General features: G+C 40.5%; 3 protein-coding genes across 6 annotated transcripts in view; 1 reads left to right on the top strand and 2 right to left on the bottom strand.

Moving 5' to 3' along the window:
* Positions 1-18,363: 18,363 nt before the first annotated feature.
* Positions 18,364-26,766, bottom strand: LOC143297617 (uncharacterized). Its single transcript, XM_076610033.1, has 3 exons — positions 26,609-26,766; positions 18,816-19,106; positions 18,364-18,625 (listed from the first exon to the last, which is right to left on the bottom strand). Exons 1-3 carry the CDS (start codon positions 26,764-26,766, stop codon positions 18,565-18,567), a joined length of 510 nt encoding a protein of 169 aa, XP_076466148.1. The 3' UTR covers positions 18,364-18,564.
* Positions 20,518-65,115, top strand: LOC143297745 (mitochondrial glutamate carrier 1-like). The gene is made up of 12 exons (XM_076610199.1): positions 20,518-21,164; positions 22,857-22,931; positions 30,562-30,639; positions 35,876-35,930; positions 38,540-38,674; positions 41,585-41,640; positions 46,929-47,019; positions 49,838-49,956; positions 51,778-51,989; positions 53,978-54,080; positions 57,447-57,522; positions 58,349-65,115. Exons 4-12 carry the CDS (start codon positions 35,914-35,916, stop codon positions 58,491-58,493), a joined length of 954 nt encoding a protein of 317 aa, XP_076466314.1. The 5' UTR covers positions 20,518-21,164; positions 22,857-22,931; positions 30,562-30,639; positions 35,876-35,913; the 3' UTR covers positions 58,494-65,115.
* Positions 65,116-70,891: 5,776 nt separating this feature from the next.
* Positions 70,892-72,089, bottom strand: part of LOC143297731 (mediator of RNA polymerase II transcription subunit 14-like) — a 54,524-nt gene continuing 53,326 nt past the window's right edge. For all 4 annotated transcript variants that reach the window (XM_076610167.1, XM_076610170.1, XM_076610168.1 and 1 more), the window contains one exon: positions 70,892-72,089. This exon is cut by the window's right edge and continues 816 nt beyond it. The gene's annotated coding sequence lies outside the window, so the exon portion shown is untranslated.

Below are 72,089 nucleotides of genomic sequence, written 5' to 3'. Positions count from 1 at the left end.
TGTATCAGTGAATTTAGATGTACCAACAGTCAGTGTGTGTCCTTTGACAAGGTATGTGATCGAGTGTTCCATTGTCATGATGAGTCAGATGAACAGAACTGTGAAGTATCTAGGCGAACAGACTACCTGAGACAATCCGGTCAACCTCCAGCTCTCGTTAAATTTGACGGCATCAGATACTTTATTTCCACTCCAATGAACTCCAATGAGTCCTGTCCCGATAGCCACTATCGTTGTCCTGGTAACGTCAATAACTGCCTGCCTGTCTACACGCGGTGTAATGGGATGTACGACTGTATTAACCACGAGGATGAAGAGGGTTGTGATCAAATGAAATGCCCAGGACTTTTTCGGTGTAGACTTTCAACAATATGTGTGCACAGTGACCACATGTGTGATGGTTGGCCCCATTGCTCCATGAACGATGATGAATTATTATGTGACATATCTTGCCCTGTGAACTGCCAGTGTCAAAGTCACTCATTTTTGTGTCCTCAACCTTTCTCTGCAGCTCTCTTCCCTCAACTCCGCCACCTAAATGCTACAGGTTCGGGTATGACACTGACTGATGTCAATAGCAATACCCTTCTTATTGCTGTGGTTTTCGCACACTGTTCTATAAGCTCAATTCCCCCGATACACTTGGTAAATATGAGGTTCCTTGATCTCAGCAGTAACAAACTGCAGTATGTCAACCTGACTTCTCTTCTTGGGCTGCACAGTCTTCAAACACTCTCTCTGTCCAACAATCCCCTTACCTCACTCCACGCTGGTGTCTCACCTGTCAAACAGCAAAGTGCGCTCACAGTGCTGGATCTGTCTCACACCATGCTGACAGTGTTTGACTCTAAAGCCCTGTCACTCTTTCACCGCATGCGGAAACTGAATTTAACATTCACTGCCATTCACACAATCAGCTCATCTGGGTTCCAGTTCACGCCACAGTTAACTGAACTCTACATGGATGGGAGTCCTGTTAAAATGTTTTCACCTGACATATTTAAAGCTGTTTCTAATCTGCGCTTTATATCCACACAGAACTATAAACTTTGTTGCAATGAAATGCTTCCTTACTCTTTTGGTGAAGATGGTTCAGCTTGCATTGCCCCAAAAGATGAAATATCTTCATGTACAGATCTTCTGCAGTCACGGACGTATCGTGGGTTTCTTTGGCTGTTCGCCTGTCTGTCCTTAACTGGCAATGTTTTCTGTTGCTGTGCTCGTATGTTTGTGAAGAGCATGACATCGTCAAGTGGATTCAGCGTGTTTGTTATCAGCCTAACCATTGCTGATTTCCTGATGGGTGTATACATTGCCATCATTGGAGTGGCTGATGAACGGTTCCGTGGACGATATTTGCACTACGACGACACATGGAAAGGCAGCGTGACCTGTAAGGCAGCTGGTTTTTTGTCTCTTTTATCCAGTGAGGTGTCAGCCTTTAGCATCTGGTTTATCACTCTGGATCGTTTTATTGTCCTTCGCTTTCCTTTTAGCACCAAACGGTTTGACAGAACATCAGCAGCAGTGTCTTGTTTGTGTACTTGGATGGTTTGCTGGTTTGTTGCCCTGGTACCATTACTCCCTTTGACATCACATTGGGAATTCTATAGTCAGACAGGAATATGTATCCCTTTACCCGTAACCAGACGGAATTTCAAAGGAAAAATATATTCGCTCAGTATTTTAGTCTTCCTCAATTTTATCATCTTTTTATTCATCTGCGCTGGCCAGGCATTTATTTATTTGTCAATACAGGACAATGCTCTGAAAACTAATTCTACCAAAGTGTCGCAGGACATGACAATAGCAAGGCGGCTCATCACGATTGCAGTGACTGATTTCATGTGCTGGTTTCCCATTGGTTTGTGTGGGACGCTAGCATCGGCAGGAACTGCCATTCCAGAAGAAGTGAACGTGGCCCTGGCTGTATTTGTTTTACCTTTAAACTCAGCTGTGAATCCTTTCATGTACACGCTCAACACTTTAGCTGAAAAGAGAAGGAAATCTAAAGAAAATGAACTTCGTAAATGGCTGGAATCCCATTCTCAACTAATACATAATCAAAGCATCAGCTGAAGTGACTCTCCGCGCCCTGATGACGCCTATCTCCACATTTCCCACAGTCTTTCTATATGTCTCTCTGTGTGTCTGTCTGCTCCTGCCCTCCTCCTCTCTCTCCCTCTTTCCCTCCCACGAGGTGGAAAAGGAGTGAGATGTATCCACATTTATTTCGCCTTTTATATCAAACTATTTTTCTGCGTTGTTCACACGCATTGATCAGTGACAACAGAACATTTCACACAAACAGTAGTCTGTGTTTCAACTTTTGATTTTGATGCTCGCCTTTTTCACTCTTTTCCCCAATAGTTTCGTCTACGTTGGTGCATGAAATTTGGTACAGGCTTGCAAATCAATTAGGACGAATGACTTGTTGAGGGTTATGTGCAGAACACGACATGCATTGAAATCTTTGGATGATCAAGACCAAATGAAGCCTGTGCCTTCAATGCAATGTGGTTCGCTCTTCCTCAGCTGACATTGATCCACTCATGTACAGCAAGTATCAAGTGAGCACAGTCTCCAGCCATGTGTCCCCCACTCGACTATATGGATAACAGCAGGCCTCTTCTTCATAGCATAGCAAACTCCGTTAACTCGTGACGCTGTCTTATGTACATATACTATGTCACTGGCAGAAGATCAAAACTGACATCTATATTTCACCAACAGGAAAGCAAAATGTGTATATACATGTGACCAAGCACTCAGCTGGCTTCGATGCCCGTAGTTCAACTCAGAGCATATGCCGTTAAGCGGATGACAGTTTTACTACAGTGACGATGTCCAACCATTGACATGTTTAGATAACTCGTGTGGCGGAATGCTATTCAAATTTGAATTTGAAATAAAGCTTTTGTGCGTTCAGCGTCCGGCCGTCAGTCTTTACGTAGCATTGCTTTCAGACATACGCTCCATGTCGCACACACAGTCAGCTGCCTAACATTCTGCTAAATAAAACAATAGAAAACCCATTTTGTGACTGGCCTCTATATGTTCCTGGCCTGTTCAAAGAAGCTTTATATCCTTTCACCCTTTTTATCCTGTAAATTCAGTAATTCTTTTGAAACCCCTTTATGATATACCACTCGGTTCACGTACGGTTACAAACAAAACAGCATTATAACATAAAGAAGACTCTTAAACAAGGTGTGTCACAGGGAGGGGTTCTCTCTCTAACCATCTTCATCATCTTCATTTATGAAATCTTTGGGGACACCCCAGGTTGGATTCATGGAGTCATTCATGTTGCTGACTTTGTCATTTGGTGCTCCAAGAAACATATCTCTCTGGTGCTACTCGCCAGGACGCAGAAGGCACTGCACAAGATAGAGACACAGACTAAGAAGTAACTGGTCAACCCCAATGTAATTTTAAAAAAGCATAATCTTCAGAATCTCAAACAAGATGCTGAATATCATCCTGTGAATAAACGAGCAAAAAAACTCACTTGAGACACCAGTCTACCTGGTTGTGACGGATTATCTGACACCACATCGAACAGTGCACTAGAAAACACAAACTACACGTGACACTGATGAAAAAACTTTCACGATCACATGGAAAGCTGACCTACAAATCCAGAGGAAGTTTCACGGAGTTCGAATCAGACCTGTAATGGAGTACGGACACAAGCCTTAGAAAAAGTACTGCAAAAAACCTTCGTTAATAAGTTGGCTAAATTTTTTAAGTCAAGCATCCAGAATAACCACTGAAGCCAGCCGAAACCATAACTGGCCAGCAGGCAGTGGAAGAAAAGTGAGATATCAAAAAAAGATGCTCCTTCAGTCAGCTAATATCTCAGAAACTGCGTCATACAGGAAAAGATGTTCATTCCCACAATGGCAAGACTAGGGCGATCCACACCCACACACTTTTCTCCATCACTCCGTCTCTCCTTCCCTCTCTCATTGACTCTACTCAGGCCTACATCTCCGATCTGAAGACATAGATGACTGAAAACAAGCTAAGATTAAATGAGGATAAAACTGAAATGGTTATCACCCCACAAAGACTTTGCCACTCAGTCTCTCTGCCTTCCTCAGTCTCCCTCAGTGGCACCGACATTCCTCTTCTTCTTCCGTCCGCAATCATGGTGTCATACTCGACCAGTCTCTTTCCTATCAGCAGCATGTTGCAAATATATGCAAACTGTGTTATTTTGAAACTCGCTGAATTGTATCCATTCGTCATCTCCTGACTGAAGATACAACCAAAACTCTCCTCTGTGTCTTTGTGCTGTCCCGCCTGATAATGGTAATTCCCTACTTGTCAGAAGTCCAGAACTATGCTGCTCGTCTTGTCTTTCGTTCCTCTAAATTTGATCACGTCTCTCCTCTCCTTCATGCTTTACACTGGCTCCCAGTACAGGAAACAATACTTACAAAGTTGTCTCTCGTTGTTTCAAGTCCATTGAGGCTTCTGGTCCACAGTATCTTTCTGATCTCACTCATTCTTACAGACCCTCTCGCCAACTCCGCTTTCTTCTGACACCCGTATGCTTAGGATCCCCCCTGCTCGAACTAAAATGTATGGCAAAAGCAGTTTTTCATACCAAGCCCCCTTTGTTTGGAATCAACTTCCTCAGCCTCTTCGTCACTCATCTTCGCTGCAATCTTTTAAATCCCGTCTGAGGACCCACCTGAATAATTCTCAACAGTTCATCCCTTTCCAGTATGAACGAAATGACTATTAGTGAGTGAGTGAGTTTTGGTAGTTTCAGAAATTGTTGGTTGTATTTTTTATTGTGTACTGTTTACGAGTGTGTGCTATGACTTGTGTATGTGTGTGCGCGTGTGCTTGTGTGTATTGTGTGTGTGTGTGTGTGTGTGTGTGTGTAGGGGCGGGGGGATATTTTTTGATAATGTTTGGTATTTTGTGGTCAATTTCTTCCTTTCTGATATTTACAAATGTGTTCTGTTTGTTAGGCGTAAATGCTAATAATAATAATAATAACAACAACAACAACAACAACAACAACAATAATAATAATAATGCTAGAGAGAAGAGATTGAGAGCTGATGTCACACATGACCATGTCGATTTCGGTTATGTTCGTCATGTTGCCATGCAGGGAGATGTTGAGCAAGCATGGATGGTAGACATCCATTTTAGAGTTTTCCACGAGGTTGTTTTTGCCTTACTCTCTTGCTCATTTTTCCCATGATGGTGACAGCCTTTCCCAGTCCTATATTTATCTCAGTATTACAGGAGATTGCTTGAAATAAGAGAAAACAAGTATTTGGAACCATCAACATTAAGAGCGGAACTGTCACCGGATATTGAGAGAGACGTATGATAATCTAACCCATGTTTTCTCTCTTCTTTATAGTAATGGTCAGGTTGAAATCACTGCAGACACTAGCTAATCTATCATGCCATCATGTGATGAGTGTTTTCCTGCTTATGGGAGGCAGGTGTTGCATTTCTCAAAGAAGGAATCAGTTAACGTTGGTTTCAGTCTGCAGATGAATCAGATTAAAGACCTTGCCATAGCGACATAAACAACAACAATGATAACAATAACAATAACAACAACGACGGCAACAAGAGTAAAACAATGAAGAAGAAGAAGAAGGAGGAGAAGAAGGAGGAGAAGGAGGAGGAGAAGGAGAAGAAGGAGAAGAGGGAGAAGAAGAATATAATGGTGATCATAATGACCATGATGATCTTGATGATACCGCATATCTCTGTCATTATTGATACACAACAGTGACGCAGATGTGCGCTGTCATTATTACTGACACACAATACAGACACGTGCACACCCTAATCGTTGTTGCTCCTGTTTGAGACACATGTTCGTGATACGCAAGGTCTGCATAACTTTTTGTATCAATTTATACACATGTGTGTGTGTGTGTGCGTGCGCGTGTGTTTGTGTGTGTGTGTGTGTGTGTGTGTGTGTGTGTGTGTGTCTTCAGTTTAACGTCTTTCCACTTGAAGTGATATTAGGTGTGTGTGTGTGTGTGTGTGTGTGTGTGTGTGTGTGTGTGTGTGTGTGTGTGTGTGTGTGTGTGTGTGTGTGTGCTGCTACTTTCATTATTATGTATTTATGTTGGTGAAGTTACGAATGTGTTTTGTTTGCTGTTGTTTTTTGTTTTGTTTTTTGGTTTGTTTGTTGTTGTTGTTTTTTTTGGGGGGGCCCTAGCATAAATCCCGCACCACCCACGCTGACTCCCTATAGACTGCTATACATAGAGTCCTTCAGTTACATTTCCTGTTCTGGCAGTCCACAGGGAGCCATACGTGGTGGTCAGGAGGCTGCATACAAGAGGAGACCATGCACTGCTCTGAGTCGCTTCGGTGGTGTTCAGTCGTGCATGTTATATATCATCATACGCAGAACACAGCTTACTGGGTAACTTGCTGCTGCTGCTGCTGCTGCTGCTAATGTTTGTGTAAGCGTGAGTGTGAGTGTGAGTCAGTTTGCTTAGTCTTCGACAAGCACGCTTGTGCATTTGAATATGCATTTGAAACAATATTTCATGTTCACAAGGAGAATAGCCCGTTTATTGCTTCACGGCGCTATACCATTCCACAACCATGTCTTACGCTGGTGATGTCTAAATGGTCACCGCACATAATCGCCCTTCAAAACCTATTTAGCAGCAAGGTTTGTTATGGCAATGTTCGTCAGATAGTCTCTTTCGTTGATAATGGGTTTGTAGGGAACGAAATCAGTGGTGCTTCCATAGTTCACCTTTCATTCATGCTAGTATGCACGCACGCACGCGCACACACAGATAGCTATCTAGCTAGCTATCTAGATAGATATTTTAAATAGATAGATAGATAGTGGTGTGGCATGGTCATATCTTTCCAGTCGAGTCCTGACAGGAGGTGTGGTATTGTCATGTCATGTCATGTCATGTCTGTCCTGACAGGAGGTGTGGTATTGTCATGTCATGTCATTTCTGTCCTGACAGGAGGTGTGGCATGGTCATGTCATGTCTGTCCAGTCCTGACAGGAGATGTGGCATGGTCATGTCATGTCATGTCTGTCAGTCCTGACAGGAGGTGTGGCATTGTCATGTCATGTCTGTCCAGTCCTGACAGGAGGTGTGGCATTGTCATGTCATGTCTCTCCTGACAGGAGGTGTGGCATGGTCATGCCATGTATGTCCAGTCCTGACAGGGGGTTTGGCATTGTCATGTCATGTCTGTCCTGACAGGAGGTGTGGCATTGTCATGCCATGTCTGTCCAGTCCTGACAGGAGGTGTGGCATTGTCATGTCACGTCTGTCTTGACAGGAGGTGTGGCATTGTCATGTCATGTCTGTCCTGACAGGAGGTGTGGCATTGTCATGCCATGTCTGTTCAGTTCTGACAGGAGGCGTGGCATTGTCATGTCATGTCTGTCTAGTCCTGACAGGAGGTACGGCATTGTCATGTCATGTCTGTCCTGACAGGAGGTGTGTCATTGTCATGTCATGTCTGTTTAGTCTTGACAGGGAGTGTGGCATTGTCATATCATGTCATGTCTGTCCAGTATTGACAGGAGGTGTGGCATTGTCCTATCATGTCTGTCCAGTCCTGACAGGAGGTGTGGCATGGTCATGTCATGTCATGTCATGTCTGTCCAATCCTGAGAGGAGGTGTGGCATGGTCATGCCATGTATGTCCAGTCCTGACAGGAGGTTTGGCATTGTCATGTCATGTCTGTCCTGACAGGAGGTGTGGCATTGTCATGTCATGTCTGTTCAGTTCTGACAGGAGGTGTGGCATTGTCACGTCATGTCTGTCCAGTCCTGACAGGAGGTGTGGCATTGTCATGTCATGTCTGTCCAGTCCTGATAGGAGGTGTGGCATTGTCATGTCATGTCTGTCCGGTCCTGACAGGATGTGTGGCATGGTCATGTCATGTCATGTCATGTCTGTCCAGTCCTGACAGGAGGTGTGGCATTGTCATGTCATGTCATGTCTGTCCAGTCCTGACAGGAGGTGTGGCATTGTCATGTCATGTCTGTTCAGTTCTGACAGGAGGTGTGGCATGGTCATGTCATGTCATGTCTGTTCAGTTCTGACAAGAGGTGTGGCATTGTCATGTCATGTCATGTCTGTCCAGTCCTGACAGGAAGTGTGGCATGTCATGTCCGTTCAGTTCTGACAGGAGGTGTGGCATTGTCCTGTTATGTCTGTCCAGTCCTGACAGGAGGTGTGGCATTGTCATGTCATGTCTGTCCAGTCCTGACAGGAGGTGTGGTATGGTCATGTCATGTCATGTCATGTCTGTCCAGTCCTGACAGGAGGTGTGGCATTGTCATGTCATGTCTGTCCTGACAGGAGGTGCGGCATTGTCATGTCATGTCTGTGCATGTCTGTATTGGCGTACGAGCGTCTAAACCATTCGGCCATCATTCTTCTAATTCCGAAAACGAGGGGAATAGTTAAACAAAGGCAAGCAGGAAAAGAACGAAAATGAACCTTTATCATACTGAAGGACACAACAGATAAATGTACAATGAAAAGCCATGCTGAGCCAAAGTAGATTTTTTATGGAGGACAAGAAGACAGGGAACAGAAACAGACGGGGTAACGGAAAAGACAGTGTCAGGAAGAGAATTTAGGGCAAGGAAAGAAACGCAGAACTTCCACACGTACCATTTGGATGTCTCCAGAGTCAAACCAGTACTGCTGAAAAGACTGGTCATCCATTTATGTCCTCAGGTTGGTTGGTTTCTCAGATGGCTTTCTATCACATCCAGCTTTTGGGATTTTCGAAATGCTCCCCTCTGGCCGACGGTACAGAAGTATAAGGACGAGAACCAATCGCCTTGCCAACAGCTTTTCCCCAAAAGCCGTCAATGCCCTGTCTCTCGAACAAATCCAGTATGATTAAATAGAATTGTGCAATCAACAACCATCTACCTGAAGATCTAGTCATCAACCCCATCCACATGTGTTTTGCGGCTTCTGTTCAAACGTGTGTGTGTGTGTGTGTGTGTGTGTGTGTGTGTGTGTGTTGTGTGTGTGTACGTGCATGTGTGAGTGTACACAAGTTTTTGTATTGATATGGCACATGTATGTGTCCTAATTTCTACTGTATCATTTTGTGTATGATTTTCGATTTATGTTTCTACCTTTTTATGTACTGTCCCCCCCCCTCCCCCCTCCCCTCCCCCTCCCCCTGGGGGGGAGGTTGGGGGGGGGCGAGGGGAGGGGGGGCGCGAGGGGAGGTAGGGGGTATGTGGTACACGTTTCTGGTTTGATTGATACATTCAATGTTTTCTTCTTTATTCGCCTTCAATTTGGTGTGTGTGGGGATGGGGGGGGAGCTGAGGGGTTGCTTGTGTGTAAATGTGTGTGTGTGTGTGTGTGTGTGTTGAGTGAAGAACGTTTCCATCGCTTTGCATTTGGATGTTTTAAAAATTGTGCAATAATCTTTCATTTTGTCACATTTTGAAGAATCAAGCCTAGCAATTGTGCAGACTACTTTTGCTACTGGTTTATTCTGCCTTGTGACTCTGCCAGACGAAAAGCGTATGGCCCTCTGCTGCGGTTCCGGTCTTGTCATTTTCTGTGAAGTTTAGGTTATGAAAGATCAAATAACCGATAATCGAAATTTAGACCCAAAAATTTCAGGGTGTTTGAAGGCTTCGTATTGTTCACGTTTTTCGCTCTTTGTCCAAAAAAAAACAAAAAAAAAAACAAAAAAACATGAACTTATTTAAAAACAAAACAAAACAAAAAAAAACCAGCATAGAGAAGAGAGAGAGGCGTGCACACACGCACACACACACACAGCAGACACTCGCGCACGCCCACACACACCCGCCCGCATACACAGACAACAAACTGAAAGAGGGCTCACTGACAATCACTGGATAATTTTACTGTTTTTCCCTCTCTCCAGCAGTTCGTGAGACATGAAGGCAACCTGGTCCTTCGTGCAGAGATCAGAGGATTCAAAAAGGTGGAAGGCGGGGAAAGAGTGGGAGGAGGTGGTTGGTTTTTTTGTGTTTTTTGTTTTTTTTGTTTGTTTGTTTTTATGTGGGTGTTTTTGTTTTGGCTTTTTTGTTTGTTTGTTTTTTGTTGTTGTTGTTTTGTTTTTTTTGTCGTATTTCTTCGGTTTGAGTTGATCCTCCTCCACCATCACCCATCACACCCTTCCTCGCCAAGCTTTGGATTTTAATGGATTTTGTCACTGATAATGTGTGTGTGTGTGTGTGTGTGTATGTTTGTGCGTGCGTGCGTGCGCGCGTACGCTTCAGACGTTGACTCTCTATGATCAGAATTGGTTCTCCAAATGGTACTGTCGGTTGCGTTGATTCAAAAATTCTCCATTTACAGACGATTTTTTTCTCCATCTTCAGATGTTTCCTTGTTTCAGACAGATTTCCTCCACGTTCAGACTGCTTCTCAAGCTTCAGTCGTTTGATCCTCAGATTCAGTTGCATGCTGTCTTCAGACGATTCGCCGGCTTCGTGAGTCAGTTCTCAGTTTCAGACCTTCAGTTTTCAAACGACGTTTCTTCATTAAGCCTCAGACGTTAGTTCTACGGTTAGTTATCAAGTTCAAGACTGAAAGATTTCAAATTCAGCCTTTTCCAGTTCAGGACGTTCCAGTCTTGATTTTCAGACCTACCTTTCATACAATGGTTCTGTGAAAACTGATGCTTGTTCCTCGGTTTAAATTGCGGGTTTCACATACTTCAGTAAAAAAAACTCCAGGTTCACACGTTGATTCTCTAGTTCCAGACGTCTGTTTTCGAGTCTCAAGCGGTGGTTCTCCAGCTCCAGTCGCTGCTCCGCGGATTTCTGCCGCTGAGAGTCGGCCTTCAGTGTCTGGATCTCCAACACCAGTCTCTGGATAGCCTTCTGCAGGTGCTCGGCGTCCAGAGCCAGGCGAATTTCCTTCATCTCCTGCGTCATCTTCATCAGCTCCTGACGTTCCCTCTCCGGTTCCGGGTTGGGGTCATTGTCCAGAGATCGCCGTACGTTCCGCAGCTTCCGTTCCAGGTTGCCCAGGTCCAGACTGTGCTTCTCCAGCTTGATACGTATGCTCTCCAGCTTCAGATCGATGTTCTCCTGTCGGTCCATGGTTTGGTTTCAGCTCGTGCCAACTGGCTGAAATATGTTTGACAGATGTTAGAGGCAGGAAAGCATGGCATAGCAAAACGAGCAGGCATTCAGTCAGATAGGCGGGGATACGCAAACAAGTGTACAGACAGGCAAGCAGAACATGCAGTCAGACAGGCGGGGATACAAACACAAGCATACAGACAGACAAGCAGACATGCAGTCAGACAGGCGGGAATAATTATAAGCAAGCGTACAGATAGCCAAGCAGGCATATTATCATCATCATTATTATTATGAGCATTTACGCCTTACCTTGAAAATAAGCCCTAGGCGTTTACAAATAAAACACACATTTAGATATCAAAAAGGAAAACTGAACACAAGATACCAAACATTATTAAAAATGATTCATCTCCCTCCCCCCTCCACACACACACACCCTCAATACACACAAGCACACGCACACGCACACACACGTCACAGCACAAAATCATAAATAGTACACAGTCAAAAATGTAACCAACAAATTCTGAAACTATCAAAACTTACTAATAGTCATTTTAGTTCATACTTGAAAGGGATTAGCTGTTGAAAATTACAGTCAATACAGTCAAACACGCGGGGGTATAAACAAGTATACAGACAGGCAAGCAGACATAGTCAGATACGCGGGGACACAAAAACAAGCATACAGACAGGCAATCAGGAATGCAGGCAGACACATAAAGGGACAGGTGAGGCGGAAAGGTCTAAAAACACACGAAAAAAAAAAAACATTACCAGAAAGAAATAGTGAAAGGCAGTTTCTTTTCGTATCCAGGTAAGCAAATACACCGGTATTAAAGCAGACAGGCATAGACTGGTAAAGTAGGTGGGTGAGCGGTTATTTATGTATATTTTTTTGGTGTACATTTGTATTCAAATTTTTCATTTTTACATCACATGCACACACACACACACACACACACACACACACACACACACACACACACATACATATATATATATATATATATATATATATATATATATATATATATCATATATACATATATGAAAGAGAAAAGAAATACTAGGGTATAGCAAAATTATCATTCAAAGAAAATAATAGAATACGCTAAATTAATTTTACAAAGGATAGAAAGAATATTACATGGGGCCTATATATATCAACGTTTTCACATACATAATTATACTATGATTAGACCATGCACAAACATGAGAGCCGAATTTGGAAAACTTGATGAATGGGGTTTTGCCATTTCTGCTATCGTTAGACTATGTGAGTCTGGTCTTGCATTGAGATGAAAAATATAGAATGGATCTCGATCAAGATTTTAATTATACAATCTGTAAACATACAAAGGATGTTGAAGATTTCTACAAAAATCGGTGCAAAAAGTTCTGCCGAGGTCAAACCCCCAAGAAACACGTTGTTATTGTGCAAGGGGACTCGTTATTGTGCAAGGGGACTCGTTATTGTGCTAGGGGACTCGTCGTTTTTGCGCTAGGGGACTGGAACGCCAAGGTTGGAGAGGATGCTTACAATTGGAAAGGCATTTGCGGACTGTCCTTGTAACCCCACGATTTCTCAGCTCGCAATCCCACGATTTCTCTCACATTGACAGAAAGCGTGGTCGCTCCCCTCCTACGTTTCCTTTCAATTGTGAGAAAGCGTAAAAAGTCCCACTTATTTTTCATCATTGTAAGTGAATACGCCGAATAGTTATTTCTCTTGGTGTTTCTTGTGCATCATCATCATCATCATCCGAAGAGTGTCCACAATCATCAAGTTGATTATTCTGACACTTGTAAAGTGCATGGTGGATACAACTGACTGTCGAGGAAAGTACAATAAGTGACCATGACACTGACAGGAGTGACTGTGTAAGGTCAGTACTAAACCTTGAGGGACGGTCATGGACCGTTACAATAATTTATTCTCAGGAGGTGTTTGTTTTCACCTTCAGAAATAACTAGACCTACACAGGGAGTGGAGGGGGGGCAGACTGACAGTCAAAACTGACGAGACTAAACTGGGGAAACCATTCAATCGCATTTGTATTGTTGAATAGTTAGTGGATGGAATCTGACTTGAAATTGGAGAATTCTTTTATTTTCCCGAAATTGTTGCTGACTGCTCAACAGACAATCTTATCAGCCATGGACACAGGTCAGAGTACCTCCATGTGGAAGTTCTTGATTTACAAAGCCCAGATTATCGACAATACTGGATGATATCCTTTTTTTCCGATCTTCGATACAATATGGCTGCTGTGATGTAAATGCTATGAATAATACGTTCTCGTTAAATAATTGACCTACGTCTAGTAACGGATACATCAGTTAGATAGAAAAAGCGCTTTGTATATATATATATATATACATATATATAACACCACTTTACTGATCATTCCTTCTGTTGCAGAGTAATAAATCTTTGGAACAGTCTTCACTCTTACAAGTTTATTGCAGGAATATCTAACTATATCAAAAATATTACTCGAAAAAAAATTCACACTAAATTTTCGAATGTGGGAGCTAACCAGGTCATTAGCACTGCACACTGTTTTGTTTTATTTGTGATTCATTTTTTGAAAAGTTTTTTTAAAGACACTTCAAGCTGAAGGCAAAAAGCTTGTCACAACCTACAAGCCGATGCCTATCGATTTATGGTATGATCGTTCCACGAATTCAGTATACCATTAAGACATAATGCCCATTCACAAGGCAGTGTAAAGAAACCTATTCACACGTGTTCCATTCGAGGGATGAGGGGTGGTGGGGCAAAATTCTACCACGTATCAAATTGGAATAGTCAAATGCAGACTTGACTCAAAAGAAAACGAGACTTGAACTTACGGTGCTTGAGGCCTCGTTCAAGACCTGTTCACCGTCAGTATTTGAATAATTCCTGCTTTTGTGGCGGTTCAGATCTGTCTTACCTACCTGTTCATGGCAAGCAGGATTGTATATTGTCGGTTAGTTTGCCCAGTGGGCATCCAGTCTGGATTTAAAGCTGTTGACAGTTAATTGACATTAAAGACAAACGTGCAACAATAACCTACGCAGTGCTACAGAGAAAGAGAAGCGATAAGACAGGAAAGAAAAAGAAAATGGACGATGAAATAACAATACCACGAAAACAGTTCAGGGGAAAGGACAGGAAACAGAAGACTCACGCATAGATATGTCAGTATTCCACCAGCTTCAAACTTGAACTGCAAAAAAAAACAACTGTTCACCCGTGCACATCCTCATCCACTCTCCCTCCCTCCCCTTCCACTCACCCTCCAAACCCCCCACCCCCACCCCCCAAACTCTCACAATGGCACTTTGCACGTGCAACCCAGAAACCATACAGAACAGGCTCGGGACAAAGGCCGTTGCAGTCAACTCTTGTAGCAGGTTGATGGGTTCATTTTCTCAGTCAGCTGACTGAACGGATGAGAGAGCAATGAGTAATTCGTGGGTTGGTCGGCGGATTGCTGGGTTGGCTTGCTTTCTGTCTTTTAATGTGTGTGTGTGTGTGTGTGTGTGTGTTGGGGCTCATGTCCGTTTATGTGTATTTGACTGTGCTTTCATATCTGTGAAACAGCATGTTTGGTGCATATCTGTTATGCATGTGTGGGTGTATGTGTGAATGTGTGTCTCCATGTTTTACTTTTATTTGCTTATTTATCATCATTGTTGTCATTTTTATTTATTTATTTATTATTACTACTACTACTACAACTACTACTTTTTTATTTTATAATTATTATTTATCTATTTATTTATTTATGTACGCTTATAGTTGACTTCATCAAGTTTTTGCGCCTTATACATATTATTAGTAGTGGTAGTAGTGTTGTTGTTGTTTTTTTATGTATTTATCTATTATTTATTCACCCTTTTTTTTTCTTTCTTTTTTGGGTTTTTTTTTTCTTTTTTCTTTTTTCTTTTTTTTTCTCAAGGCCTGACTAAGCGCGTTGGGTTAGGCTGCTGGTCAGGCATCTGCTTGGCAGATGTGGTGTAGCGTATATGGATTTGTCCGAACGCAGTGACGCCTCCTTGAGCTACTGAAACTGAAACTGAAACTGTCTTTTGCCACTTTGTTCTCGGTCATTATCTCTTCTTCGTTTGGTCGTTTTGTCACAGGTTACGGTTTTCGTTTTTAGGTTTGTCACCATGAATCTTCACTTCTTTGTTCGCCTACGTTAAGGTGTGTATGTTCGTGTGTGTGTGTGTGTGTGTAGCTGGGTATGTGCTGTGTGTGTTTAGCTGGGTATGTGTTTCTATGTGGAGGGAGGGAGGGGGAGAAGGGCTAGGTTTTGTTTGCATCGTGCATGGTTAGATTTAAACTGACCACTTTCCCCTCAACACAACGAGAGAGAGAGAGAGAGACTTCAAGGGAAATTATTTCGTTTGGTTGTCATATTATTTCCCTAGGCAATGCAGATTTATTTCCCATTGACTAATTGGTGAATGAACATCACATTCGGGGATAAAGCTCACTCTGCCTCTTTTTTTTTTTTTTTTTTTTGGTGGTGGTTTTGGGGGGTTTATTTGTTTTGTTTTGTTTTGTTTTGCTTTGCTTTGGGGGTGTTTTTGTTTTTTAACAAACAAGTATGCGTACACGTGGTGCTTGCTCAATCAATGTAAAGAACATATACATTTATACTTCAAACAGTTTTTTTTTAAATCACTATTTATTAACACGACTGAAATCCGGCGGATGCATATGGAAAAGAGAATTAGATTTAAAACTGACACAACTTCAAGCCCGTATTACTGCTTCTTTATCGCTACCCATCAACTTGCACGCTGGTTGGTAAAAGATACCCATAACAAACCCATTCATGCAAGACGCGTCCTTTCAAAGGAAATTCCCAGACTGACCAGTCGGTTCATGAACTTTTTATATCACAGAGAGAGAGAGAGAGAGAGAGAGAGATGTGAAATGTAAAGAAAGAACAAGTAGCATTTTAAACAAGATTGACATGGGTCAGTCTTCAATAATGTCTAACCTATGTGCTCCTGAAAATCCACAGTGAACACAGGAAAAACAAAACATATACTCTACATGTTTATCTACATATTTGGATATGAGCCAATCTGCAAACGAAACCAGAGGCAACAAAATATACTAGCAGACCTATGATAGCTCAGTTTTGCTCATTATGATAGACGAAATTTTTGTGCAGACGACTTCAAGTAACTGTCGGCTTTGTGTTGTCCTTCACTTTGTACACGTGTGCATAAAGAATCAACACGCTATAACAAAAGGAGAGACTGCTCCCCACCCCCACCCCCCTGACCACCCAAACTCCTTATAAAGAAGGGGGGTGGGGGGGGTCTTCATTGTGTGTAAGACTGCTGTATATGTGGGGCCAGGAAGCAAGCAGGCTAAGACTTGACAGCACAAGACAGGCGGCAATAGAAATTCGAGCTCTGCTGGCGACCTCATGTGCCACAACGCACGAAGCGGATTGATACACAAACCTTATGTTTGACATGTACATACAGCAAAACCTTCAGAAGAAAGCGTCCAAAATCAAATTACCCTTTCCGTCAAGGCTGACATTGATGTTGGATCATGAACATGCCATACAGAACACAAAGTCGAAGCTAAACAAATAGGTATATGTACCTACTATATTTTGGTGTCCTGGAGAGGAGCCGGCCTGCCCAGCATCGAAAGCCTGCTGATCCAGTGCCAGCTACGCTGGACAGGACACGTTGTCCGCATGACAGACAGCAGGATTCTGAAGATGCTTTTGTATGGCCAGCTGAAGGAAAGCCACAGCGAAATTGGAAGACCCTGCAAGCGCTTCAAGGACACGTTGAAGACAAACGTCAAAGCCTGTGACATAGACATCGCTTCCTGGGAAACTGATGCCCTTGACCGCTCTCGCTGGAGGATGCTGTGCTCTAGCGGCATAAAGACGTTTGAAAACAAGAGAACGCTGGCCATTAAGGAGAAGCGTGAGCGAAGGAAGCAGGGCTCAACTTCTGGAGACGTTTTCCTTTGCAACACCTGTGGGAAGTGCTGCGCATCCAGAATCGGCCTCTTCTCCCATATGAGGACACACACCGACAGATAAACCTGCCTGCCTACTCATCCGTCGGACCGACGGGAGACTCCATCATTTTGGTGTTTCAGCGTTGTCAGTAATAATGTGGAATGTATATGGTTTCGCTACTGTGGTGTGTGATGTGTGCGATGAGAGTGGTGTTGTTTGTGTGTATGGGGATTTTTGTGTGTGTCTGAACGTGCTTTGGTGATTTAGGCTGGATATCTGTGTAGACGTTTTATGGGTGTTGCTTTTTCATTTTGTGCTTAAAAGAACTCTTTCACTGCCATCGCATTTATGCAGCAGCTAGGTAGAGGACCATGTCCCATGCAGGTGACCAGATCATTGTTCTGTTGTCCCTGAACCTACTGCTCTTTATGTTCGGTGTCAGGATAGGCCATATTTTGTACACTTAACAGGAGGAATCCCCAGCTGTTCTCAAACACCATATTTTCTGTGTTTATAATACAAGGGAAATTTGCACTCTAAATTGACTGGCAGTGAAAGGGAAAACGTATGTTTAACTCGCGGGTTTAACGCAGCTGAGCATGTTTGCATGAGCTGTGTGAACTGGGTTATTATTGTTGTTATTACTTGTTGATGCAGTGTCTTGTTATGATTTGTCATGTTGGCTCCTTCGTTGGATCAACCTGCATATTTCAATGATTTATGTCAGTATATATTTGTTGTTGTTCTTGTAAAGCACTTACTGAGAGAAAAAATCATTTAATTAGGCGCTATGTGAATAAACGTAGTAGTAGCAGTAGTGGTAGCAGTATATTTTTGCACCCTGAATTATTACATAACTTAAGTCCCAGGTGTCATCAACTTTGCCCTTTATTTGTATGCTTGCATTTCTTATAGATTATTTTACTGAAGTAATCCACCCACATCAAAAGTAATATAGTTAATATAGATATGTTGAGACTTCTAGTAAACCCTTCCTTTGAAAGGTATATCCCATCTTTGACAAAGTGTTTCATGAAATATCTTAAATGGGTTGTTGGGTTTTTTTTATTGTTTGTTGTTGCTTGTTGTTGTTTTGTTTGTTTGTTGTTGTGTTCAGTTTATCCACTGTCTACAACTCTCTCTTACACATGCATTCCTGATCTCATTAACTCATCCACATTCAGAGTAAGTTCCTCTTTTGGGAAGAGATTATTATTTTACTGATATACAATAAACTGGACACACAGGAGAACAGAACTAAAGGGTTCCACATTCAGAGTAAGTTCTTCTTTAGGCGTTGGCTCTTCCTTCGGAGTCAGTGTTGGCCTCAAGGGCAGCTTGGACGTCAGACTGTTCAGTTCAGGCAGCAGATTCGGCTACAGCGCCACGCGGTTTTCTCATTTTGTAGTCTCCCAGCTTGGGCTCCACCCGCGGGGATAAGGACAACGACAGGTAAATGGAAGATCCGTTGTCTGTCATGAATTGGGGCCAGCCTTCCACACCCAGGTCGCCTTTTTTAGGGGAGGGTTTGCATTTCTGAAAAGAATAGCATACATTGTGCTGTGTTGTACTGTGTTGCATTGTATTGTATTGTATTATTCCTTTGTCATAAGTGTTTTTATTTGTAGTTTTTGGTTTTGTTGTGGGGAGGGGTTGTTTGTTTGTTTTTTAAGTGGACAACTAAACTATTTTCTTTCTCATTTAACATTCTCACCTGCATACATACCGGCCTGACCTGGTCCGCCACAAACACCTCCACCTCCCCAGGGCCGGGGTGGAGCTGTGGCTTCTCGAACCTCTGGTCCCCAGCAGGTGTAGTGGGAGGGCGTTGGGGATCCCCAGGTAAGCATTCGTCATCCTCCCTCCATCCTCCTTCACTTTAATTGACCCCCTTGCAGGGCCCCCCATGGGGCCTGGATGAGGGGCACTGTCCTCATTGACACCACCGTCAGCACGAGGAGAAGGCTTGCTACTGCTGTGCGCCGCGTCATCTTCACTGTCTTCTGCATCACTAGCACTGTTCATACATATACACAGAAAACACATCACAATCTATGCATTGCATAGAAAACACATCACAATCCATACATGTACGTAGAAAACACATCACAATCCATACACATCACAATACATACCGGCATTGCATAGAAAACACATCACAATCCATACATGTACATAGAAAATACATCACAATCCATACATGTACATAGAAAATACATCACAATCCATACATCACAATTTATACATGAACATAGAAAACACATCACAATCCAAACATCACAATCCATACATGTACATAGAAAACACATCACAATGCATATATCATCATCAATACATGTGCATAAAAAACACATCACAATCCATACATGTACATAGAAAACACATCACAATCCATATAATGTACATAGAAAACACATCACAATCCATACATGTACATCGAAAACACATAACAATGCATACATCACAATGTGCTTTCTTTCTTTCTTTTTTTTTCTTTTCTTTATATTTTGTGTCCTTAGAAGTGCTTCCGAGTCTTGCAAGTTCCGCTTTAGCGCTGAACCAGTCGACTCAGTAAAAGAGCCGCTCGGTATTCGCGCAACCAATTTCGATCAGTGAAATATGATGATGTCACAGATGAGGCTGACTCGGGAGATAGGGTTTTCCACTTGAGGATTAATCCGGCTTTTTTTTTTTTTTTTTTTTTTGTCAGCCATGAACTTAAGTGTGTTCTCAATTAGTGGAAATGACTCGGTGGGATGCATATCAGTGAATGCAACCAGTGTTTGGAACGTATACGTGTCAGTTACTGCGAGCAGTTCGAATAACCATTGTCACATACCTAACAGACAGTAAAAACTGAATGGAATAAAACAAGTAAAGGTATACAACTCAAAATATTTGACATGACAGAACCGCCGGGTGTGTCACGTAGTGTGTCACACGGCGTGTGCATATAGAGCTACATCAGTGGTCTAGTCTATGACAGGGAAAACTTATGCCAAATTTCTGCCTGACAAAAGTAAAGCTTTCGGTCCGGCTTGTCCATTTTCTATCTAGGCCTACATGAAATGTTATGCCGGTGTCAACGCGAGTCAATACACTGAGAAATCAATGTCCTCACCAGTGGCCGGCGGCGCGCGCGCACACACACAGCCGGTGACACACACACACACACACACACACACACACACACACACACACACACACACACACACACACACACACACACACACACACTGACACACACACACACCGTGCACGCACACGCACGCACACACACACACACTCACACACACACACACACACACACACACACACACACACACACACACACACACACCGTGACACTCAGTGGCACACACGACACTGAGTGTGGTACTGATATACTGAGGCCTGACTGATATTCTGATATGCCGCGGCAGTAGTCTGCAGGGAGGTAGTCTGTCAGGTGAGACTTGAAGTCCCGTGTACAGTGTGCACTTGGCGCACATAAAAAAAATAAATTAAATTAAATTTTTAAAAAAACACCTGACGAGAAAATATGTTCGTAAGTGACAAAAATTCTGCAGACTCGGAAAAAAATCACTCTGGTAGTCACGGTAAAACACATAGCCTGCATTTCAGTTGGAGAACGAAAAAAATAAGAAGAAGAACCAATGGGGTGGCACTTAACCGTTGTGACACGCTCTCCCTCGGGAGAGCAGCCCGATCGTCACACAGCTGAAGAAATCTGTCCATTGTTTCAAACACACTTTCTGAGAGGACAGTATTCTTATAACTTGTGAGTATATTTCTCATGAGGAGCCGGTACATTTCTTGGCATATTTTCTCCTAAAGGGAGTACATTCCTCATTCGAAAAATATTCCGCGAGGATTTTACACCGGAGTAAATTTCCCGTCGGGAGTAAAATTTTCATGGTACACCGAAAATCGATGTCGACTGAGGCAGAGACACAAAAGGCACATCCATGGCTTAGAAAGGAAAGACAACTGAACTCTAATTTATTCCGCTTGGATTACTTTCCTTGAACACACTCCTGAAGGACGTCAGCACGAAACAGTGTACAGGCTGAGAGTAAGTGTGATCAATACACGCATTGTCTGTCCAGTTTCTAGCTTGTTATAGCCTAACTGACCGAGTTGTGCTATTCGAAAAACAGAGCATCATCTCACAAGTATGCGCCAACGTTATTGCAGGGCAATTGCCCAGGACTGCGGTTCTGTTTACGGTTTATCTCTGAGAATATGACAATAGAAAGAAACGGCGTGGTGGCTGTGTTTCGGTCAAGTACCTCGTGTCAGTGTTACAAGTTCAGTTCAAGTTGGTATTCTGTTATCTGTAACCTGGTCTGCATCATGATGATGAGATCGACGTTGATCTCTCATATTTCATGAACCGTGATCGCACGGGTCTTCTGGCTTTGTACGTTTTTGTGTAATTTTCGGTATCATCATACATTGGTAGTGGTACAATGGTAGTTTGTTTTCGCAAGCTGTTTACGTTTTATGCTGAGAAGTAAGACAAAACTGATGATACGATGTGGGCAGAAAATGTGGCATGGGATAGATCTATTAACCCTTTCACTGCCAGGGAAATATAAGTCCAGCCGCAAGGCCTCTTCCAAGGATAAGCGAAAGTGGGTTATAAATTAGCAAAAATTCTCCATGTTACATTTTTTGTTACAAGTACACAAGCCATGTTTTTTGTTGTTGTTTTTTTTGTTTTGTTTTTTTTCTAAAAGGAAATCGACTGAACTTTCTATTCAATGTTTTTTGTTGTTGTTTTAATTATGGAATGTACACTTGGATAGATTGTGATTTTGTGCTGCTTTTTTGAAAAATAAATTGTATTTTACTTTTTAGCTATGTAATTCTGCTTTTCTAATTTTCTTGGTATACAAAACATAGCTGAATCGTTGTGAATTTTTCAGCAACAAAATCAACAGCACAAGAAGCATGCAAACAATGAAAACACACCAAATGAAGCCCTACTTTTCAAGGTTTTGTGACTGAAGATAGCAACAAATCTGTCAAAACTACACACAGTTTTGAACAATTCCAAACTGCGTGCTTTAATCAAAGTCACACCCACTTACCTAACCACTCACAGGACATGAACTGTTTCAACATTTTCAGTTTCATGAAATGCAGAGCTCTATACATGTCAAACTCTGACCAGCCATGTCTGTGATATAATCTGGGGGAAAAAATTATTCTAACTTTGCTTGCCTGAAGTTGACCAGTGAGGCTGCACAGGTGTTTTCAGCCATGTGTGTGCTTATCCACTAATTTGGGTGTCAGTTGGTAATTTTTTTTTAGCCACATATCACACATTAAACCATATTAGGACTGTGTTCATAAAGAATTATTCATGACTGAAATAGTCTTCTCCTGGGTTGGACATCTGTTCGGACACTATTTTTCTTTCTGGCTGAAGGAAGATTTGAGAAAGTCCAGTGATGGATTGACCTTTGAAAGTGTAATGTAGGCAGGCAGTCAAGCTACAACTACAGTGTGATGGGTTAACCCTTCATGTAGGTAGTTAATAGGTTAATATATATATATATATATATATAGAGAGAGAGAGAGAGAGAGAGAGAGAGAGAGATGTACTCAAGAACACAATATGTTTACAACAGATGTTCACATGGCTTTTTTTCTTCTTCTTTTAATGTTCATGTACACTACAGTGTATCCCAGACACTTAAGACAGCTACATCCCAACCTCAGCCTCTGTCCCTCATTTTTTATTAAAATCATTTTGCAGACAGCCATTGGCAGAAGAAAGTGAAATTACCAACAACATTTTTGGCCAGTGAAAACGAAGAAGACGACATTGAATGTAATAAACTTGTGCATGACAGCATGTGAAAATCAGCTTCAGATATCTTTATTTTTCCTTTCAGTTTTTCTTTCATAGTTTCAGTTATACTTAAATTTCTGATAAACCACTGCACCCTACAAATTGGGATTGATCTTGATGATAATACATACATGTAACAATAAACATAAACATACTTACTCCTTGTCACTTTCAGTGTTACTTAGATTGCTCAGTAAGTATGAAGCTTTTCACTTTCAGAATAATGAATAATAACAGTTTCTGGTTCAGACAATAATCAGTTGACAAAGAAACTCAGAGAGTCTTTGATACACTGACTGAGGTCGTAAAAGGCAAAACTCATGTGCGCTTGCGTACACACACACACACGCATGCACGCACGTAGGCACGCACGCATGCACGCACGCACACATAACATAAGGCATGATTTGAATTTGACTTAGAGAACTTTGCAAAATTGCAAGCAAACTTTCTATTGACAAAATAGATTTACCATTCTGAAGACAAGTATTTGATGCATATTCTGTTTGAATCTAACTTCACAGTAGACTAGAGTAAAGCCATGTGTAAAGCCATTCATTGATGAATTTGCTTTTCTTTTTTTTCCTACTTTTCTGTAACTCCACCTGTTGCCTGTCCATAAATCTATGACAACTAAATTCTATCATGCTAATCTTCAGATTTAACTGCAGAAAACAAGAAACATGATCATGAAAGATGGTACTCCTAATTATTGATGATATGCCTCGTAGAATTAAATATTTTCTGGAAAATGATGTGCTGGTGTCATCAATATCACTAAATATTATTTTGTGATCTTGCTGAATTTTTTTTTCCTAGTCCTGTTCCATTTTTTTGTTGTTGTTGTTTTTGTTGGTTTTTTTAATCCTTTGTTAAACTTTAAGAATTACTCCATTCTTTTAAACAAAAGAACAAAATAAGAGAGGTTTTTTTGTTTGTTTTTTGTGGTTTTGTTTATGTTTTTCTAGCCTTCAGTGATACATTGTCTTTTATCAGTTTATGTTTTGAAATTATATGAAATTTTCAACTTTGTAAATGGTACAACTGCAAGCAGGAATCAGGACTCTGCTTCATTGGTGGTATGGGCTGATCAACACAATAAAAATCCAGCTTGAAGTTGAACTTGAATTTTTGTAAATAACTCCTGTCACCTGTGACAAATTTATGGCTGAGAGAGAACAAGCAGAGAATGTTCAGTTTTCATGATTAATCAATGTATGTAGCTGTTGACAAGACTGATGAGGTCAGAATTTATACTGGAAGGAAGGAATTCAAATTAGAAATAAACCTTAAAAGTTTGTGTGTATATAATGTAAAACGTGTATACATGTTGGCTTTATTGTCAGTATATTGGTACCCATGTATGATGTATGTCAGTATTGGGTATATCGCTGTCAGTATGTTGTTTCTCCTCTTTTTAGATGCTTGGAATGCAAAGATAGAAACACAAAACTCTTTAGATGTGCAGAATTGTTTATTTAACTTTTTATTTATGAAATGTGATCACTTTTGTGTTTTACTGCATGCTCTGTATTGTTTAATACCAGTGCTGTTGATTTACTTCCAGACTGCTTATTTAATTATTTATACATGTGCGCTTTAATATATGTTTTTATTATTCTGTTCAGTCATTTGTTTCACTTTCAATAGTGTTTGTTGTCAGCATGAATTTATCAGTTTTACTTCTTCTCACTGGTCTTTTGTCTAAGTAATAATGATAATTTAACAATAGCTAGATGCTCTTCTGTAGCACTGTGCCCTCACATCGCAATTTACAAATATGACAAGAAAGAAACAACAGTAATAAAAAAAAAATTAAAAAAAGAAATTCAAGGGGCAATGGGGAGGGTACTAAGAAAGGAAGAGAGACAGACAGACACAGAGAGAAAGAACAGAATGTGGAAAAGATAGAGTACAGAATCTAAAATGGAGAGGGTGAGTGTCAGTGATTGGAGAAAGAAAAAACATAATATTGGAAGGGTGTGTCACTGTGTGTGAGAGGCTGGATGGGGGAAGCGGGATTAGGACCAAAAAAAAAAATCCATAATCAAATATTGTATGCACCACTTCTGTAGATCATTATTTCAAAAGAGGTTCATGTGGGGACCTACAATAAACAACCAACTGGACTATTTAACACATAACTAGCTAACTTTAATAAAGAACAGTTTGAAATATATAACTTTTTCCAAAAAATGTTAACATTTGAAACGGGCAACACATGTTCCATAATTTCTGGAGGCAAAAAAGGTTTCATTACTAAACAGTGGGTTAAAATGTGCTCTACCATTAAACGTCCCTTGCAAATGCATTCAATATTTTCACAATATTTTGTGTATGGGGCATTTAGTAATAACCTAAATGCATTGCTCTTAACAGCCCTGCCAGTTCTTTTAGCATTTAATAAGGCAGAAGTGTTAACTTCTGAAGACAGAAAGGAATTTTGCATATTTCTTTCAACAATATTACACATTTCAGATGATGATAAACAATGAAGTTCAGCTCCAAGCTTTGCAAGATGATCTGTATGTTCATTAGAGAAAAGTCCACAGTGTGAGGGAATCCAGCACATTTCAGTATTAGTTCCTCTCATTTGAATACAGTGAATCAAAAATCTTTTTTCAAAAATGATGTTATATGTTATAAAAATGATGTTTATTTTGTGTCGATTCAGAATCAGTTCTGCAATCTATCAAATCAGGTTCAACCATGTACAAACATTAATTATAACTTCCAGATTCGTGTTTGGCACCCAAACTAACCTTTCAGTTGAAGATCGAAGTGACCAGGAAGACTGATATTAAGTTGAGAGTGAAGAAGAGAGGTACTGCAGTAGTGTGCCATCAAAAAATGCGTTATGCATGCATGGCAATTTAGAACTGAATGCAGAATTGTTAATTTGAAGCCAGTGCAGCTTCTTTGACTGAGCAAAGGTGTGACATGCTTTAATTTCTGTGTTACAAGTTTAGTTGCACTTGCAAAGTGATTTGATATGTTTCAGCTGGTATGTATACATGCATACTATACTGTGGAGAGGGGGGGGGGGAGAATGTTAAGAGGGAAAGCGAGAGAGAGAGAGAGAAAAAAAAAAGCTAATACTAGTAATACTAATAGTGAAATCATGTGAGGAAGTTAACTTCCTTCACCTGATTGTGAAGACTTTATTTGAAGCTGTCCTTAAGTAGGTTTTCAACACTTGTATGCTGTACATTTTTGGGGGGTTTGATATTACATGTATAATATACAATAAAACATATTGTGCAGAATTTTCACTTTCGGTTTCTCAGGGAGGCATCACTGCAAAAGTGCATATTATAAGTTTGTCACTATGTGTCACTGGAATGAAAACACTTGTTGAACATTGTATTTATAGTTTAACAGCTGTGTAGAACAACAGTGAATGATGAGAATAATTTAGGAAATTCACTGTTCAGAAGAGAAACATTTACGCTTATAATATGATAGGAAAGCCATTATATAACCTCAAAGGCAGAACCAGGAAATGGAAAGTCAATGTATATATATATATATATATATATATATATATATATATATATATATATATATATATATATATATATATATATTGCAGGGATTTCTTTGAATAATTTCAGAAAAAAGCTTAATTCACACACTCATCATGCCTGTGTGCACACTCAGGAGGGGTATATCGCACATAGATACAGAGAGGAGGGGGTTTGACTTTGAGGGGACACTCAGTGGCAAAACTGATTGTACGTTTGTAGAAATGAGGGTCACAGCACATGTACATGAAGCTGTTTTCAGCTCCTGTGTTGCCAAGCTTGAAAGTCATCCTTGATCATTCACAAGGACGTTGTATCAGAAGGATAATGTTTCTTCTGATAGCGATTCTTTTTTTCTTTTCTTTTTTCTTTTTTTTTTCTTTTTTTTTTTAAATTAAAGAAACATTACTGCTGGTATAGTGTCTATTATACTTACAGGCTCTGTCCACAGTTTGCCTTAGGTTTTGTTTACCAAACAAAAGGAATGATAATGGCTGGTGTAGTCTTTTGTGATCACCTGCGCTTGAAACAGCATTGTTTGCTAGGACACACACATACACACACACATACACAAGCATGCACGCACACACACACGCACGCACGCACACGCACGCACACTCACTCACACTCCCTTTCTCTCTCTCTCTCTCTCTCTCTCTCTCTCTCTCTCTCTCTCTCTGTCTGTCTCTCTCTCAAGTCAGTCTGATGTCAGAAGTTTTATAATGAACTTTGCTAAGTGAGTGCTTTTGGACATGGACAAAATATGTTTGCTTAAATGTTGCATTTTCACTTCTGTCCCCAACCCTCACTGTCACACCCAACCAATTTTTGACCTGTACAGCCATAGCAAGATCTCTTCTGCTCTCTCTTTTTTCTTCTTTTTATCATTTATGTGTTTTAGTTTTTACACAGACTTCAGTGACAAATAGCCAAATGGGGAAGTATTAACATGATTTAGGTTCTGAGTATGAGCAACACTGTTCCACATATTTTTGACAGCATTATTTCATTTGTTTTGTTCTTCGCCATTTCTCCTGTAGTAAATTATCCTAACAGCCCCCCTACACTGGTCAGGAGAAGACTGTCAGACAACACCTGTTGCTCGTTTGAACACAGCATCCTTGCTGGCTGTGGCCACTAGTGTTGTGTATACTATTGTAAATTGTTTAATTTTTATTCACTCACATACACTGCGGAGTGATGGCCTAGAGGTAACGCGTCCGCATAGGAAGCGAGAGAATCTGAACGCGCTGGTTCGAATCACGGCTCAGCCGCCGATATTTTCTCTCCCTCCACTAGACCTTGAGTGGTGGTCTGGACACTAGTCATTCGGATGAGACGATAAACCGAGGTCCCGTGTGCAGCACGCACTTAGCGCACGTAAAAGAACCCACGGCAACAAAAGGGTTGTTCCTGGCAAAATTCTGTAGAAAAATCCACGTCAATAGGAAAAACAAATAAAACTGCACGCAGGAAAAATACAAAAAACACAAAAAAAATGGGTGGCGCTGTAGTATAGCGACACGCTCTCCCTGGGGAGAGCAGCCCGAATTTCACACAGAGAAATCTGTTGTGATAAAAAGAAATGCAAAATACAAAATACACAGCTGTGTACAAGCGTAAATGTCACTCTCTCACGCTGGGAGTGGGAGTAAAAAAAAAATGGTGATGGCAGGCAAAAATGAAAGTCAAAGGTTTTATTATCAGTTCTCCCTGAAAATGGAGTATGGCTGCCTACATGGAAGGTAAAAATGGTCATACACGGAAAAACCCACTCGTGTACTTATATATAATATATACAAGTGAATGTGGGAGTTGCAGCCCACGAACGAAGAAGAAGAATTATCAATTGTGAACACCAGTTTTGAAATTAACAGAAAATGAATAGATACTCATGATCATAATTTTCTCATCATCATCATGGGATTATAACTTAATTACAGAAAAGTTAATGAGACAACGTGGTTGCAGAAAGACACATATTGTGCTAATCCACCATGTGACGAATCCGCCATGTCTTATGTACTTGGCTAGTTTCCTCTTTATGTTTTTAAGTAGGCATATAGTTCAAGAGATAACCAAGTAGCAAAAACTAAAGTATATGTCAGCGGCATCTGTGCTATGATACTACTTATAGAAGACATCAGTTGGTCTGTCAGTGCAAGATAAAGTTAGACAAGGAGATGCTGTAATAGCTCATGCTTGAAATTTGCAGTGTTTGCAGTTAAATCATTGGTGATGGCTTGTCATATTTGCTCAGCATCTGGAAATGGGGAAAGAATATCTGAAAAAATGTAGAACAAATGGGGAAAATGCACACGACCCACCAGCAGAGACATTAATATATCACTTTATCAGTATCAGTATCACATCAGTAACTGAAGGAGGAGTCACTGCATTTGGACAAATCCATATACGCTTCACCACTTCTGCTAAGCAGATGCCTGACCAGCAGCGTAACCCAACGCGCTTAGTCAGGCCTTGAGGAAGAAAAAAAATCATGAATATGGTGCATTCATAATGTATTAGAATGTAAGCAGCGCACAGTTGTGGGCTTGCTTTGTTATGTCAGTTTCAGTTAATTTCATTTTCATTTTCATGGAGGTGTCAGAGAGTATGGACAGATTCATACATAACACATCTGTTGTAAAAAAAAAAAATATAATAAAAAAATTTTAAAAAAAGAAGAAAAGATAGATAAATGAATATATATAATTAAACTGAAAAAGATAGATAAATAAATACTAATAATTAAACTGAAAGCAGCAGATGCCTAACCTTTGTATAATGATAAACCCAACTTGCTGATAAGGTCTTGAGAGCCTGTCCTAGATTTGTGTAAAAAAAAAAAAAAAAAAAAAAAAAAGGAGGAAGGTAGCAGAATGGTTAAGATGTTTACCTGTCAATACACTGCCCATGAGGGTCTGGGTTCAAATCCCAGCTTCGCCTTTTCTCCCAAGTTTGACTGGAAAATGGAACAGAGCATCTAGTCATTTGGACGAGACAATAAACAAAGGTCCTGTGTGCAGTGCTCACTTGACGCACTGAAAAAGATCTCACGGGAACATAAGTGTTGTCCTCTGGTGAAATTCTATGGAGGAAATCTACTCTTGGTATGTACACAAATATATGCATGCACTCTAGGCTTGATCTAAGCAGGTTGGGTTATGCTGCTGGTCAGAGCATCTTCCTAGCAGATGTCGTTTGGCATAAATGGATTTTGTCTGAATGCAGTGATGCCTCCTTGAAAAACTGAAAGTGAAAACTGTAAAACATTAATGCAAAGATGAAATTAAAGAAGACAAAATAAACAAGTATTTAAATAGTGAAAGGAAAGATACATAGAACGCAAATGATCAAAAGTCATAAAAACAAGAGCGAAAATGGGTTTGCTTTGTGAACCTGTGTGCAAGCACACATGCGCACACACCAACACAAGCCTGCAAATGCACATGTATACACATTTAGGCATACACATAGATAGATTTACACAATGCACATGCAACAATTTTCAGTCTCACAGACACAAAAGCCCGAAGTGTGATTTCAATTATCAATAGCTCACAGAGAACCCATTTTTTTATGTTTGCAAAACCAAGCTTCTGCTTACGCCAGATAAAGCTGAATGTGAAGCTGCAAGCAGGGAGCATATTTTGTCTCTGAAATTGTCAGGTATGCATGAACCAGTTTTGAAATAGGGGAGACACTGTGGTTTGATGAATATTCTGTTACATAAACTTGAATTAACAAACTTTTGGGGGAAGACTTTTGATCAAAGTAACAACTTTTCGCACCTCACTTGGATTCTGCCTGCTCATATCAACCTGAGGTAAAACCTTTGAGGTGGTTGATCTGAAACTTTATGAGTGCAGAAGGATGAGTCCTACGAGTCAGTGGAATCAGGATCTCGATGTGTTCAGTTAAGTCTTGTATTAAGGTGTGTTTTGAATAACAGTATGTCTGCCAACTACAAGTCAAATTTATAATTCTTTTCTCTTTTTTTTTTTTTTTTTTTTGTTGTTGTTGTCATGTTGATAATATGATGTTGAGAGAAAATAATTGTTAACTATTTTCTGTCATATCAGGTTTCCCTTGAGAACTCCAGAGCTTTCGTCCTACAAATAGTGGAACACACCTGTACCAAAGAGCCTCGAACATTTAAAGTAGGTTGACTGCTGAACCTTGAGTCTAGATCAGATAAGCAGTGTTTGAGGGTACTCTAAGGTCATAGATCTTGTTACCAGTTGAAGCTTTTATCTTGTGGTCATCATGTTTCAGTACAAATAAATGCATGTATATACATTTACATACACTCACATGATACAGACAAGCGCACAAGGGTGGCCACATGCATACACACACACTGACAGTGACACAGACACACCATGGACACACAGTGACACACACACACACACAACATGCAGTCACACACACTCACACACCCCCACACATACCCATACACACACTCACACACCCATATGCACAAAGTACACACACACACACACACACCTTCTTTAAAGCTTACCATATTGTTCACTTCACTTTAACATGACTTGCTTCTGTCACTTTCACGTCACTTGAAAATTTCACCTTCAGGCTTCAGTTCTTCTCGCTAGAAGTTGTGTTTTTTTGTGTGTGTTTTTTTTTGGGGGGTGGGGGGGTTGTTTGTTTGTTTGTTTTGCTTTTGTTTTTGTTGTTTTTGTTTTTTTTTGTCTGGGGACCTTAATTGGACTCTCAAATTTTGTTGACTGTAATATTTTAGTTTGGTGCCTCTTTATCAGTTCAGGTCTTGCCATATTAATGAGAAAGGTGTTCATTTCAGTGGCTTGCTGGATTTAATCACAATGTCTCTTAATCATTGATGATAATAGATGGTAACATGTATTGTTGTTGATAATTTTTCTGTCAGAGTTAGTTTGGACCAGTCCATTTGTTGTTTGCATGTTTTTTCGTGGTTTGTGTTTTGTTATTATTGTTTTTTTTCCTATTGACATTATGTGTGTGTGTGTGTGTGTTAATCATAGTATGTTTGTTTGTTTTTTGACATTTATATGTGTTTGCATTTCTGTTGTTTTTCTTATGTTGATGAATTAAAAAAAACTGGCACCGACACATCACTTACAATGCAGGTGCCCAGACCATGAGACATCTCTCCACTATTGTTATTCTGTGTTCTTGGGCTGCAACTCCCGCATTCACTCACATATGAGTGGTCTTTTACGTGTTTGACTATTTTTACTCCACCTTGTAAGCTATCAATGAACCATGCCCCATTTTCTGAGTTGTGCATAACGGGCATGTTCTTGTTTCCGTAAACTGTTTCTGAACACTGACATGGATTACAAGACATTTATCGTGGGCATTTGATCATTTGCATGTAGATATGATATCCATGAACAGAAACCAGGCACTAGCAAGTCTGTACATATTTTGAACTGTCAGATCAGAAAATTGTCTACCTTCAACCCACCAGGTGACCATGATGGGGACTCAAACCCAGGACCCTAAGATAGAAGGTCCAACACTATGACCACTCAGATGATGGGCCAGTCATGACGGGCCATGTGGAGTGATGGCCTAGAGGTAATGCATCCACCTCGGAAGCCAGAGAATCTGAGCACGCTGGTTCAAATCACAGCTCAGCCGCCGATATTTTCTCCCCCTCCATTAGACCTTGAGTGGTGGTCTGGACGTTAGTCATTCGGATGAAATGATAAACTGAGGTCCCATGTGCAGCGTGCACTTAGCACACGTAAAAGAACCCACGGCAACAAAAGGGTTGTTCCTGGCAAAATTCTGTAGAAAAATCCACTTCGATAGGAAAAACAAATAAAAAAAACTACACGCAGGAAAGAATTAAAAAAACAAAAGGGTGGCGCTGTAGTATAGCGATATGCTCTCCCTGGGGAGAGCAGCCCGAATTTCACACAGAGAAATCTGTTGTGATAAAAAGAAACACAAATACAATACAAATACAAATAATGTCACTCTGACTCTGAGTCATAATAATCGACACATTATATGGTATGTTGCCCATGCTCTGTGTCTGAGTCATGATAATTGACACATTTTTGTATCCTTCTTCGCACGTCATCCATGGGAAATTTATTCACAGCTGGTGCTCCACTTGAGCTTTGGGCTTCTTGTGCAGCCCCTTTTTGTCGAGGTCCTTGAAGCAAACTGATGACAAACATTGCCTGTGGCTGTATTGTAACTGTTGCCGTTCATGTCTCATGTGTTCACCTGGAGAGGGCTTGAAGCTGTGCTTTAAAAAAAAAAAAAAAAAAAAAAAAAAAAGAGGAAAAATTGATGAATTTTGATTTTGTGAGCGGTGTGTGTGGAGGGGTTGTGTGTGTGTGCGCGCGCACGTGTGTGTCTGTGTGTGTGTCTGTGTGTGATGTGTGTGAATATGTGTGTGTGTGAATTTCTATTAAAAAAAAAAAAAAATGCTGCCTGTAGATTTTGCTAGATTTTAGAAAACATAGTTCAGATTTTCGATATGATGGAAAAAATTAATAGATTTAACATACATACATACATATATCTGTTATATCTATCTATCTATAGCATGAATGCATCTTCCACAATGATCCATCCAGTTTTCTGGAAGTCAGAATCCTAGTATCATTCAAATTGAAACATTGATATTGGTGATTTGATTTTTTTTTCTTCTTCTTCTTTTTTAAATTATAAGATATATCCTTGATGAAAACCTTACATTGCAAACAAAATGTGTGAGTGAAGGTGAATATTGGTTGAAACTTTTCTATTTTGAGAAAGAAAAAGATTACCATTTTCAGTCATTTGGGTGAAACTTCTTTTATATTTATATATGTGTGTGTGTGTGTGTGTGTGCACGCGCGCGCCAAATGGCTAAGTGATATCTATGCCAAATGGCTAGGTGATTTCTACACAGGGCAAGTTTTGTTCGCTTCATCAAAAGTGTTGCATGGATCAGCCTCAGGTTGAGCTTACATGCTCATAGACACTCAAGCTAGGTTTTATTTGAAATTTCATGACACAAGACTCTCAAAATTGATCGATTGGTGATATTTTACGGAAGTGGCCAGTGATCCATCTACTCAGTGTCTGTCTGTTTTACACATGCTTCCCGGTAAAGCTGGTCACAGCTGCTGATGTGTATATATATATATATATATATATATATATATATATATATATATATATGAGTTGCAGCTCTGAGGGCTGTTCTGTGAAACCTCCTGTCTGTGACAAGTGTATCAATTTTAATGTAAATGCCCCAGACAAAAAAATGACTTGCAACATCTGTTTTGTTCTCTTGTTGGAAGCTGATATATTTACTGTACATCACACAGACTGTGACCTATTATTTTAGATTTTTTTCTTTTTTTTTCTTTTTTTCATGTGTGTTCTGTTTTGTTTGGTGTGTGTGTATGTGTTTGTGTGTATGTGTGTGTGTGTGTGCTGTTGTTTGTGTATACATGCGTCTGAAAGTTTTGTTATACATATGTGTGTGTGTGTGTGTGTGTGTGTGTAGAAAAAAACATGGTTGGAGAAACTAGTGTATTGTATATGTGGCCTGTGTGTACATGCTCCGTGTGTGTGTGTGTGTGTGTGTGTGTGTGTGTGTGCGCGCGCGCGCGCTTGCACGTACCTACATTTCTTAATTAATGTTTTCATGTTTAACTATTGTTATGGGTGTTTTTTTAATGTGTAAATGTTTTTTGCTTTATTGTTGTTGTTTTTGTGTGTGTGTGTTCTTTTTACTTTGCAAATTGTAAGATTCTTGTATTTTAAATTGTATTTCATATGGGAACTCTGAAACTGTTTCCAAGCATGCAATACTAGTACTACTAAACTGCCATCCATATGAACCGATTCTGGACAACACTTTGCTCTTTGTTTCACTGCTCTGTCCATTTTATCATTATAAAAAACTTGAAGAATGAGATGGCATCCAGCAGAAAGTGATTGCGGTATCTAGCAAACATAAATGATAAAGCATTGAATATGTGGCTGATTTCAGTTATTGTTTCAGATCTTGTCTGTGTTGTTGAATTCCATTGATTGTATTGCCTGAAGCACTGACTTAGATTCAACACAGAACATATTGATAAAGATGTGCAATTTTTGAATCAACACAGAAAAGGATATTTAAAATGTTTTGTGTAAAATGAAGGAGTAAATTTAAGGCCATCAGGTTGGCAGCAAGTTCAGCTGTGAAAATTGATTTCTTGTTTCCAGTATGAAACGATTTCTCAATCTTCAGATCAGGTGTTTAGATATGCAGAACCCATTTTTTTTCACAAATACTTAACTGTCCATGCAGAGTTTTTTGTTGTTGTTGTTGTTTTGTTGTTGTTGTTGTTGTTTTTGTGTGTGTGTGGTGATTTGATATTTATTTTGAATATGATATTTAACATAACTTGCTGGTATGTTTATATTGTCATCCTTTTTTTAAATCAGCATGGTCAATATTAAGCTGAGATCTTCATAGTTCCCAAACAAAAGTTAGGAAGAAAGATAGTGTGACGAATACTGAATCCTTTTCAAGAGTAATCCCAGAGCCCTTCATAATATCCACAGTATATGTTGCCAGTGTCATCTGAGAGGATATTGATTTTGCTCACTCCTTTTCAAACAGTTGCTACACAATTAAGGTACTCCATTCCATATCTCATTACCTTTATTCTATCGTCTGTTGATCTACAATTGTTTTTTTTACACACGTTTGAATGTGTGTGTTCTTTTTTTTATCATTGGTTTATTGTCCTTTTTTGTCTTTTTTCTTTTGTGTGTGTGTGTGTGTGTGTGTGTTCATATGGGGTGGGGGTTGGGTTCTCACATGCTTTGTGTCTTCTGGACAGGTTATTGCAGAGTGCTTTGAAAGGTTTCAAAGCACTACATATGTATATGCATTGTTATTTTATTGTGATTATGGTGATGATGATGATATTCATTTTTATTATTATGTTTATTACTGTTATTATTTGGATGTAGCTTGTTTGGCTTGGTCTTATTATGTTTCCAACAAAATGCTGGACTTGTTGCATTGGAGAAAGGAACAATAGACTGTAGAATGGATCTGAGTGCACACATGTGCGTCACATGTTCATGGCTGTGTGTGTGTGTGTTTGTGTGTGTGTGATGTTTTTGTGTGAGTGTTTGGTAAATGCTGTTGTAGGTTTTGTAATTTATTCTCTGTGTGTGTGTGTGTGTGTGTGTGTGTGTGTGTGTGTGTTTACATGTGCAAGCTTGTAAATCATACACAATATGGATGTTTGTGTGATTTAATGTGTACACATGTGTATGTTTGCGTAGGCTACAATGATGTGTCCACACTCGCATAATGTGCTCTCAGTACTTTGTGTTACAATGACAAATGCACAGCTGCAGTAAAATAAATTTTTCTTCCAGATCAACAACCTTTCTGACACAGCCAAACAGGACATTTAATGGATTCAAAATTTAAGTGAGTATACTAATTTAATTGTTTGTCTTCTCTCAGAAGACATGTTTGGGAGGTTTGGCAATGTCCACAATTTTTCCCCCCAGAACGGAATGAGTAGTGTTGGCAACAATGCGTCTGTCAGTCTGTCAGTCACACAGAGGATTTGAGGGGAAGAAATGTGGATATTGCTGAAGGTTTATCATACCTTGGTCTAATTCAAGGTGATTGTTGTTTTTCTTGTTGTTTGGGTTTTCTGTTGTTTTGTTGTTGTTTGGTGGTTTGTTTTTTTTGTTGTTGTTTTTTTGCAGTGTGCCTTTAAATCTGTACTCATTTCAAAGAGGATATATATATATGTATGTTATACTTTTTTCTTCTTCTTCTTCTTCTTCTGTAGAGCAATAACTTGAGTCAGTGATTGTGCAGGGGAGGGTGGGGGTACGGGGTAGTAGAACAGGAGCAGGACTAAAAAAAATATGAAAAAAGATATTATCACAAAATGAATGGTAATTTTTTTACACTACAAGTCTTATGATCAAACGTGATAACAGTTTCTTTTGAAAACAAAGGGCTTGAGGTTTGCTTCTTTTTTTTTCTCCTAAGAATGATCATTAATACTGACAAGTAAAAAAAAAAATGTTGTTGTGATTGACTTTATTGATTGGTGTTTGGAAAAAAAATATATTCGATTTATCATATTTTATGTCATAGTCACAGTGTTCCATTGAAAGCATCTGCACGTTTTTATGCAGATTCTTCATGTGTTGTGCAGATCAGAGTAGTTCACTGAAGCATTATACCTTCTCTCTGTGTGTTCATCACATCTTTCTGTGTTTCTGTCTCTGTCTCTGTCTGTCTCCATGTCTTTATCTGCCTGTCTCTGCCACACATTTATTCTGCATCCGTGTGTTTTTCACCTGTACATATATGTCTAATTCAAATTGTTTTGTACTTTTTTTTTCTTTTCTTTTTTTATCCAAACATTAGTGTGTTGAGAATGATAAGAGATCAGGTGCTTTCTTTTTCTTCCAAGAGGAAAGGATGGTCAAGACACTTATCTACCAATACAGTGTGCATGAGGGTTTCCATTCAAATCCTGCTCTGGCCCTTTCACCCAAGTAAGACTGGAAAATTAAACTGGGTGTCTAGTCATTCAGATGGGATGATAAACCAAGGTCCCATGTGCAGCACGCACTTGGCACACTGAAAAAGAACCAACGGCAATATAACTGTTGTCCTGTGGCCAGAAGAAGAAATCCACTCTGACAGGTACACAAATATATTACATGCATGCACTCAAGGCCTGACTTAGCGCATTGGATTATGCTGCTGGTAAGGCATCTGCCTAGCAGGTGTGTGAAAGCGTATATATGGATTTGTCCAAATGCAGTAACAGATCCTTGAGAAAGTGAAAGTGAAACTGTGTAACATTGTGAAAGCACAGTTGTTGTTTCTTCTCACACCCTGCTTGACAGGCCTGTCAGTGCCTGTTCACTTTCACCGCATGGTTTTCAGCAGCTGGTGGCATTGACTGGAGCACAATGTGCAGAGGATGAATGTTTTTGTTTCTCGTGTGCTGCACAGTTAGAAAGCATTGTTTTGTTGTTGTGTTGTTGTTGTTGTTTTTTACCAAGTGTTATCAGTTACCTTCAAAATGAAAGAGGACTGTGATGTTTTTTTGTGAGTGTGGTACCATGAGAATTTCAGAGAAATTTATAGGGGGGAATATTTGTCGGACGTTGTATCCAACTTTACTGTAGGTCATGTTACCATTGTTTCATCAGTAACTGTTGGGGGACAAAAGCCTGTACTGCTCATCATATATTGGTAGATGAACTGTTGGAAAATTTACTGTCAGATGACAGACATATATTAATTTAAGTGCAGTCACAACAGGAATTATCATCACCCAATATGGGATATCATCCTCTTTCATCCATTTCTTCTTCCTAATCTAAACTCAGCTCCTCCCCCGTCTCCTCTCCCCTATCAAACCATCAGGAAAGAAGCCGCCAGAAGGAATGGAAGGGGCGAAATCTCTAGTGTTGTTGCATGCACATCAAAATAGTATGGTTTTTTTCGTTGTTGTTTATTTGGTTTTTTTTTCTTTTTCTTTTTTTTTTTTTTGGTGGGGGGGGGGGGAGGGGTTCAGGGAGGTCAGGGGAGGTGGGGGGGGGGGGGGGGGGGCTTGTGCTGTTGGTGGTTTTCTTTTGCTGTTTTTTAATGCATCATCTACAAAAACAAAACAAAAAAAAAGTTACCATAGCTGTTTTCTGATTATCTTTCCCATGCACATCAGAACTATGACTTAGTGTTTAGAAACAACGAAACAAAAAAGGAAAAAAAAGATTACTGTAGCTGACTTCCAAGTTATCTTTCCCATGTACATCAAAACTATAAGTTAGTTTTTACACGCACACACACACACACACACACACACATCACACACACACACACACACACACACACACACACACACACACACACACACACATACTTATCACCATAGCTGTCTCCCAATCATCTTCCATTCCCAACCTCCCTTCGGAAAAAAAAGTGGGGAAAAAAGGTTTTTTTAAAAAAAAAGAAAAAAAAGAAAGTAATTGGTACGTCCCTTCAAACCTATGCCTTAGCTTTCTGCCACGGATAGTGAACGGGGGCATTGCAGGAATTGTGGGCGTGACCTGTGTGTTTCCCATCGACCTGGTGAAGACACGCCTCCAGAACCAGCAGCCTGGACCAGGAGGCCAGCTTTACTACAAGAGCCTGTGGGTAACTTAGGAGAGCTTTCACTCCGTGTGTGTGTGTGTGAGAGAGAGAGAGAGAGAGCGTGTGTGTGTGTTTATGTTACATATGTTTATGTGTGAGCATGTGTGTGTATGTGAGTGTGTGTATGTGTGTGTGTGAGAGCGTGTATGTGTGTTTGAGTGTGTGGGTGTGTGTGTGTTCTTTCTTTTAACATCTTTTCACATTCAGTGATATTAGACGTGTCGTGTGTGTGTGGGAGTGTGTGTCTGTGCGCACACATGCATGTGCCTGCCTGTGTGTGATATGGGGTTGGGGATGGTAGTTTAAGGCGGATATACAGAGAAAGGATAAACTAGACTGGAATCAACATTTCGTAAATATCTGCGCAACAGCAATTAACATCATAAACGACAGTAGAAAATAAAACCGAAATATTGGTAGGTCGCATCATAGAAACATTCCTATTGGACGATGTAACAGGGACTCAGCAAGTTTAATCAAAAGTAATTGGTTGGACATTATTTCTTGTGTGTGTGTGTGTGTGTTCTCTGTGTGGGTTTGGTGTCTGTGTGGGGGTGGGTGGATCAGAGGGGGGGGGGGGGATCATTTGTATATATGCATGTATGTTTCAATTCCTACTGTATTTGTTTTGTGTGTATATATATATATATATATATATACAATCTCCAGTTCATGTTTACTTTTTATGTACTGTCCACCCCACCCCTCCTTCCCAATATTCCTTGTAGCCCCAGTTCACTTGGTACCATAGTAGTACAGACATACATATATTCCATACATTTTGAAGTATAGACATGTTCTGTTCTTTTCTATTCTATTTTATTCTTTCTATTCTGTTTCTGTTCTCTTCATATTTGATTGCTTTGTTCAGGAAAGGCCTTGCCCATCCACACAGTCCTCCCTCTCCCACCCTCCCCTCTCCCTTCCCAATGGATGGTATAAATATGTGTTTTATAAAGATGACAAATCACTGATCATGGAGTGGAATAGAGATTTCAGAAACAAAACAGAGCAAGTTTATTGCTATGCGTTATATTCATTCCGATGAGGGAACATGGGGTTTGCCAGAAGGTGGTGGATCAGTTCTCTGCAAGGTTTTGTATGGCACGAGGGGAAACTGTGTCTTACTTTGAGGAGTTTGAGGAAGGGGGGGAGGGGGTTCCACCATGTTGTACTGATTCCAGGCTCAAGAAGTAAAGAGTTGCTTTGTAAGTCATTTTGAGCAGTTGCCAGATGTGTAATGTGTTGAGCCATTTGAGGATTTCGACCCTTTGGGCACAAGTGTGTCAGATAGTTATATATGCACAAGTGTCTCAGATATATGCACACAGTTTTGAAAAGCACAAAATGTCACATTTGTGCACTGTATATTTGAGCACAAATGGCATTTATTTTGTATACACAGTTTTTATTAGCACAAATGTTGCATTTATGCACAGTTTAGAGGACTACACATGACACATTTAATAAACATAGTTTGCAAAGGCACGACTGGCATATTTATGTATAATTTGGAACCCAAATGACATATTTATGCACAGTTTAGAAGAACACAAGTGTGTTTACATATTTATGCACACAGTTGAAAAGAGCATGAATGCCATAGTTATACATACTGTTTAGAGGACTACATGCGTCATTTATGCACACAGTTCAGAACAGGACATCTCACATTTATGCACACAGTTCAGAACAGGACATCTCACATTTATGCACACAGTTTAGAACAGCACATGTCACATTTATGTACACAGTTTAGAAGAGCACATGTCACATTTATGCACACTGTTTAGAAGAGCACACATGTCACATTTATGCACACTGTTTAGAAGAGCACACATGTATTTATGCACACAGTTTACAACAGCACATGTCACATTTATGTACACAGTTTAGAACAGCACATGTCACATTTTCACATTTATGCACACAGTTTAGAAGAGCACATGTCACATTTTCACATTTATGCACACTGTTTAGAAGAGCACACATGTATTTATGCACACAGTTTACAACAGCACATGTCACATTTATGTACACAGTTTAGAACAGCACATGTCACATTTTCACATTTATGCACACAGTTTAGAAGAGCACATGTCACATTTTCACATTTATGCACACTGTTTAGAAGAGCACACATATATTTATGCACACAGTTTAGAACAGCACATGTCACATTTATGCACACTGTTTAGAACAGCACATGTCACATTTTCACATTTATGCACACAGTTTAGAAGAGCACATGTCACAATTTCACATTTATGCACACTGTTTAGAAGAGCACATGTCACATTTTCACATTTATGCACACTGTTTAGAAGAGCACATGTCACATTTTCATATTTATGCACTCTGTTTAGAAGAGCACATGTCACATTTATGCACACCATTTAGAAGAGCACATGTCACATTTTCACATTTATGCACACAGTTTAAAAGAGCACATGTCACATTTATGCACACACTTTAGAAGAGCACATATGTCACATTTATGCACACTGTTTAAAAGAGCACATGTCACATTTATGCACACACTTTAGAAGAGCACATGTCACATTTATACACACACTTTAGAAGAGCACATGCCATATTTAAGTGTACAGCCTAACAGAGCACCAGAGCCATCACATAACTACCCGCTTTCAAAATCAGGGCAAAATCAGTTCTCTTTTTAAACAAATAAAACAGATTTGGACCCACAACAAAATATTTTGTGTGTGTGTGTGTTTGAGTATGTGTGTGTGTGTGTATGACATCATCTCTGTGTGTGGATGTGGGCGTGGGTGTGTGCATGCATATGATTATGAATGAGAGCGAGTGTGCTTGTGCTTGCACATGTGTGTGGGAAACAGTGTATACTTTCGTTTGTGCTTGTTCATGGTTTATGGTGCTTATGTTTACAGACCTGACTGTGCTCTGAAGACTTTCCGCAATGAAGGCTTCTTTGGCATGTACAAAGGTGACTACTTCTTGTGTGTTGGATGTATCAGTTGTTTGTTGAGGCTTTTTCGTTTGTTTTTTTGTTGTTGTTGTTGTTTTGTTGTTGTTGTTTTTTTTGTGTGTGTGTTGTTGTTTTTGTTGGGTGTTTTGTTTTGTTTTTTGGTGGGGAGGGTGTGGGGGGGCATGGGGGGCAGGGAGGGAATGGGGTTAGGGTTTGTTTGTTTTTAATGAGGGGCTGTGGTCAAGTGAGAAAGACAAAAGCATACAGCCTCAGACAGACAGAAGCACACGTACAGACAAAAGCATACATGTCCTCAGACAGACAGAAGCATACATGTCCTCAGACAGACAGAAGCATACATGTCCTTGGACAGACGGAAGCATATATATACAGACAGAAGCATACATGTCCTCAGACAGACAGAAGCATACATGTCCTCAGACAGACAGAAGCATACGTATCCTCAGACAGACAGAAGCATACATGTCCTCAGACAGACAAAAGCATACATGTCCTCAGACAGACAAAAGCATACATGGCCTCAGACAGACAGAAGCATGTCCTCAGACAGACAGAAGCATACATGTCATGTCCTCAGACAGACAGAAGCATGGCCTCAGACAGACAGAAGCATACATGTCCTCAGACAGACAAAAGCATACATGTCCTCAGACAGACAAAAGCATACATGGCCTCAGACAGACAGAAGCATACATGTCATGTCCTCAGACAGACAGAAGCATACATGTCCTCAGACAGACAGTCACATCATGTCCTGAGGGAGACAGACACATACATGTCCTGAAGGAGACAGATGGACACGTACATGTCATGAGGGAGGGAGACACATACATGTCATGAGGGAGGGAGACACATACATGTCATGAGGGAGGGAGACACATACATGTCGTGAGGGAGGGAGACACATACATGTCATGAGGGAGGGAGACACATACATGTCTGGAGGGAGGGAGACACATACATGTCGTGAGGGAGGGAGACACATACATGTCGTGAGGGAGGGAGACACATACATGTCTGGAGGGAGGGAGACACATACATATACATGTCTGGAGGGAGGGAGACACATACATGTCGTGAGGGAGGGAGACACATACATGTCTGGAGGGAGGGAGACACATACATGTCATGAGGGAGGGAGACACATACATGTCGTGAGGGAGGGAGACACATACATGTCTGGAGGGAGGGAGACACATACATGTCGTGACGGAGGGAGACACATACATGTCTGGAGGGAGGGAGACGCATACATGTCATGAGGGAGGGAGACACATACATGTCATGAGGGAGGGAGACACATACATGTCTGGAGGGAGGGAGACACATATGTCGTGAGGGAGGGAGACACATACATGTCTGGAGGGAGGGAGACACATACATGTCGTGAGGGAGGAAGACTCATACATGTCGTGAGGGAGGGAGACACATACATGTCGTGACGGAGGGAGACACATATGTCGTGAGGGAGGGAGACACATACATGTCGTGAGGGAGGGAGACACATACATGTCTGGAGGGAGGGAGACACATACATGTCGTGAGGGAGGGAGACACATACATGTCGTGAGGGAGGGAGACACATATGTCGTGAGGGAGGGAGACACATACATGTCGTGAGGGAGGTAGACACATATGTCGTGAGGGAGGGAGACACATACATGTCGTGAGGGAGGGAGACACATACATGTCTGGAGGGAGGGAGACACATACATGTCGTGACGGAGGGAGACACATACATGTCTGGAGGGAGGGAGACACATACATGTCGTGAGGGAGGGAGACACATACATGTTGTGAGGGAGGGAGACACATACATGTCTGGAGGGAGGGAGACACATGCATGTCTGGAGGGAGGGAGACACATACATGTCCGGAGGGAGGGAGACACATACATGTCTGGAGGGAGACAGATGGACACATACATGTCTGGAGGGAGGGAGACACATACATGTCGTGAGGGAGGGAGACACATACATGTCCGGAGGGAGGGAGACACATACATGTCTGGAGGGAGACAGATGGACACATACATGTCTGGAGGGAGGGAGACACATACATGTCGTGAGGGAGGGAGACACATACATGTCCGGAGGGAGGGAGACACATACATGTCTGGAGGGAGGGAGACACATACATGTCGTGAGGGAGGGAGACACATGCATGTCCGGAGGGAGGGAGACACATACATGTCTGGAGGGAGACAGATGGACACATACATGTCTGGAGGGAGGGAGACACATACATGTCGTGAGGGAGGGAGACACATACATGTCTGGAGGGAGACAGATGGACACATACATGTCATGAGGGAGGGAGACACATACATGTCCGGAGGGAGACAGACAGACACATTCATATCCTGAGGGAAGGAGACAGACATATGCTTGTTCTGACAGAGACAGACGGATCAAGATGATGACCATACGGAATGTAAATGTTATTTTTTTGCATGTATTTATGAGAAACAGCTTTGTGTATGCCTTGTGCTGCCCATTGAAACATTGCATGCATAGTTGTACAACATATTGTTCTTTACCCCGATCAGTGTTGAGTACTTCGTTGTTTTTATCTGCCAGCTCGACTGGTTGATGTTTGATCTCTTTGCTCAGAATTTAATTCCTGTTTGGCTGAAGTTTAGTCCCTCAGTTTTCTTTTGAGTGTTTTAGAAGAAGTGTACAAATAATTTATATGTTTTTTTGTTTAACCCTTTCGCTGCCAGGAAAATAAGATTTAAGTGAAATCTATTTGCCAGGGTTTTTTCACAAAAAACGGGTATAAATTTTCAAAAAATTCTGTGCTCTTTGTTATTGGAGAAAGACCCATAAAAGTATATATTTTCTGAAAGGTAAATGAATAAAGAATACAAAACACATGCTGTTTTCCCATTTTATATATTTGTAGTGACATGCTGTTTTTTTTAAATCAGTGTTTTGTTTTTTGTCACATTTTCAACTTGTTCATTACAAACATTAGTCAGGTAATTTGCACAAAAACATCATATTTTCTGGACAAATGGATATCTGCAAACACAAAATCATACTAGAACAACCACTATATATATATATATATTTTTTTTTTTTAAAGAGATAGATACACAATACATTGTGACTTCTCCAAGTGATAAGATGGATGTGAGGCCACGCCCCCTCAGTCTCCACCCCCCTCCTCCTCACCCCTCTCACACGGTCACTTGATTCAGTTCTCATCAGACCGCGTTGGCTGCGTGCCAAGACTATCGCTCTGCTGCTAATTCGGTCATCTGTCGTCTGCTAAGATCTGTACAGCCGGCATCACTCACTGACAGTCGCATCGTGGCCACTCTCTTCATTATTCATTTATTTTCTATCAGATCGTCCTATAAATGTTCATCTCTATCTTCTCCTTCGAATTTACGCTTCAATTCTTTCTGAGCATCAGCTAAAGAAAGAAATCATGGTTGATTTAGTTCGTCACGATCGCATGTCTTGAGCACGGCGTCAGTCCGACATTTTGTTGAGCGAGCGAGGAGAGAAGTCGGGCAAACACTTGGACAGTGACCCAACCAAAACGTTCAAATAAAGGACTGCTTCATGACGTAGATGGGGTTTCTAGCTATGAATAGAATCTAGAGAGATTCCCCAGGCTAAAGCTACCACTATTTTTGCCAAGGAAGTGAATGCAAACCAGGGAAAAGTCAGAATATTTCGATGACGAGTTATCTCGTCATGCAGGCAGCGAAGCATACATGCTTGCCATGACGAGTTATCTCGTCATGCAGGCAGCCTAGGGGTTAAGATACAGTACAGAGAGATAAGATATAAATGTATGTATTCCTTTGGAAACTTTTTCCAAGTGCCAGCAGTTTGCTTACATGATGATATTGTGTTAAGTTCACCAAGCATTCAGATCACAGTATTACAGTTTTCAGTTTCAAGGAGCATGTAAGTGTGCAGATTGATCCATATAACAGTTATAAGTTACATGATATGATAATGTGTCAAATGTACAGGGTGCTGAAGATGTGACTGCTGTGTCAATCTGTGATGCTGTGTCACAGGTTTGGATTGTTAAAGATGTGACTGCTGCGTCAGTCTGTGATAATGTGTCACAGGTTTGGATTGTTCAAGATGTGACTGTTGTGTCAATCTGTGATAATGTGTCACAGGTTTGGATTGTTCAAGATGTGACTGCTGCATCAATCTGTGATAATGTGTCACAGGTTTGGATTGCTGAAATTGTGACAGCAGTTTTGTGTCAATCTGTTATAATATTGTAGATCAGCATTGCAGCACTCGGACAAATCAGCTCCATTCGCCAGTATCTAACAACAGAAACCACAAAGACTTTGGTCTCTTCTTTTGTTCTGTCTAGATCAGATTATGGAAATGCTCTTCTTGCTGGCTGCCTCAAACACTGTATTGACAAACTTCAAAAAGTTCAAAACTCTGCAGCATGACTCACTCTAAAAGCTAAGAAATATCAACACATCACTCCCATACTCGCTTCCCTTCACTGGCTCCCCATTCAAGCACGAATACAATACAAACTCTCAGTCCTTTGTCACAATTTCTTCACTGATTCTTGTCCTGTCTATCTTTCAGATCTACTTTCTGTCTATTCACCATCCAGACAACTCGGTTCTTCAAATGACAAGCGCACACAGTCCATTCCAAAGATTTGTACTAAAACTTATGGTACACGTTTCTTTTCTTTTGTTGCACTTATACAATGGAATTCTTTGCCCTCACACCTCCGTTACACCCTAACACCTGCATTCAAGAGAGCACTCAAAACATATCTTTTCAAACTGTACTTTACTCACTGAATTTTTTTTTATCTGCATATACTTGCTGTGATTTTTGTTGCAAGATGTGCTCTTTGTGTTGATCTCTACGCATCTGTGATGATTTTGTTGTGTTTTTCATGTTACTTGGTTCCCTGGTGTTTGACAATGGTGAATGTGATGTGCTTTGTTTTGCTGTGATTTGCACCTGTGTGATTTACTTTGATGGTGCCTGTGTCGATTTACACGTATATAAAAAAAAAATTTATATTTTTTTGATGTCACTTAGTCTTACATATATTTATTTTAGCCAATGTCATGCAAAACTGTATTCTACGACACTCAGTCTTAAATTTGTTTATTTTATTGTAAAGTGCGGTGAGCCCAATCTGAGATGGGGGTACTGCGCTATATAAGCCTGCATTTTTAAATTTTTTTTATTGATATTGTTATTAATATGTCTCAGGTATGGATTGCTGAAGATCTGACAACTGTGTCAATCTGTGATAATCTGTCTCAGGTTCTGGGGTGAACTTGTTGCTGATCACTCCGGAGAAAGCCATCAAACTGGTGGGCAATGACTTCTTCCGGCATTTACTTCGTACAAAGTCGTAAGCATGATGTTATGTGTTGCTTATTGGATATTTCTATTCTTCTAATATCTATCTTTCTCCAGTTATATCTGTTTCGTATCTTTTGTTTGTTTGTCCTGTGGAATCATAAATGAGATGCCTTAGTTACGTGCATATGTTGTTTTTTGATTAAGCAAAAGAACAGGTAGGATTGTGAACTTTATTCTTTATCTGAAATGATCATACACAGCACACATGAACTTGTATCGATTGTGTCTGAATTAATGATACATAACACACTTGTGTTTGTATCAAGTGTATCTGAAATAACGATACATTGCATGCTTGTGCTTTCATCAAGTATATCTGAAATAATTATAAATGGCACGCTTGTGCATATATCAAGCGCGCACTCACTTAATTTTGCATTCAAAGAATTGAACGTGTTTATGCTTTCACAAATGAGAAACAAATGAGAAACAACAGAATGTTCTGAAGCATGTGGTGTGAAGCTGTCTCCTGTGTAACCTGCTGGATATTTGATCATATTCAGCACATTTGCACGCAGTACTTCTGATACAGTGATAGCCTCTCATTGATTGAGATGATAGAGTACCTTATTATATCATTGTTGTGACATGACAACCATTCTTTTACATCATATATTTGATATCACTATCTTATTGAAAAAGACTTTACGAATCAATATGTCCACCTTAAAAAACGTTTTCTTTTTGTTCCATTGGATCTTGTTTTTTTTTTTTTTTCTTTTGATTCACCTTTTTCCATGTTTCAGCGATTGTGCAGGCAGCCATCATTATTTTCTTACATATCTGTGGTTAATCAGGTGATGGACGGGATGTGATTATTTTTTTCGATAATATACATTATATATATATTATATATAACAGTAGGGGTGTGTCACTATCACCATGTGTCAAGGGATTTGTGACTGTCACAAAGTGTAAGGGGGTGTCAGTGTCACTGTCAGCATGAGTCAGGTGTGTCACTGTTAGCATGTGTCAGGGGGGTGTCACTGTCAGCATATGTCAGGGAGGTGTCACTGTCAGGTGTGTGTGTCACTGTCAGCATGTTTCAGGGGGTGTCACTGTTAGCATGTGTCAGGGGGGTGTCACTGTCAGCATGTTTCAGGGGGTGTCACTGTCAGCATGTTTCAGGGGGTGTCACTGTCAGGTGTGTGTGTCACTGTCAGCATGTTTCAGGGGGGTGTCACTGTCAGCATGTTTCAGGGGGGTGTCACTGTCAGCATGTGTCAGGGGGGTGTCACTGTCAGGTGTGTGTGTCACTGTCAGCATGTTTCAGGGGGTGTCACTGTCAGCATTTGTCAGGGGGTATCATTGTCGGCATGTGTCACGGGGTGTCAGTGTCAGGTGTGTGTGTCACTGTCAGCATGTGTCAGGGGGTGTCAGTGTCGGCATGTGTCAGGGGGGTGTCACTGTCAGGTGTGTGTGTCACTGTCAGCATGTAACATGGAGGTGTCACAGTGGCATGTGTCAGGGTGTGACACTGTCTACTTGTACCAGAGGGTGTGACACTATTGGTATGTGTCAAGGGTATGTCACTGTCAGTAAATTCATGACAGGTGTGTGTAACTGTCAGCATGTGTCGGGGGGTGTAAGACCGAGGTGTGTCACTCACCATATGTATGGTTTTGCCATTGCCAGCACGTGTCAGGGTGTTTCATGACAGGGGTGTGTCACTATAACCATGTGTCAAGGGATGTGTCACTGTCACAAAGTGCTAGGGAGTGTTAGTGTCACTGTCAGCATGTTTCATGGGGTGTCACTGTCAGCATGTGTCAGGGAGGTGTCACTGTCAGCATATATCAGGGGTGTCACTGTTGGTATGTGTCATGGGATGTCAGTGTTGGCCTGTGTCAGGGTGTGTCACTGTCAGGTGTGTGTGTGTGTGTCACTGTCAGCATGTAACATGGGGGTGTCACAGCGGCATGAGTCAGGGGGTGTCACTGTCATCATGTGTCATAGGGTGTGACACTGTCTACTTGTACCAGAGGGTGTGACACTATTGGTATGTGTCAGGGGTATGTCACTGTCAGTAAATTCAGGGGGGTATCATGACAGGTGTGTGTAACTGTCAGCATGTGGCGGGGGGTGTAAGACCGAGGTGTGTCACTCACCATATGTATGGTTTTGTCATTGCCAGCATGTGTCGGGGTGTTTCATGACAGGGGTGTGTCACTATAACCATGTGTCAAGGGATGTGTCACTGTTACAAAGTGTCAGGGGGTGTTAGTTTCACTGTTAGCAGGTGTCAGGCGTGTCACTGTCAGCAGGTGTCAGGTGTGGCACTGTCAGCATGCGTCAGGGGGTGTCACTTTAACCATATCTCAGGAGGTGTGTCTCTGTCAGCATGTGTCAGGTATGTCACTGTCAGCATGTGTCATCAGTGTCATTTTAAGTATATTTCAGGAGATGTCACTTGAAGCATATCTCAGGAGGTGTGTCACTGTCAGCATGTGTCAGGGGTGTGTCATGACAGGGGACAGCTGACACTGCCCAGAGAGGTCCTGTCGGGGGCGGGGGCAGGCCTGTGTCAGATCATCATCACCACCCCCATGGAACTCCTCAAGTGTCACTGTCAGCATGTGTCATCAGTGTCATTTTAAGTATATGTCAGGAGGTGTCACTTGAAGCATATCTCAGGAGGTGTGTCATTGTCAGCATGTGGCAGGGGTGTCACTGTCAGCATGTGTTGGGTATGTCACTGTCAGCATGTGTCATCAGTGTCATTTTAAGTATATTTCAGGAGATGCCACTTGAAGCATATCTCAGGAGGTGTGTCACTGTCAGCATGTGTCAGGGGTGTGTCATGGCAGGGGACAGCTGACACTGCCCAGAGAGGTCCTGTCGGGGGCGGGGGCAGGCCTGTGTCAGATCATCATCACCACCCCCATGGAACTCCTCAAGATCCAGATGCAAGATGCCGGCAGAAGTGGTGAGATGCTGTGCTGCTGTTTGTTCTTCTTCTGTTGTTTTTCTCCTGTGCATGTGGGCTGCAGCTTTTATGCTTATTGGCTTGCGCAAGTTGGGTATTTTCACTTACAAAGTTACATGACCATTTTTTACCTTGCCAGGTAGGCAGCCATGCTCCAGTTTTATTGAGGGGGTGTATGCTGGATATGTTTTTGTTTCCTTAACCCACTGAATGCTGACATGGTTTATAGGCCCTTTAGCGTGTGCATGATCTTCTGCATGCATTCAGGCACCAAACAGGTCTGCACATCTGTTGACTCTGTATGCTGGGTATGTTTCTGTTTCCATAACCCACCAAACGCTGACATGGTTTATAGCATCTTTAACGTGTGCATGGTCTTCTGCATGCATTCAGGCACCAGCAGGTCTGCACATCTGTTGACTTGGGATGCTGGAAAAAAAAAATTACTCTTAAACCCACCATGGGCTGTTGCCAGAATTTGAACCTGTGAGCTTCAGATTGAAAGTCAGATGTTTGAACCATTCAGCAGCTGTTCCCATTGTGGTGGGCATATGTAGGGTAGGAAAACACTTTTATGTGTGTAGCATCATCAGGGGGTGAACAGGTGCTCAGCAAAACATTCACTCAGTACCTTTATGAAGAGAACTGTAGAGACTGGAGGAGACGTAGTCTGAAAGTCTGGAACTTACCCTCCCCACTCCCCCAATGTCTTTCAGGTTGTAGTGTGTTATCCTGAGGTTGTGGTTTTAAACCCTCCATTTACAAGGCATAAAACTGACCAGTTTATTGCACAAACAATATGTGGTGGTGTGCTCAGTGTACTGTAATTAATGGTGAAATTACATAGACCCCCCAGAATGAAGAGAAATTCATATGCAAAGAATTCATGTGAAATTTACATGTGAAGAAAAAACAATTGTCCATCCATAGACAAAAAAGTTGCCCATTAGTTTTGATTGAAATTATGGTGCCAGTACAATCAAACTAAGTAATCTGTGTCAAAAATGGGATACTTTTGAATACTCTTGTTGCCATGGAAGAAAGAATATGACGTTATGAGGAAGCATTGATTTTGGGTGTAGACATTTTGAAGCTCAGGGGTTTGGTTTTGATGGAGATCTCTTAAAGAAATCCATGCAGTTAACAAGTGTGCTCAAGTTAAGGACCTGGTAGTGGTAGAGGGGGATCTCATCAAACACTGCCACAGCAGATAACGGATCTCTCCAAAGATTAGTAAAAATTTGCAAGTGAAAGTCAAACGTTTTGCTCCTTCATGTGAACTTAGACTTGCAGCAAAGTTTGTGTGAAGTTCATGCAAATTTTACAAAGGGTTTTTTTTTGGGGGGGGGGGGGGGGGGGGTTGAGGGGCAACGTCTGGACTTTGAACGTCGAGGCTTTTGCTGCAGCAAAGTCAGTATTCGTGAGCGGGGCATGAAGGTCTGACAATGAATGTCTGGACTTCTCACAAGTGGTCCTGTACAAGGCCTTTGTTCTTATTTAAGAAACAGATTTTCCCTTTCAAAAAAAATTTTTTTTTTTTTTTTTTTTCGTGAATAAGCTTACCAGAGTGCATGCATTCTGCAATTTAATTGACTTCCAGGTAAACCGAAAGTAAAGAAAATGGCAAAGGAAAAGGGTCCATCAACCCCCACAAAGATTCAATAAGGCCAGACACATCCAGTCCAAAAAAAATAATACTTACATCAGAAATAAGTATGTCAAGAATCTCCCCCATGCCTTGCAGAACAATTTAGTATGCTAACATAGTTAAGAGGCAGGGTGCAATCCCAGTCAAACTGGTGGTGTGCTCCATGTTCACAGCTGGTGTGGACCTGGCAGCGGCCAGCAAGGCCATGGACACCGGGCACCCCAGCGCCAAACCGCCTGCCAAACTGTCCGCCACCAAGATCGCCTTGCAGCTGGTCAGGCAGCGAGGCATCGTGGGACTGTACCAGGGCTGTGGTGCCACAGCGCTAAGGGACATCACCTTCTCCGCCATTTACTTCCCCTTGTTCGCCAACCTCAACAAAATGGTAGGTCAGGGATGGGGCGTTTTAACTGGTTGGTTGGTTGGTTGTGGGTAGGTTGGGGTGTTTTGATTGGTTGGTTGGTAATTGGTTGGTTTGTTGTGGTAGGTTGGGGTGTTTTGATTAGTTGTGGTAGGTTTGGGTGTTTTGATTGGTTGGTTGGCTATGGGGGGGTAGCTTGGGGTGATTTGATTGGTTGGTTGGTTATGGTAGGTTTGGGCATTTTGATTAGTTGGTTGTGGCTGGTATGTTGGGGTGTTTTGATTGGTTGTTGTGGTAGGTTGGAATGTCTTTATTGGTTAGTTGGTTTTGGTAGTTTGGGGCATTTTGATTGGTTGGTAGGTGGGGGTGGTTAGATTGGTTGGCTGGTGGTAGGTTAGTGGTGTTTTGATTGGTTGGTTGCTTGTGGAATGTTGGGGCATTTTGATTGGTTGGTTGGTTTTGGTTGGTTGGGGGTGTTTTGATTGGTTGGTTCGTTGTGTTTTTTTCTTCTTGAATTCTGTATGTCATTTTTTGTTGTTGTTTTTTGTTGTATATCACTATATGCATTTTTTTTTCAGTGTCTGTCCTCATATGCACCACTGAATGACTTCCAACATTATTTCTGTTTACAGTTATGAATTTTAGATGGAGCTCTGTTGTTTCAATTTTACTGATGCTTTTTGCATCATTTATTTTCCATTGCAGTGGTTATTATGGTGATAGTTATAAATGGTTATGATGCATCATTCATAATGGAGATCAATTCACCTTACAATAAATAATGAGCAGAAAAGAATAAGAGAAAGAAGTGCATCACACAAGCACACAATATGCATACTCACTCACACACACGCAGACATGCATGTATATAGGCATACTTCTTCAGAGTTCAGTTTCAGTTTCTCAAGGAGAGGTAACTGCATTTGGACAAATCCATATGCGCAGAGATGCCTGAACAATAGCATAACCCAACACGCTTAGTCAGGTCTTGAGTGTATGCATGTATTTGTGTACCTATCAAGGTCTTGAATGTATGCATATTTTGATATATATATATATATATATTTGTGTGCACATCACCAGTGGATTTCTTCAACAGAATTTGCCAGAGGACAACACAATGTTGCCATGGGTTCTCTTTTGGTGCGCCAAGTGCATGCTGCACACAGATCCTCAGTTCTTTGTCTCATCCAAAAGCCTAGATGCTCAGTTTGATTTTCCAGTCAAACTGGGGAGAAAGGAGGAGACTGGATCTCAAACCCAGACCCATTCGAGAGGTACTGTTTTTTGCAGATAAGTGTTCGACCATCATGCGACAATCTTCCTTCTGTTATCTCTGTCTTATTTTTTTGCCATGTTGGGCTTTTCACCCTTAAAAAAAATAATAATAATAAAAAAAAATTTAAGAAAGTCTTTAATACTTTTTGTCTTTTTCTGGACTTGATAATTGGACATTCTTTCATTACCATGTTGTATCCTTTTTGCGCCCAGGACATGTGTTGCTCATCAGCATTTTTGGTTTTGCATGTCCGTTATTAGATAAATAGGTTGAAATGATGGAATGGTCAGCGTCAGTGGTGTGTCCTTGGTTTTTGTGCATGGATATGTCTGTACTTGTCCTTAATTTTTTTTTCCTGTTTTTTTTTGTTTTGTTTTTTGGGGGGAGGTTGTTGGTTTTGTGGGGGGGGGGGGGGGGGAGTTGTTTTTTTCTTCTTCTTTTTTATTTTATTGTTTTCATGTTCTTTGGGACTGATATTTTCCTTTTTTTTCTGCTTCGATATAGTTCTTTGTGGTTAGCTGTGCCTATAACTAGCAACAGTGATAAAAGATACATCACACTCACACACACACACACTAACACACACACACACACTACACACACACACACACACACACACACAGACGCTCACTGACTATTTCCACTCACTCACTCATGGAGAAGACCAAACAGTTCACCCCCTCCTTGCTTCCATGCATAGAGATGTAGACAATGCTTGCTGGTGGTGTTGCAGGGGAAGAGGCGAGAGGGCAGCGAGCAGGCAGTGTTCTATCATTCATTTGTCTCGGGGTGCTTGGCCGGCTGCACGGCTTCCTTCCTGGTCAACCCCATTGATGGTAATATTAATGATGATATTAGCAATGATAATGATAATTGTATTTCTCTTTTTTGTCACAACAGATTTCTCTGACATGACATTTATAATGCTTATCGTCATGAAGATGATGATAATAACACAAAGAATTATTATAATGATGATAATAATAATGATAATGATGATGATTGTTATACTAAAATAATGATGATGATGATAATAATGATGATGCTGTTGTGATATTAATAATAATAATAATAACATTAATAATAATTGTTATATTATTCCTGATAATAATTATATACATTTGTATAGTGTGTCCCTTCTCCTTAAGAGCTCAGGACGCTTTAAGTGAGAGAAAAAAATTACAAATTGCATGACCCACTCATGACCACCCTCTCCCTATCGCTCACTGCCCTACCCCCTCCCCCTTCTTTGATGCCTTATACATGGAAAGTGAGTTGGCAGACACAGGATGGACGTTGTTGTGGAAGTAAGAAATATGAGATTGCTTACAGAAAAGTGGTGTTTTCAGTGAAGAGCAAAAGGCAGAGACAAAGTCAGATGAAGGGATATGATGTGGAAAGTAGTTCCAGATGTGAGAAGCAGCAAAAGAGGAAAGAGTGTTAACCGTAAGTTCTTGTATGGACACAGCCTGAGGATGAGCGGAGAGTTATTGAGGGAGTGTGATTACTGGTAAGTTCAGAAAGATACGTCCAGTGGAGTAGAAAGCAAAGACATGCAACTTTGTATTTAATTCTTGCCTCAGTGGCGAGCCAGTGTAGAGGTAAGGAGAAAAGTGATCAGTACATAGGACTTTGAGAGTTAGAAGGGCAGCATTGTTTGATTAACTGAAAGAGCTTATGGGGACTACCTGTGAGAAGAGAATTACAGTAGTTGATTACAGTAAATTGACGGGCGCAATAGCCGAGTGGTTAAAGCGTTGGACTTTCAATCTGAGGGTCCCGGGTTTGAATCACAGTGACGGCGCCTGGTGGGTAAAGGGTGGAGATTTTTCCGATCTCCCAGGTCAGCATGTGCAGACCTGCTTAGTGCCTGAACCCCCTTCATGTGTACACCGCAAGCAGAAGATCAAATACGCACGTTAAAGATCCTGTAATCCATGTCAGCGTTCGGTGGGTTTTGGAAACAAGAACGTACTCAGCATGCTCACCCCCAAAATCGGAGTATGGCTGCCAACATGGCGGGTTAAAAAAGGGTCATACATGTAAAAGCCCACTCGCGTATATACGAGTGAACGTGGGAGTTGCAGCCCACGAACGCAGAAGAAGAAGAAGATTACAGGAAATTGATAATATCTGTGAATACTTCTTTTTTTCTTTTTCTTTTTTTTCTTTTTTTTTTTGAGAACAATGTTGCCATCATCCTCATCCTCATCCACTATTACCAGAAAAAAATGAAATAAAGAACATTAATCAAGTGCCTATTGTGCCAAAAGGGAACACTCACCCTACTCGCTTGCCAGTTGCAGCATAAGGAAGCCATTGGTTTAACAAAGCATCTAATACTTGTTTTCCAGAGGCACAAAAATCTATACATTACAACTTGTAACACATACACACCCACACATGCACGCATGCACGCATGCGCACACACACACACATGTGCGCGCATGCGCGCGCGCACACACACACACACACAGAGTTTGGATAGGATGTCAGTCTATATACATTGGTATCAGGTTCCATTTTCCCTTTGTTTGTGTTCTTCTTTTTAAGCTTTCTTTTATAAATCTGATAACATCTGCTGAGCATATCTTTACCTCATCTCATCCTGTTTGCAGTATGACCCATGTGCGTTGATTTGGTCATATCTGTGTGTTTCAGTGTGCTTGCAGCATGACCCAGTGTGCTTGCAGTATGACCCATTTAGATTGCTTTGGTGGTGTCTGTGTGTTCCAGTGTGTTTGCAGTATGACCTTATGTGCTTTGGTTTGATGGTGTCTGTGTGTTCCAGTGTGCTTGCAGTATGACCCATTTGGATTGCTTTGGTGGTGTCCGTGTGTTCCAGTATGTTTGCAGTATGACCTTATGTGCTTTGATTTGATGGTGTCTGTGTGTTCCAGTATGCTTGCAGTATGACCCGTTTGGATTGCTTTGGTGGTGTCTGTGTGTTCCAGTATGTTTGCAGTATGACCTTATGTGCTTTGGTTTGATGGTGTCTGTATGTTCCAGTGTGTTTGCAGTATGACCTTATGTGCTTTGGTTTGATGGTGTCTGTGTGTTCCAGTGTGCTTGCAGTATGACCCATTTGGATTGCTTTGGTGGTGTCCGTGTGTTCCAGTATGTTTGCAGTATGACCTCATGTGCTTTGGTTTGATGGTGTGCAGTGTGTTTGCAGTATGACCCAGTGTGTTTGCAAAGTGACTCATGTGCATTTGATTTGGTGGTGCAGTGTGCTTGCAGTATGACCCAGTGTGTTGTTTTGGTAGTGTGTGTGTGTTCTAGTGTGTTTGCAGTATGACCCAGTGTGTTTGCAAAGTGACTCATGTGCATTTGATTTGGTGGTGCAGTGTGCTTGCAGTATGACCCAGTGTGTTTGCAGTATGACCCTTGTGTGTTGATTTGGTGGTGTGTGTGTGTTTGCAGTATGCCCCATGTGTGTTGATTTGGTGGTGTGTGTGTGTTTGTAGTATGACCCATGTGTGTTGATTTGGTGGTGTGTGTGTGTTTGCAGTATGACCCATGTGTGTTGATTTGGTGGTGTGTGTGTGTTCCAGTGTGTTTGCAGTATGACCCATGTGTGTTGATTTGGTGGTGTGTGTGTGTTTCACTGTGTTTGCAGTATGACCCATGTGTGTTGATTTGCTGGTGTATGTGTGTTCCAGTGTGTTTGCAGTATGACCCATGTGTGTTGATTTGGTGGTGTGTGTGTGTTCCAGTGTGTTTGGAGTATGACCCATGTGTGTTGATTTGGTGGTGTGTGTGTGTTCCAGTGTGTTTGCAGTATGACCTGTGTGTGTTGATTTGGTGGTGTGTGTGTGTTCCAGTGTGTTTGGAGTATGACCCATGTGTGTTGATTTGGTGGTGTGTGTGTGTTCCAGTGTGTTTGCAGTATGACCTATATGTGTTGATTTGGTGGTGTGTGTGTGTTTCACTGTGTTTGCAGTATGACCCATGTGTGTTGATTTGGTGGTGTGTGTGTGTTCCAGTGTGTTTGCAGTATGACCCATGTGTGTTGATTTGGTGGTGTGTGTGTGTTCCAGTGTGTTTGCAGTATGACCTATGTGTTTTGATTTGATGGTGTGTGTGTGTTCTAGTGTGTTTGCAGTATGACCCTTGTGTTTTGATTTAGTGATGTCTGTGTGTTCCACTGTGTTTGCAGTATGAACAAGGTGTGTTGATTTGGTGGTGTGTGTGTGTTCCAGTGGTGAAGACACGACTGCAGACTCTGCATAAAGGTGCTGGAGAGCAACACTACAGTGGAATTATCCATTGCTTCAAGTGAGTCAAAGTGGTTCCGCTAACCATATAACTTTTTTTCTTTTTCTTTTTTTTTTCTCGTTTTTTTTTTTTTTGTTTTTTGTTTTTTTTCTCTCGTTTTTTTTTCTTCATAATTTAAAGGCAATACAGTAATATGTTCTGCTTTTTTTTTTTCAGCATCAGCAAGGCAAGGAAGCCTGCTTAAGCTGTAAATTCCCCAAGGTTGAATGGGTTAAACTCATAGGGTGCACCTTACACAATGTATCACCTGTATACTGCCTGTAAATCATGGTAACTGTTTACTGCAATCTGCGTCCATTTATATGGCAAAAAAAAGAAGAAGAAGAAGGAGACAAAAAAAAAGAAGAAGCACTTTTGTAGTCAAAACTTTGGAGCTGATTTACTGTACTGACGGGTGCAATAGCTGAATGGTTAAAGCGTTGGACTTTCAGTCTGAGGGTCCTGGGTTCGAATCACGGTGACGGCGCCTGGTGGGTAGGGGTGGAGATTTTTACTATCTCCCAGGTCAACATATGTGCAGACCTGCCAGTGCCTGAACCCCCTTCGTGTGTTTACGCAAGCAGAAGATCAGATACGCACGTCAAAGATCCTGTAATCCATGTCAGCATTCGGTGGGTTATGGAAACAAGAACATACCCAGCATGCACACCCCCGAAAGCGGAGTATGGCTGCCTACATGGCAGGATAAAAACGGTCATACATGTAAAAGCCCACTGACGTATATACGTCTTTTACGAGTGAACGTGGGAGTTGCAGCCCATGAACGCAAAAGAAAAAAAGAAAAAAATACATACTGATGATGTTTTGGTTGTTGATGTGATTGCAGGATGGTGATGGTTCATGAGGGGCCGAAAGCGTTCCTGAAAGGAGCGTTGTGCAGGATACTGGTGATTGCCCCACTGTTTGGCATTGCACAAACCGTGTATTACCTAGGGGTGGCCGAGTTCATCTTGGGCATGAAGAAACCATGAAACCTCTCCTTAGTTAGGTTTGGCACTCCCCACCCCATTGTAGGGAAAGGGAGAGCTTGGATGAAGATTGTGTGTTAGCTTTATTAATTAAGTGTGGTAGTAAGCAAGTCTGGCCAGTTAATGCACAGCAAAGTCACAGACACTGATTTACGTGAAACCTCATATGATTCAGTATGGAAGGGTGAGGCTTGTTTTTAGGTAAATTAAAGATGTCAAAATGTTGGTCAGTGATCATAATTTAGTGATTTGTACAGGAAATATCTGCGTCTATTTGTAAAGAATCATCTCAGTAAATTGACATAATGATAAATCTTCTTTATTTCTCTCTCTCTCTCTCTCTCTCTCTCTCTCTCTCTCTCTCTCTCTCTCTTCATAGGAAAGAAAAACAAAAGAGATTACAGACAAATGATATGTTCAAAAAGAACCATGATTTTCCAAGACAGCAAACATGTGCAGATTTAAAACCATGTAACCAGTAGCATTCTGAGTCCTGATCATGCGTATGAGTTGTATATATAGGTGATGGTTTGAGAAGTTGTTACACATCAGTAAATTCTTCAGCTAGACATTAAACAGATGATAATCGGATTTAAGTGTGTAACATACATGATTTTGTGTCATTGCATTTGAGCTTTGAAGGGCTTTGCTTGTCCTTTCCCCCCTCTTTCCCCGCATCTCTTTGCACATTTAAAGATCTGTCATTAGAGCACATGTTAAGTATAGCCGATTTGGATTATAGTATGGTTCAGTGTAGATTTTTCCCCCTTCATTTGTTGGTTTTATCATCATCATTGTTGAGCAAGATGATAATGTTGTTGGTTTTACTAGCTGTGACAGGTTTTTCACTGTTTTAGTAATATATGTGCACATGATGAGTGTCAGAAGTAGGGGGTTCACTGGAGAGATATGTGATATTCATTCTGATCTTACTCTGATCAGGTATGCCAGATTGTTTGCCAACAGAGTAGTTCAGATGAGAGAAACATAGTTGGGTGTGTATTTGTTCCAGAAGATGTAAGTTTGTATCGTGCTTATGTGTACATCACTGCATGTATGCATCCAAGTGTATGTGTGGTTTTGGAGATGCAGACTTTAAGGGGTGCTTGTTTTGTAGCTGGAGGCTTCTATTTATGCACAACGTACGCATCATTTGTACCCTTGATATTGCAGGGGGCTAGGATATAAACATGCCTGCTGTGTCAGGCATTGGATGTTTTCATTGTCATATCAGTGTCAAGATATGGATGCATGTCAGTGAGGAGAGAGTGATAGACATTGCATTCAGTTGTCAGATAGTCACTGGCATCAAGTTATGGATGCTTGTCTGTGACAAAAGCATATGTATCATTGCATTCTGTTGTTTGGGGGGAGTGGGGGATCGGGGGAGGGGGGGGGGGGGCGGTGTTGAGGATCTTGTTAGAGGTGGACGCAGTCCAGTGAAGTTTCAGACACACTTCCAAGTGGATGGTTTAGGATTTGTCAGTGACACTGCCACCCGCCAGTGACTATTTCTCAGTGGTCAGTGGTTTGGTTTCAGCTGGTCTTAACAAGGGACCGGCCACAGTATTACTATACAACAGCCACATATTGTTTGTATAACAGCAGCAGCAGAAGGGATTTTTTTTTTCTTCCTTCTTTGGCTCTTTTATTGCCACAAGAGTCTTATGATGTAAAGTACACCATGTGCAGAAACACTGGCATGCAAAACACCCCCCAAGTCATTGGTTGTGTTGCTGGCGTCAGTGTTATTTTATTCACTTTTTTTTTTTTTTTTTAATTGTTGGTGGTGTTTGGGGTGTGTGTTTTTTTTATTTAATGAGTGCCCTTGTTCTTTGTTCATTAATGGTAGAATCTGACTTCACCAGAAATCAGGTTTCACAGCTGTTGGTTTAGTGTCAGGCTTGCTCCCTAGAAATTCCTCCAAGTTAAAAAAAAAAAAAAAAAAAAAAAAATCTTAGCCGTGAAATGAAAATTGGCACTATCCCTCCCCCCCAACCCCTGGTCTCCCTCCCCCCCTACCCTCACATCCACTTTCAGTGTGTGTCACCTTGTTGTTGTCAATGTTGTGTCATCTGGGTCACTGAGCCAGGCCTTGCAGTTTTGCTGTGTTGTTGTTGAACAGAAATAGTCTTGGTCAGTGCGAAGATGATGTCCTGGTTTTCTGAATAATGTTTGTACAGACTGGAATCAGTACTTGCCATTACAGACTGGTTTCATTGCTTGCCATTATAACCGTATGTCTTTGTCACTGGCCTTAGTGATAGTTTGAGTGTCAGTATTAGTCACCAAAACAGTATGTCTTTGTTGCTCAACCAAAGCGGTAGACTGAGTGAGTGATAGTCACAAAGCCCATGTGGCATTTGAGTGAGTGATAGTCATCAAGTCAAAGTGACAGTTTGAGTGAGTGATAGTCAACAAGCTTAAGTTGTTGTTTGAGTGAGCTATGAGAGATAATTTGAGCGAGTTTACAGTCATGACGGGTGCAATAGCCGAATGGTTAAAGCACTGGACTTTCAATCTGAGGGTCCTGGGTTCGAATCTCGGTGCACCTGGTGGGTAAAGGGTGGAGATTTTTCCAATCTCCCAGGTCAACTTATGTGCAGACCTGCTAGTGCCTGAACCCTCTTCATGTGTATGCACACGCAGAAGATCAAATACGCACGTTAAAGATCCTGTAATCCATGTCAGCGTTCGGTAGGTTATGGAAACAAGAATGTACCCAGCATGCACACCCCTGAAAACGGAGTATGGCTGCCTACATGGTGGGGTAAATAAATAAAAACAGTCATACACGTAAAATGTTACATGTCTGAGTGTGTATGCGTGTGCGTCTGAAATCTGATTGAATGACACAGGAAACGAATGATGAGCGCCCAGTGGCAGCCGTCATTCGGCTCTACCCAGGTAGGCAGCCTGTGGTGCAAATGTCCCCGTGGATGTAAAGCGCTTAGAGCTTGGTCTCTGACCGAGGATAGGCGCTGTATAAGTATCCACATCAATCAATCAATCAATCAATCATCAAACCCAAGTGGTAGCTTGAGTGAATTATTGTCACCAAACATGAGAGGTAGTTTGAGTGGGTTATCGTCACCAAGCCTAAATTGTAGTTTGAGTGAGTTATGAAAGATAGTTTTGAGTGAGTTATAGTCATCAAACCTGAGTGGTAGACTAGTGAATTTTTGTCACCAAACATAAGTGTTGGTCCGAGTGGGTTACAGTCAATTTGAGTGAGTTGTAGTCAGCAAGCCAAAGTCATGGTTGGAGTGAGTTTTAGTCAGTATAAGTTTACAAGCCATACTTACTACCATATTTCTTTTATTTATGTTAAAAAAAACACACCATATTTTATGTCAGTATATGTTTTGTTAATGGCGGAACAGTTGCAACACCATTGTTATCTGTTACCCTGGTCAGTTGCTTGCAGTTTGCTTCCTTACACCTATGAACTACTTAACACTGTATCAGTTTGATTGTGTATGTGCAATAGATATTAGTTTAAATGTTTACCAGCAACTACCCTGCCTCTTGCCAACATTGCCATGTTGATCTGCATGCGTGTCAGATTTTTCAGTAGAGACAGACAATGTGGACAGTGGAATTTTTAAAAATGTCCCATGTGATATTCCCCAAAAATGGTAAAAGACATTGTTTCCTATATGGTAAGCATTCAAAAGCAGGATGATGTATTGTATTATTGTTTTGTTACAACAGACAGTGGAATTTTATAAAAAATGTCCCATATGATATTCCCAAAAATGGTAAAGCCATTGTTTCCTATATGGTAAGCATTCAAAAGCAGGATGATGTATTGTATTATTGTTTTGTTACAACAGATTTCGCTGAGTGAAATTTGGACTGCTCTCCCTGGGAAGAGTGTGTTGCTACAGAACAGGGCCACCCGTGTTTCTTTTAACCTTTTTCTGCTTGCAAGCATATTTTTTTTCCCTATCAAAGTGGATTTTACAACAGAATTTTGCCAGGGACAAAACCCTTCTGTTACCTAGGATTCTTGAATGTGTGCTAAATGCATGCTATGCATGGGACTAATTTATTGTCTCATCCGAATTACTAGCGTCCAGACCACCACTCAAGGTCTAGTTGAGGAGGGAAAATACAGGTGAATATGGGATTCAGTCCCGTGCGCTCAAATTCTCTTGCTTCCTATGTGTTGGGGTAACCACTGAGCCATCTCTCCACTCATGCTTTTATTTATTGACAGTTTCCTTCAGTTTTACCAGATAAGTAATGTGGAGGTATTGTTGTTTTAATTAGATGTAGAAAAATGTTTGTGCCAGCAATGCAGAGGTACTGCTCTTTTAAACTATTATTGTTTTAATTAAATGCAGAAAAATGTTTGTACCAGCAGTGCAGAGATACTGCTCTTTTTTTCTCATGCAGAAGAAAGCTTGTGCCAGTCTCTTTGGTTGCTTTTTTTGTTTGTTTGGCATTCCCCGGTGGAAAACTAAAGTCTGCTAGTCAACAGATTGGCTGGTTAAATGTACTGATGCATTCCATAGTCTGTGAGGACTGGAAAAATGCTCACAAGCTGATTTTTACATGTTGCTTATTATTTGCCTTGACGCTCCATGTCGCATGCTTCAGCAGCAGTTGAAAACAGTAGTTAACACTGTGTTTTTTGTGTTCATAACGAAAACGATCTGATTATTGGGGATCAGATTTTATTTAGCATCTTGATATGAACATGGCTGAACAAAGAGACAGGCAGCTGTGTGAGTGGGTTACAGCTGCTCAGGGAGTGGGACAGTACTGGCTGGAGCAGACTGTGGCTGGTGTGACCATCATCAGTGTTGGTGTCAGCAGTGTCAACAATGGCTGACTTGACCAGACCCCCATACCGAAGAAGAAAAACAAACAAACTAAAAAAAACACACAATCCTGCCACTGAGCTGCTTCAACATTTCTTGCCATAAAATTGAAGTGTGTGGAATTTTGAAAGGCAGCATCTCTCTCACAGCTTATTGTCCAATTTGGAGTGTTTCCATGAAGTGCTGTTGAAACAGGGTAAAAAAAATAATGAATAAAATAAAAAGAAAGTAAAGAAATGCAGCATTGAAATGACATTGAAAATGTGAGCAGAAAATGACAAAATTCCAAATAAGCGCAAGGCCTGATCAGTCATTGGGTTTATGCAAAAATTAGGCATCTGCTCTTTTTACTTTTATTTATTTATTTTTATCTATACAGTAGATGTGGTGTACTGTATATGGATCAGTCTGCATGCTTTGACACCTTGAAACTGAAACTAAAACAGAACTGATCTGAACAAACTATGGAGTGTTGTATGAAGAAGCAGATTGGGGGGCAAGGGAATCAATGTACAAGCTGGCTGACCGAGTCTGATTTGAACCCACAGGTTGTGACCATGTTATTTTATTGTGCTTTATACGTTGATTCAAGTTGGCCATAAGTATATGTGTTTGACCGGTTGTTTGTTTTACCTTGATTCAGGTTGGCCATAAAGTATTTGGTAGACTGTACAATCCCATTGAAAGTAGTCGTAACTCTTGTTCAGTATTGTATTGAGTTTGAACTGAATACTTGGTTGTCAATAAGTGTGATATTTGTTCTGTTTGCCATATATGAAAAACAGGCAATGACCCCAGTTGTTTCTGGAGATTTTAACAAACCTCAGAATAATCATGGTGGTTGAGAGCTTCATTTGTGATTGTGCCATGATATTTGCTGTGTTCCATGCAGTGTGTTGAAGCTTTGCTTTGTTCCAGGCAACTGAACGTTGACAATCAGTTGAATCAGTTCCTCAGATTATGTAAATATATTTGGTGGTGAAATTAACTTAAACAGTGGAAGTGAGTGAATGTCAGGAAGGATTGATTAGACACATGTACACAACATGAAGCAAACTTTCTGGCTGTAATGTTTTAAAATGTCTAAAATGCTGCATCACTTGATATGCTTCAGTGATGCATTCTTTGTTGGCAAGCATTTATTTCTAGAATTAAACACAAAAGAATTTGTTTCCCAGCAAACTATGAATTCAAATAAAACTATGAATAACATTTTAGGTTGAAGGGAACAGCAAAAATGGGGATAGCATCGCTGAAGGAAGTGATTGGCAAAACACAGAATTTGGTGAGTTGCTCATAGCATGAACAGATAACCTTTCACTTTGGCATAAGATTGTCAGTTTCTGCATCATGTGTCAACTGAAGGCTGTAACATAACCATTTGAATCATGTGAACGTTTCAGGAAAGTGTTGGCAGCAGTTGCCAAAGCTGCCGTCACTTTACATGTATGAAGTATAGATGTCACAAGATGGTGTCTTTGATGTGGAAACTCCCTATCCCCACCTCCATTTCCTCAGAAGGCTTTGGGCAGTTCTACCGTTTGTTAGTGGCATAGTGCAGCTACTGATGCACTCAGTTACAAATGAATGCATCAAGGGCTGCACACCTTGGTTAAGGGTAGAGATGGTCAGACACAATAGTGCCAATGGTTTTCACAATTTGGCAGAGCATGTCTGGCACTTGGAAATTTGCAGATGCAGATTTTGTGACTGACTCGAAGCATTTGTCAAGTAGAATGTGTTCCAAAAGATAAAACACATTTTTTGAACAACATAGCTTTTATTGATGATTTTTTTTTAAATTTTTATTGTGCATTTGAAAAATTCTTAATCATGTAAGTACAATCACGCTTTTTTTTCTTCTTTTTTTAAACTTTGTTTCTGTTTCCATGTAATTATTTTGCATCTGGTGTCTGTGACCATCCAGGATGAAGAAGTGGGAAATCAGTTTTCTTCAACTGTTCAAGGAGGAAATGAGTCAGAAGCAGGGTTTATAGCGGATAGGATTGGGTACCTTTCAATTTGTATTATCTGACATATCTCCCATGTCAGTGTAATGTCATCTCCATGTTTTGTCTGTTTTGGAGGTGGGCTGCATTTCCGGCCTGCTGTTTAGACTGGTAGCTGCTTTGTGTGTGTGTGTGTGTGTGTTTGCAAGCTTGTGTCAGTATATGCTCATGTGTGTATTCACTTTAAAAAAAATTGTTTGCATAACCTAGGGTAGGCCATCAAGTTTATGCAAAGATCAGGCACCTGCTCTTTTTTTTTTTCTTTCTTTTCTTAGATTTGTGGTATATATTTGTCAGTTCACATGCTTTGATACATCCTTACAGCTAAAACTGTTTTTGACAGCAACACTTTGGGGTGAGGTTGGGTTTTTTTTGTTTTTGTTTTCTGGGGGTTTTTTACATTTTTTTTTGTTTAAGTGTGTTCATGTTTTCACATCTCAACCAAACCAGAGAGCAATCACAGTCTTTAATGTGCATACTTTGTATGTTTTATGTGTGGAAAAAAAATATATCAAAGCTTCAGCAGATCTGTACTAACAGTCAATGCACTAGCAGATCACATATCTTGACTCACAGATCAGAATGCACAAGCAGAGCAAACTGATAGGCCTAGTTTGCATCAGTCTGACATGGTAAGTATATGTATCACCAAACATGGAGTATAATACAAACTCCTCCTTTTCTACTGTTCAGAGGAGAAAATGTTTTGTTCATTTTGATGGGAAAAAATGTTAATCAGCTGAAAATGAGTAAAATGTAATTTCAGATTCATTCCATCCAGAATGACTAAAACTGTTGTGAAGTGATTTGGAGCAGATGTTCTCATGGTGAGATATAATGCTTTGGGCTAGTCTCTATATGATGATTGAAGGCATCAGTGGTTATTAATTAAATTGTTTCAACAGGTGCAAGGATTGTGAACAGATATGAGACACTTTTTGTGACCTTGTAAAACATTGGTTTCTAAGATAGAAGACACTTGAGCTTTAATGTGAGCTTGAATGTGATGTTTATCTTTGATGAAGATATTTGATTTTATGATTATCCCAGTGGCACATATTACTCAGAGAAAACATATATATGATTGTAAAATATTTATACTTTGGTGGTGTAAAAGTGTTTTGTGTTGAAAATGAAGTCCTTTTTATCAGGACTAGGTAATACATTGGTTGGCTCCAGCAACAGGCTTTTTTTTTTTTTTTTTAAAGACTGTAAGGTTAGGTGTCATAGTTGTAGTGATATTTGTAGGTGTTTTTATGGACATTGTCATTGCTTTTTAGTCTTTGTGTGTTAATTGGCTAACTTTTCAGACCCAAGTTTTCTCTCCAGAAATTTTGAGAATTTAGATTCAACGGAAATTAAATGGAGCTTGTGATGAAGTCATGATTAAGATTGTTCAATGAACTGTTTGTTAGCGTGAAGATGATCATTGCTGAAGGTTTACTGTGTGGCATGTTTTGCATGGTAAGAGTTCGCACTAACCACGACTGTCGGAGACAAGCATAATGATGCATGACAAGGGTCATTGGGTGATTTCTTTCTTCAGTTGTTTGATGTGCTGAGACGATATCCCCCATGGGAATACCAGGAGCTCTTTATTAGTTATTAAGACAATCACCGCCTTCCAGAAGTTGTGTGCTAGAAATATCTTCTTCTTTTTTCTTTTTTCTGTTTGTTTCTGGCCTTTACCGTCTTCCTTCTGTATCTCTTCCTTTCTGGGCTTCTGCCTTGCTGATCCATTCACCTTTGTGCGTTTTTTGTTGTTGTTGTTGTTTGTTTGGTTTTTTTGTTGTTTTTTTTATAGAAATTCTTTGAATATTTGTTGGTCTTTTTCTGGACTTAATTGGGTATTCTGACAATGTTGCCTTCTTTTTTGAGCAAGTTGCCCGTTGGTCTTGACCAAAGGTTTAGAGGAAATAATCGACCTCGACCTCAACTCACTTACTACATAGTTCTCAGGAAAATGTAATAAGGTGATAAGGCGTGACATGGTATTGTGTGAGTTACAATCAGGAAGTGTTTTTCATTCCTTACATGCAGTATTTCATCCAAGTCGGCACAAGAGCAGGACCGTTTGCCTTTGTCCAGTTTGTGACATTGGGGTTTCTCTTGTGCGTCGTATGACCTGGCATCTTCCCCCTTTTTTTTTCCTTTTGTCTGTTATGTTTCTGTTGCATTATTACAGTCATGATTTTATTTTTCATTATTCTTGCATTTTATTTGGTTTGCTTTCTACATTTCACTATCCTGTCAAATTATGTTCCTTTTTTTTTTATCCACAGAAACTGTTAGTCTTCAATCATTTTGTTGATTTTGTTTGGTTTATTTTTATTTGCATTTCCTTATTTGTACATATATTTGTTGTTTTTTCTTGTTTTCTTTAGGTAGTGTTATATTTGTTTGTTTTTTTTCTTGTTTTCTTTAGGTAGTGTTATATTTGTTTGTTGTTTTTTCTTGTTTTCTTTAGGTAATGTTCATTTATACGCCTGTTACTTTTTATTATGTTTTATTCATGCTTTATATGCTTGTTACTTTTTTTTTATGTTCTATTCATGCTTATGCTTGACAATCAGTTGCAGCTTCTTTGATTTCTCTTTTCATGTGTTTTTCTTTGTTTTGACGTAAGTGGAATAAAGGCAGTGTTTGCGCATCAAGTTTCCACCAAGAGACATTTTATGGCTTTGAAAGAGAGAGACTGAGAGAGATATTTAATAGCTTGAAATGCTACTATGCAGTAACTGTTTTGCAAATACGCAGTGTCCCTTTATCACTGAGTTTGACAAGGGAGAAATATGTAAGGTTGTGAAAAAATAAAACAAAAATTGACGATACCTGTTCCTAGGGGTCCTGTGATCCAATTTAATGAAGCAAATGAGCAGAAAGTATGTGGATTATCCACAAGAGTCAGTAGCTGTGACTCTAGCCAGTCAACAATGTTCAATGAGAGACTTCACAGAGCCAGGATTGTCTTGGGAATTTGCGGTGTAACATTATGCAAGTCAGGATGATAAATACATTTTTCCAGATTTTCATCTTTTGTTTCCCTTCTATTAATGAAGCCCCCCACCCCCTTGTCCCCCACCCCACACCCCCCAAAAAGGACCATACATGTTGACACTTGTTGACAAAGTCAAATGGTGCTTATTTGAGGCTTGCCAGTTACCATTAAATGCATTTAAGGCTTGCTAGTTTATTTCTAACTATCATAGATTTTCCATGTTCCAAAAACACCATTCAGAACAGTAGTTGGTTTCCTGAATGCTTGCTCAAATCCTGGAAACAGTGAACTGTTTGTTTGTCTGGTAACTTAAGTTATTTAAGTATTCCACTTTAGTGGAAAGTTCTGGGCAAGTCTGCCCTCTTGAGAAAGGTAGCTTGCTCAAAATGTCTTACATGCTTCAATCATTAACTTTGCATTCCAAATGATGCAGTGTTACACTGAAAGGTATTTTTAAGGAATACTGAAGCTCCTACATTAATGATTTTTTTTTTTTTGGTTTTGTTGTTGGTTTTTTTGGGGGGAGGAGGGGGGTCTTTTTAATTTCTGGTTTGGTTTTTACTGTTGCTAGTCACTCAGAATATATATAACAGTGAAAAGAAAAGGTGATCCAAGTTCACATGATTGCAATGAAGAGCCAAACAACATGCATAACTTTCAAGGTACCCAGCATGGCTTTTAACTAGTCTTGTTTGCAAGCAGCTGTAAATAAACTGAAGGAGTGTTACCACCTATTGAAGAAAAAAATATCTGTTTTGCTTTGTGTAAGAGAAATGTGTGTATGCGTATGTGAATGAACGTGAACGAATCATCTAGCATTCTCCAAATAATCATCAATGCCACCATTCAAATTCATTTGCAAGGAAGAAAGTACACCCCAGCATTTTAAGAAGTAGTCCAGGTACTTTAGTGACACCCTGCTTATTGAAATTACAAACTAATGCCTAACACAAGGTTCTGTGGAGAAATTGGTCATGATACTCTGTCAGCAGACCCAGCCAATGTTTTACTCAGCAGTAAATATGTAAGTGGATCCTGACCAGTGCAAATAAAAATAACTGTTAACTCACTCCAGACAACTCTAGATCAGATCATAACTATAAAATAAATTGTCAAAGGAACTGTGTAGTAAGGTTCCTATACACAAAAAAGAGCTTCCAAAGATGAGTGGAATGGAGATTTATTTAACCCTTTCGCTGCCAGGAAAATAAGATTTAAGTGAAATCTACTTGCCAGGGTTTTTTCACTAAAAAGGGGTACAAATTTTTCAAAAAATTCTTTTCTCTTTGTTATTGGAGAAAGACCAATAAAAGTATATGTTTTCTGAAAGGTAAATGAATAAAGAATACAAAACACATGATATTTTCCCATTTTGTATATTTTTTGTGACATGCTGTTGTTTTGAAATCAGTGTTTTGTTTTTTGTCACATTTTCAACTTGTTCATTATAAACATTAGTCAGGTAATTTGCACTAAAATATATTTTCTGGACAAATGTATATCTGCACACACAAAATCATACTAGAACAACCACAATAAAAAAAAAATTGAAAAAGAGATACACAATGCATTGTGACTTCTCCAAGTGATAATATGGATGTGAGGTCACGCCCCCTCAGTCTCCACCCCCCTCTCACAGTCACTTGATCCAGTTCTCATCAGACCACGTTGGTTGAGTGCCAAGAAAATCGCTCACACTGTGTCCTGCTAATAATTCGGTCAGTCTGTCATCTGCTACGACTGTACAGCCAGCATCACTCACTGATAGTCTGTCTTGGCCACTCTCTTGATCGTTTCCTTTATTTTCTATCAAATCATCCTATAAAAGTTCATCACTGTCTTCTCCTTCAAATTTACGCTTCAATTCTTTCTGAGCATCAGCTAAAGAAAGCAATCTTGGTTGATTTAGTTTGCCACGATCGCATGTCTTGAGCACGACGTCAGACATTTTGTTGAGCGAGCGAGGAGAGGAACCAGGCAAACACTGCGGCCAGTAACCCAACCAAAACGTTGAAATAAAGGACTGCCTCATGACGCTGATGGTGTTTCCAGCTATGAATAGAATCTAGAGAGATTCCCCAAGCTAAAGCTACCAGCATTTTTGTCAACGAACTGAATGCAAATCTGGGAAAAGTCAGAATATTTCGATGACGAGTTATCTCGTCATTGTGGCAGCGAAGCGTACATGCTTGCCATGACGAGTTATCTCATCATATAGGCAGCCTAGAGGCTCTGCATCTGCCCAGCACTGTATCACTATCAATACAAGTATCAATAATTATAATAATAACTATGGTGGGATTCTGGATGCTTGTCTTTCAAAGTGACAACTGGGTCCTGGGCTGGGCAGCGTCAGTGATCTTAGCAGTGCTAAGTTTCCTTAGCATTAACAATTTTCCTGAGTCTAAATACATGGTCTCATGAAAATTCTTGATGCTTAGCAGACTTAGCAATGTTAAAATTGCTAATGCTACCCAGCACAAGCTGCATACAGCACAGAGGTCAGACAGGGTGTACAACTTCAAGTCCACAAAAAGAAAATACAGAACAAAAGAACAAAAAATCTGACGATGATCAGCATTTATTGTACTTATTACAAAAATGTATTTTCAGTATCATGCACAAGACATAATCAGCATTTATCTTATTGGTTATAAAACATTAATTTTCAGTGATATGTACAGTGTACAAGAGGCAAAACTGTCATGGCTCACATGTGATTCCTCCCAATTTAAAAACAAGTAAACAAAACCAAAAAATGCGGAGGGTTTGGGGTGTAACCAGTACTCAATTTATTGATCAAAATCACATTTTTGCCCACCTTCTCAGGATTATTACTTAGACACACACATGATCCAAGAAGCATTTTTTGAAATCCTATCCATTATCAGTACATGACTATACAGAATGGAGTGTTCATGATGACGCCTGGTCTTTGTTTCCTGTTGTTCATTCTCATCCAACATGTGTATGTGGCGCATGCCAGCTTTTCAGCTATGAGCATAAATTATACTGTACAAGGTCTCATGATTGTGTGTGATGCATGGATGCAGAACTGGAATAGATCAAAATATATTTACAAAAATACCAACAACAAAAAAAGATGTTCAACACAGGCACACAAACACATATTAGGAAAGTTTTAAAACACTTTATACATGTATATATACATGCAAGTCCGCATACAAACAGTGTTTCTTTCTCCATGTATCAGGCATGGACCTACACAAGAACGGCACATCATCATTCATCAAGATTTATAGCACCTTCAGTCCTTTATTCAAGCATTCAGACACCCCCCCTCCCCCCCCCCCACACACACACTCACACAGTGGGCTAACTATGAAGATCATTTTGTTCTTGACCATGATGTCAGAATGTGAACACTTTCGTTGCCATGGGTTCTTTTTCAGTGTGCCAAGTGCATGGTGCACAAGGGACATTGGTTATCATCTCATCCGAAAGACTAGATGTTCAATTTGATTTTCAAGTCAAACTTTGGAGAAAGTGTGAGAGCAGGATTCAAACCCACACCCTCACAGACTCACTGTAGTGGCAGCTGAGCGTCGTAACCATTCTGCCACCTTCATCCTTATCATTTTTCTTTTTTTTTAATCAAGTTTTCACAAAGGTAACAAAGAGAAAGAAAAATGCAGACAATGCATATCACTAACTTTTTTTTTACATGAACTGACACAAAGGCAAATAAACTATGGCTACATACATCTATAATACACATCTGTACATAAATACGACACAAACA

The sequence above is a fragment of the Babylonia areolata genome, chromosome 23, assembly GCF_041734735.1.
Source record: "Babylonia areolata isolate BAREFJ2019XMU chromosome 23, ASM4173473v1, whole genome shotgun sequence".
In the NCBI taxonomy this organism is placed as follows: domain Eukaryota; kingdom Metazoa; phylum Mollusca; class Gastropoda; order Neogastropoda; family Buccinidae; genus Babylonia; species Babylonia areolata.
Note: the sequence above shows the minus strand (reverse complement) of the source record. Positions and strands in the feature narration are given on the sequence as shown.

What these genes read in the sequence shown, in the direction of transcription:
- LOC143297745 (XM_076610199.1), top strand. An exon ending in TCGCCAACCTCAACAAAATG is followed by an intron (nt 51,990 to 53,977) that starts GTAGGTCAGGGA and finishes GTGGTGTTGCAG; the next exon opens with GGGAAGAGGCGAGAGGGCAG. An exon ending in GGAATTATCCATTGCTTCAA is followed by an intron (nt 57,523 to 58,348) that starts GTGAGTCAAAGT and finishes ATGTGATTGCAG; the next exon opens with GATGGTGATGGTTCATGAGG.
- LOC143297617 (XM_076610033.1), bottom strand. Translation starts at nt 26,766, where the DNA reads ATGACTTTCAAGCTTGGCAACACAGGAGCTGAAAACAGCTTCATGTAC. An exon ending in GTGCGATATACCCCTCCTGA is followed by an intron (nt 19,107 to 26,608) that starts GTGTGCACACAG and finishes ATGTATGAACAG; the next exon opens with TGCTAGTGATGCAGAAGACA. An exon ending in TGGCGGACCAGGTCAGGCCG is followed by an intron (nt 18,626 to 18,815) that starts GTATGTATGCAG and finishes TATTCTTTTCAG; the next exon opens with AAATGCAAACCCTCCCCTAA.